Genomic DNA, 72,089 nt, shown 5'->3' with positions numbered 1-72,089 from the left:
GATGCGCTATTGTTAGTATAACTGCGTCAATTACCTCACACAACCCTTATTACGTAATTTTAGGGCAGATCGGGATTTTAGTAAATTTTCGGAAAGTTTTCGTAGCGGGTCCCACCCCGGTCTAAACCATACAATTATCAATGTCCATTTCCATCTGTATATACAACTGTCTCAAATGGTTTTATCGATTTGGGTTCTTACCTTACTCTTACGAGCACCCAGAAAAGAAAATCACGTAACATAATGGAATATAAATCAATCAATGCACATACTTTTCAAGGAAGGGTTAATAATATACCTGGGTCTGCATCTGGTGTCGCTACTGGGTCCTGCCGGCTGGTCAAAGCATATACGCGGTTCGAAGGACCGCTGGAACTGTGAACTCCGCCGCGACCTCTGCCGCGACCTGCTGGTGCCGGCACATCTCGCCCCGTGGGGCGCATGGCTACTGAAGGAGAAAATGAGTCGGTAACTGACCGAGTAGGCTGTGCCGAACCTGAACCGCCCCTGTACGGGCACTCCCTCATAATGTGGCCCTGACGACCGCACGAGAAACAGGCACCGGTGGCGAGACGACACTCTCCCGACGACGTCTCGCCACAACGGGGACACCGAGGCATGATAGCCTCGTCCCGACCGAACCTCTCGCTTGTTGCGAATCCAAGGCCCTAGAACTCCCAAGCCTCGCTCCGCACGGGACTCGCATCATCAAAACGTCCGCCGGCGGACCGTGTTCCCCGGCCTGACGGAGGGAGGGACCTACCGGACTGCTGCTGAGGCCATCCGCCTCAAAAATCTCCAGAATAGCCCGCTGACCTGGCCCTTTTGGGCCGCCTCCTGTCATAATCCCTACCAGACTGGTCTTCCTTATGCCGGTCCTCTACACCCTGTGCATAGGCCTGTAACCGGGCGATGTCCATACCAGTCTGCGCTGCCATCGCCATGCAACAGTCAACTAAATAACTGTCCAATCCCATCACATATCGATGCATTCTGTCCTCCATATCAGCTACGATGGTAGGTGCATATCGGGCCAGAGAATCAAACTCCAAATTATACTCACGAACACTCCGACCCTCTCGCTTTATCTCGCAAAACCGATCAACTCTCGCCCGCCGCAGCCTCCGGTGGTAGAAAGTGGCGGAGGAAGGCACCGTAACTATCCCACGTGGTCGGGGAGCATCCTCACCCCTGGATAGCCCCCAGGACTCATACCAATTTAGGGCGACATCTCGTAACCTGTGTGCAGCAAGCTCAACAGACTCGGTCTCTGAAGCCCTGACCAGTCTCAACGAGCGCTGCATCTGCCGGATAAAGTCATGAGGGTCCTCATCGGGTTTAGACCCAAAAAACTCTGGAGGGCCGCATGTCAGGAAATCACGAACTCTCTCGTGCTATCACGCCTGTCATCGTCATCATCACCTCTCCGCCCACGTCCGCGAGCTTGTCCTGCCACTATCGTCGTCAACAACTGTACGGCCTCCCTCAACGTCCTGTCCTCGCCCGGCCGGGGAGCGGGGCCGGAGCGCCCGAGGGGCCCGCTCCGCCCTCATCCGGTGGCGGAGTGGCCGAACCCTCCGACCGTAGTACAACGTCGGCGTAGTCCGGGCACGAGCCCTAGTAACTCTCGGGCATCGACTAGTCTCTGTCTCCTTCGCTTTGCCCTTCGGCGCCCGTTGCCTTCTTCGTGAGGCATCGCGAAAAATATAACAACCGATCGAAAAGAGTCATCCTAATATCACAGCGCCCTCTATCGCACGATCTAAGATTCAAAGAAAGTGGTAACATAACATCCTAAATGTCCCGTAGCCTCCCGTTTATAGACGTGGTGCACGACACACCGATAAACGGACTCTACTAGACACGGCCTGTAGACACTCCGAGGACTGACCGCTCTGATACCACTTTTGTCACGACCCAGCCCCGTAGGCCGTGACTAGCGCCCGACCTGGGCACCCGTACGTACCAAAAGCCCAAAATAGAAATTCAAATATCTAGAAAAATTTGGGCGTAGTTTCTCTCGTTTTTCTTACTAACCAAAATTAACACTCGCACGCGTACCAACAAAGGCCATACCAAACATATCCACATATACATATATAGGCGAGCCGGCAAGGCTACCGTGGCGGGGGAACCTTCCGTAACATGTCACATATACATACACCGTACGTACATAGTCATAACCCACATACATGTCTACGTGCCTCTAACATACATAACGGAATCGAAGACGGGATGGGCCCCGCCGTACCCAAATAAGTACATGTACAAAGTAATGTATGAAACAACAAAAGATATATACCAAAAGTACAAGCTCCGATCAAGAGGAGCGACTCCAAACAAAGAAAGGTGTCCTACGCCGGTGGCGTATCTCGAGGTGCGTCCGTACCGCGGGCATGTAGCGCGCCCCCCGAAGAATCGGGGTCGCACGGAAAATGTACCGAGTATGCAAAGCGGAAAAGTAACAAGTTTAATCATAACCAAGAATAAGAGTACGTACATATAAAAGACAAAGCTATAGTTAGGGTTCTGAAGTACAAAAGTGGTAATACCTTGTCCGAGACCTCGTAAAACATAGTGCCAAAGGATAAGTAATGCATATCGTATCATGTAATATCATATGAACATATGTCGTGTCCCGCCCTCCGATAAGGGACTCGGTAAGTGAAATCATGCATAACAAAATCATATTTTATATATACGTACAACGTGTCCCGCCCCTTTATTAAGGGACTCGGTAATATGGAATCATGCATGTCGAATCATCTATCATGTATACATAACGTGTCCCGCCCTTTATTAAGGGACTCTATCATGCGGGTCTCGGTGAATAATAATCATGAGCCATCCTGGCCACCATCCCCGTATCATCATATCATAATCATAAGCAGATAACGTGTCCCGGCCCGCGAGTACGAGGGACTCGGTGAATAATGCAAAGAAGCGCGCACGAGAACATGTCCTGGCCCGGGCTCAGTGAAAAGACATATCATAACTTGCACGAACAGAGTAATGCGTAAACACATGCATATAAGTCCGTACTTAATAGACAAATCAACAATAAGTCATAATTCGTACCTTTCGGATGTCGTGTCGATTGTGTCAAAACGGCACTTTTGAGATTATTCGTACGAAGCAAATATATCACAGGCTTACGGAATATTCGTAATGATCGTTCTTTAACAAATGGAACAATTCAAATGACATATCACTACAAGAAATCGGACAACGATCATAGTATATATGTAGGCCCTTTTTGGGGATGGCACGATTACTTATATCGAATCATGTTTCTGGGATCATAACACATCTCATAATATTATAGATTCGTCGTATTTATCATCTGACAACGGTACAATGATCACAAGATTCCTTTAAGCATTTTGTGTAGACATAAATCAATTAAAACCATAGTAAGAGGTCTTGGATTTGGGCCCACCTCGGGTGAATCGAGGTGGTGAACTCAAATTATGGATCATAAGCCTTATGGAGTCATTCATGAGAGTTTTGAAACAATCCGAATCTATTTGCGAAGGTTGCATACATACAAGACACTTTGATGACAATTTGTAAGAAACTAGTTCAATCTTACTGAATGAAATGGAACAAATTTCAATCTCGAATTCCTAAGAATAGGATCGTATCTAAGGCTCGCGTCCGAGCCTATTATGTTTAGAACATGCCAAAGAATAGAAGGGAAGACTTTGCATACCTTCCTTGCCCTTCACGCTTGCCAAAACTCCAATCTTGTTTCGTTAAAAATCCGCAAATGGTCACTTTTACACCAGCTATTCATTCAGAGACTTGAATTCAAATCTTGGGTTAATAGTTGTCTACCGAAATTTCGGCAAGACCTCTCCTATAAATATAACACCCCGAGAATCTATCTCGGCTCAAATGTCAACAACAACAATCCAACAACATTAATTATCAACTAAAATCGCCTACTAACATAATTAGTCTACTTTCCACATAAGATAACAACTTCCAAACTAACTTCACATTTCCAAACCAATATCGATATTTTCATACTCATTTGCATCAAGATTCATCCCAACATCATTTGGAGACATTATATATAGATTTCACATATTATCCGTAAAATATACAAACTTCCACCGAAACCATAACTCATCCAAAACTTCCATTTTTCAACCAACATATCCATAACACATTATCATCTCTCAAATTCATTAATAACCATCCTAACTAGCACTTAAACAATTCATTTTCCATAATTACATATCAACTATGATAAACACACATACCTTCCTATAACACATATATGCAATTCTAATGCCAAACTTAAATCGTTAAACTTTCATTTACATTGTAAAGATCACAACGACACAACTAGTATGTTAAACAAAATAAACTCATCACGATTCTCCACCTATACATCCCACGGCCAAAGGCATTTTTCCATTCTATCAATTTTTATCCATCTTTCACTTCCAATACAAATTCTACAATGTCCACAATTATAATACAACATAAAATTCAACATAATCACACTACACACTAAACATACATACGCCACTTACACCCATGCACTTCCACCATGCAAACTTCCATATTTCTATATTTTCAATTCATTTCCACATACCACAACACAAACAAACCTTCATAACATGATTAGAAGGGATTGAAACCTTACCTTTCTCTTCAAACTTCTTCACTAGAACAACTTGTCAACTTGAATGAATAAGTGCTCCTTCTTCCAAACCAACTACACCAAGTTGTAAAGGATACTTAATTTAGTAGGAAAATCACAAGATAACAATTTTAGAACAAGATTAAAGGACTGAAATCCCTATGCTCCACCTCGAATACTCTCTCTTCCTCTCTTTTTTTTTTTTTTTTGTTTTGTTCTTTGTTTCTTGAATTTTCTTGAACCCTCACTCACTTATAATATTTAGTTGCTCACATGTAAATCACATGACCACTTCAAGGGCTTGGGCCAAGCCTTCATGGCCGGCCACCCTCTCTCCAATATGGGCCTCATTTTTCTCCTTTTTTTTTTTTTGAGCCCAATCCTTCATGAATCGTATTTTGCAATTCCCGAAATAAATTTCCAAAATTCCAATTTTGCCCTTAGGCCTTCTCCATTGTTTCCACATTCAAACTTCCATAACCGGCATACTCATACTAAGAAAATCCAAACTTGGCCTTATTCTTTACAAGTCAAGGTTAATTCCACGTTTTCCAAATACGCCAAAAATGCCGGATGTAACACTAATGGCATCCATGGAACAGGGTTCAAATGAGAATGATGGCCAGACCGGAAATATCAGTATAGTTGGTACGTTTGTAGAAAATATGAGTGGTTGTGAGCAGCCAATGGTGGGGCAACAGGAGGAAGAGTTTCCTCGGCGGCTACCGTTAATGATTCGTACCTTCGCATCAAGGTCCGAGTAGTGGCGTGGCAATCGCCACATTCGTTAGAATCTCAGTACTAGAGCGACAGATAAAAGAAGGTAAAGTTACTGTTTTGATAAATGTTAGAATAAGACTAGTATACTTCTAAAACGTTTATGTTATGTGCTAGCGACAAATCGTAGAGTGGTTAATTGGTTAAGGAAAGAAATAAGGAGACGACATAAGAAAAGAATGATAGTTGAGGAATTACGATTAAACAATTAGTTGGAATTACGGTTATTGATCATGAGGCGGAGATGTGTTATATTGAAAGGGTGATAGTACGACTAATCATGATGCGTTAATTGTAAAGGAATGCGGAAAGAATTTGTATAAAGTATAATTCGATCATGAAGTCTTCCTATAAATTTTCAGTAAGGGGAGTTAGAAGAATTAATAAGGTGTGAGCGGCCTATAATGAGAAAGAGAGTGATAAGGGAAATATGAAGTAGAGGCACAAGGAGCCCTGTATTTACAATAAGGATATATGTAAAATGTTGTGAGGATTTTGCAGATATGATCGATTGTTTAAAAATTATTAAAACCAACAAACGGAAAAGGGAAGAAACACGTAAATTATGAAGGAGTAGGATGACAAAGGGGTATGGATGATGTATAGGGCAGTGTAGAATAGACAAAAGTATAAACGGTATGACCCATTATTTTGAAGGGTGATGTCCAAGTATAATATGTATAAGATGAGGTGAGTTCTACTATTTTGCATCTCTACTTGATATTTGGTGGCCCTTTGTGTGCTGAGTTATATGTTATACTTATATATTTGGCCTTGTGAGGCGTTGGATGCATTTTTTTGGGCTGCGTACAAGTTTGGGATAGTAAGAGTTATAGAGGAGCATCTGTCGAATTTTTTTTTTTGAAAACCTAAGAGAAGCCATTAGACCTTTGAATGTCATAAGAGGAAAAGTGTTATGGTCGGATGGATTCAACTTGAAAAATCGATAGCCGAAAATGAATTCGAAGACAAGTTCCTAAAAGCGGGGGTTACGAGATCACCTTAAATAAGAAGAGTTGTACATTGAATGGTACAACAGGTGAAAGAAGAAGGATGAAGGATCTGACAAAAAGGTACGAGTGTATTTGGGATAATACTCAAAATACCCCCCAACGTTTGACCAAAATCCCAACTACACACCTAACCTTTGCGGGGGTCCTATTACCCCCCTGGACAAATTTTTTTCAAGCAAAAATGGCCCTTTTTTGCCGATGTGTGCAGGCGTGAATACACCGCCCGATGGCGCATGAATTTAGAAATCGCATCCGACCTGTTTTGGACGCCAACTAAGGCCACATATGATGCCAAGTAGATAAAATTTGAACTCCCTCCATTTTAGGCTACTTCGCCGTCTTCATCTTCACCCTATTTAATATCCATCCCCATTTTTTGTTGTCAAAATAATATCCATTATAAAACGAAAATCTCAATTGAAGAAAATCCACATATGATTCAACAACTTGTTAAAGAATAACTTTCCACCATAAACGAAAATCTGAGAAAAAAAAATGAAAAATCGAAGAAAGAAAAAGGAAAAATCTGGAAAAAAAATAAGGATGAAAAATCTAATCTTGTTAAAGAAAATCCGATTGGAAGTTGCTTGTTTGGAGTTGCTACTTGTTGCTTGGTTGAGTTGTTTAAGCACTAATTCTTTGAGTTGATTTGGGGAGAAAATTAAACTCCATTGCTAAGAATTTGGAGAAAGTTATGAAGAACACCAAATGGGTTTCTCGAAATTCTTGATTGTTTAATCAAATTAATGGATGAACTTTGTTCTATTTGGTGTTATACTTTCACATTTGGGTTTGTTTGGATTAGATTTGAGCAAGTTGGTGTGATTTTTTTCAACTCCCAATGAAGATGATGATGATGATAATGTTGATGAAGATGAAGGAGAATTGGGTATGGGTTTTCGTATCCTTAATAAAAATGGAGCATGGAAAATTGAGAGATTTTTTTTTTGAAGAAGAAGAAAGAGTAGATGGATGGAGGAAGGGGGGGAAATTAATAAAAAATGGGGCAAAATTAAACACGTGGCACGTGGGCCAGGCGCGTGTGGACAACCGCCATTTAATATTTGGGGGTTGCGCAATACATGCAAAAAAAGTGGGCATTTTGATGCGAAAAAAATTTGTTCGGGGGGTAATAGTACCCCCGCAAATGTTAGGTGTGTAGTTGGGATTTTGGTCAAACGTTGGGGGTATTTTGAGTATTATCTCAGTGTATTTCTTATGTCCGAGAAAAGAAAGAATCTTAGACATTTTATAAATAAAGAGTCGAGGAAGATGTTAACATAAATCCTTACGACACTTTAAAATGACGAATTAAGGAGGACATCACTTTAAATTCTGCATTAAATGAGAAGTGGAAACGCAAGGAAACATTAATGTGATTGACATGGGGAAATGTAAGGAAGAAGAAGGGACAATTAGTCCGACTTTGAAATAACGCAATGACGGGACAACCCGATATGAAACTAGGAATAGAGAAAAGAAACCTCGACGAGAAAAGAGTTAAACGAAGAAAGAGATGAATGTCGAATAGTTGTTTGAAGTACACAAGGAGGAGACTACATAACCACTAGAAGAAAAGACGAGATTAAGGAAAGTGTGTCAAAATCTATGGGACATGATAACTAAAATGCGCATAATGGAAGAAAGATGCACTTCTTATAAATATTACGGCATCTGGGAAAGAAACCGAGTAAGACGCTCTGAAAGGAAGTAGACATGTGGATATGAGAATAAGTTAATAAACATTATATCAATTAGCTAGCGAGTAATAGGTACTTCCAAATGGGAAATCAAAGGATGAGTTTAAGCCTACGAGCCTAAGTAAAATTGGAAACCGCAATATGGAGTATTATGATGGGGATTTTCATGTTAAGAATTATCAACGGACTGGATTTAGAGAATGGTGAGATGACTATTTGTGAAAAGATGCCCCAATCATAGAAAGATAACACGGACATAACTGTTAACCTAACTTAAGGGGAAGATAGTAGAATAATAAAGGATTTAAATAAAAGGACGATCACAAAGTGCAGGATTGTAGATAATTAAAGAGGAAGCACAAAAGAAAAATTGTTGGGTAGTCGTGGGCAAAACGATGATAATATATTGATGGGATCAAGAGCGATACATGGCATGACTATTAAGGAAAGAATCAAAGGAGAAATACGGAGGGAAGAGTTGAAGGATGACAGTAATGGCACAAGGATGGATGTCACAGGGAGAACTATCACCATACGGCAGATTTCAATCTGATAACTGTAATGAATGTGTCAACAAATGTTTCACTAGCTTAACGAGCGGGAAATAACATAAAGGAGTAGTATAGACGAATGGCTGGAAAGCAGATGTTGACATAAGCTCAGGGAAAGAAGGTGAAAGGAATAATCAATGAGAACAATTCCGAAATTTAAAGACGGTTGTCACAGTATATCAAGCGTAAAGATGACGACAAGCTAACAGATAGTATTCCACTCTTCTTAGTACTTATGAAGATGTTTAAAAGATATCGAGAAGTCTCTAATTGGTATTATATAGGATGTAAGTAGCTTCGATAAGGTTAAATGTGCGACAAAGGGGTTCTAAGTTCACGCTATAGAGAAAGACAAGGGGAAGGAAGGTAAGGAAAGGAATGTTGTAGATGCCATGAACTATGAAGGATGCTTTGTCTAGTGGAATTTATGGCCTAGTGTGGCCTATAAAGATTTCATCATAATATGATTTTTCGTAGATGAAAAGAAAATGGGCGATGACAAAGTAGACTATCACGTAATAAGTTTAAAGGAACCACAAAACATAAGGACATAGACATGACATGATAACCAACCGAAGATGAACTGAAAGTGCTCCGAAGTAGAAAGGAGGAATAGAAAGATGAGATACAAGAATAGAGGAGTAAGAATAGCAACGCTAAGTCGTTAACTAGAACGATAGTGTACTATTAGGGAATACTTATGTTATACAAAAAGAAATAAAGAAATGACGTACGAGCGGTATGATGCTTCCAGATGTTAAGCCATGACATAACGGAACCCTACTGTGATAATGACAGTTGTACTAAGAGGCTAGTGTATCTCCGACATGAGAGGTATGTGGGTGATGACAAAAAAGATGGAATGTTAGAAGATATGGCAAGGCTTTGTTGATGGCGAGTTATATGACTTTGATAAGAACGAAGAAAAGTTTTACATGAAAAGTAGAATCGGAAATAGAGATATAGGCAAGAGCTTCGTGCTAAATATAACTAGGATGATTCCACAGAAACACCTTCGGGATGGAATATGTGAATGTACAAAAAACAAAAGGACTCGTACAAATTAGAGCGGCAGAAACGAATAGATATGTTGAAACAATTCAAATTGGATTAGTTAAAGAAATTGTTATGAGAAGAAGATTTCGACAAAATGACATTATGACCAACGGTAATAACATGGACTAGGGTTGAAGAAAGGGAAGAATAATTAAAAAGGAAGAACGAAAACGGAGGATAACAAAATGCATCACGGAAGTTGGACGAAATTGTAATCGAAAAGACAATGAGGATAATAAGAAGAAGGAGATTGTGGATCTGACGATTACGAATTTAAAGCGATTAAGTAATAAAAGTAGTTTGGAACTTTGAAGTTGACCACGACACATGGACACCATGATTCATGAAATGGTCTAATAAGGCAAGTGGTATCCGATGAGCATACAAATACAAGTAACAGCATTGCAAAATAAGAGAATTTGGAGTCAGATTATAATACTACTTAAGATTCGAGGACGAATGTTCCTAAGGGGGAGAATGTTTTACCTCAGAAATTTTCATATTGTTCGTATCATAAGTAAACTAATGTGAGTCCGGGGAACCCATGAAGCCACGGCAAGGCTAAGGGGGGAGGGGGGGTATTAGACAAGTGTTAAGCATGTACCAAAAGGTTTCGGGGTTAAACAATCAAAGATATTATAACCCGTACTTTCGGGGTAAAAGTAGGAGTGATTAATATATTGATGAGGTCTTGTTTTAATTCACCTGAATCATATAATATGTGTATGTTATGTTTTGAAATCTAGCAAGTTGTAAAATAAAAGTCGGTGAAATGTATCGCAACGTATGTTCTTGATTTTGCTAAAATTTTGATCTAATATCATCAGCTTTTCTCTGATATACTTGAGTTACGAATGTTCCACCCACCAAATTTAAGTTCTGAGGTCTAGTTTCCATCCCGTTAAACCGTTTATTGATGCGACATTGGAGTAGAGTGATATTTGCGTTTTTACGAGGTATGCGAGAGTAGCCCCTTATTGGGACCCATTTATGGCGGTGACATTTAAAGATGCTGGTACTTTGGGGATGATATTTGGTTGTTTTTTGACCATACTTCACCCCACACTACTACATCAAGGTTCCCTAACAGTTCCATAAGTGTTTGAAAGGCGAATCAAGTGATTTCATCTAATTTTGGCCATAAAAGTTAGTTACAGTGAACAACGCCTTTACGAGGTTATGTTGTCCATTGAGGATTGTTGTAAGCTGTGTTTAGCTGAAATTTCAAGTGGTTGCTACTGGTTTAGGTATGTATAATACATTACGACCTGTGCTTGAAGTTGTTTGTGTTACACCCCGTACTTCTGGAAGAGTGTTTGTTAAATCTGGACACCAGTACGTTAAGTGTGGTAAAGAAAGTCAAACTTTGAATCAAGGAATAAGACCTCTCTTAAGTATATTTAGTAGTTAAGACCATATATGGGGAGTATTGGGAGGATTGGAGGTCAAACGGATGAAAAATAAATAATGAAATGACATTACACCTTGGCAAAATTTCGGACGTCAACTTGAGCGAGTATATCACTCTGGCAATATAAGGAGTTATAAAGTGAATAAACTCTCCAAATTGAAGTTCATCGAGTCTGAATTTCAACGCAACAAACCGTTCATCGATATAACATCGGAGTAGGGATTTATGGGCATTTTAAGACGGATTACCAGAAGTCTACGAATCTCTGTAATTTTCTGAAACTCATAAGGCACACTAATTTGGCCAATGGAGCTGACCCCGACTTGGACATTTATCACTATACCCATTGACCTCATTTTTTGTTCATTTATCCTAGCCTTTGGAATCTCCTAGATACACCACTCACTATGCGAATAATAGTTTTAAGCTTAATTTAAGAAGGTTCAACCTCGAGTTAGGCTCGAAAGAATGCGCATAGCTCGTAGATGTAAGCTCAGCAGTAGATGCATCGTGGGGAAGAGTGGGTCATCTGAAAGCTCGGGTGGAATTTTGCGCACGCAGGCTCAATTAAAGGTAATCCTTTTCCTATCTTTACATAGATCACACAAATCCGAAATAAATATTGTTAAATTTAGATACTATTCGTTAAGAATTGGCGGAACTACGCTAATAGGTCTATGGTAGTTGCCATGGATGGATTAAAATGGACATTTTGGGCAATTAGCATGAAAAAATTAAGTTAGATTTTTGGCGGATGATGTTGAGTTGTTTGATATCTTTGTTGGCATTGGGTTTTGACCCAGGTCGAAGATAAATTCGTGAAATATGGAAAAGAATACGGGATTAATCCCGTGAGGAAATTATTAGTAAATTACATGGAAATCGATATGGATTAATATCGGTATTGTTGTATTGTTGGTAGACACTATTGTGACCTTGGGATGTCACAAAACGAGAGGGAAATCTTTAGATTTTAAAGTAACTCGGAACTAGTTGCGATATAACACTTAAGATTTTGCGTACGAAAAACAGAGTTAACTCGGATGCTATATTTGTATTTAGGTACGGAAGGGAAAGGACCAGCGTTGGAATAGGGAATTCCTCCGGATCACGATTTTGGAAGGCAAGAGTGTAGGGTGTTGCTATCTCCCTTTCCTTGCTGAAATCCACAGAAATCTATTAGCGTGCGTTGCATAATACTCCGCTCTTATTTGTTCCGATGTGATATTAGCGTCTGCTTGTTAATATATTGATTGATTCCCGAGTAATTGTGATATGTTTTATAAATGACTCTTACAACGTTATTATGATTACTTTTATTGAGTCTTTTCTTGCTTCTATCTAAGGTTCCATATTTTCGTAATGTATTGGGTTCTGACTGCGTGGCCCGAAAGGCCCGATATCGTTCCGCTTGGATCCTCGGCCACTGTATAAATATATATATTTTACATATTTTACTAACCACCCAAGGCGCGCTAGTCGGCCGGGTACGACACGTACATATGCAACCAACGATCGAGTTGGGTACTTACATCGAGTCTTGTTTGGTGGGTACGCTACACACGAGGTCACGAAAAGGATGGGCACGTTATCCACACGGACTCACCGAAAGGTCGGGTGCGTTATGATGGTATTATTATATATATATATATATATATATATATATATATATATATATATATATGTATACGGCATATGATTTTCAAAACTCATGCATTGCATATTGTATGTTTCACAGTGATTCATGCTACCATTACTTCCTTTGCTTATATCGTATTTATACTATTATTTCTGCCTTACCGCTGCTACGATACTCTCTTCCCGTCTTGACGTCCCGTCCTACGGGATGCGCATTTCGTCTTCACGGAGTCCGAACGGAGTTATAGGAGGACCACCACCGGTAGGGCTACCGCTTCGGCCAAGGGTCGACGTACCTTATTCACTCTTGAGCTTGCTATATTTTGGTATATTTATGCTACTATGATACTTGTCCTTAAGTTATGGGTACGTTGGGGCCCTTGTCCCGACTTATGTTTGTACGTATATCGGCCTTTCGTAGACATTGTAGCATGTGTATGCGTTATACATTGATACGAGTCGGTCTTGGATAGTCTGATGTCACGACCCGAACCCATAGGCCATGACTAGTGCCGAGCTGGACAGCTGCATCAACATACCTATTAGATATAATAGGCGAAACTAAGAGACTGATGTGAAAACTTGCAAAAACAAGGGCATTATCTCGAGAATGCTATATATCATAATAAAGCCCATCTGCGAGGAGTCACGGTGAATCAAGATAACATAACACGCGAAGCCGACAAGGTACATACAACGTACGGGAACATCCCCGAATATATATGCAAGCGACGGTGCACGCACGACGTGCGGGGGCATCCCGAATATACGCAAACAGGCTGGGGATGCCACTACGTACGAGAACATCCCCAGAATTAAGTCATATTGACACAGGTGAACAACGTACATGCTCTGACCCACGCATATGTCCTACGGAGCACTCTAAGAGTATCAACGGTGACATATGGCGGGACAGGGGCCCCGCCGTACCCACAGGTAAGCATATGTATACATTAAAAGATGCATGCCGAAGTCTCTGAGCTCGGAACGATGGAGCACTCGAGCCGGTGAGTAGAAGTCTGGCGTTGCGTGAGATCTTCGTCAATGTCTGTTCCCGCGAGCATAGAAACGCGGCCCCCGAAGAAAAGGGGAGTCGATGCAAGGATATGTCTTGAGTATATAAAGCATGAAATACAATAAGGAAGATCATAAGCGAAATAGAGATTCCGGGAGACAAGTATGATAATCAAGAAATCAACCTGTGCACATGCCTTATGAAATAAAATCATGCATAGCTTTTATCATATACCATATCCGGCCATTTATGGACTCGGTGAATAAGTCATATACCCCATGTTTACCATGCCCGGCCACGTCATGGGACTCGGTGCCGTCATCACGTCATCATGTCGTCATATCGTCATGTATTTATATGTGCGAGTACCGGAAAGCCTGCAGTGAGGGACTGGGGTGGACGATGCGGTGAGCGCGCACCGAAAACATACCCGGCCCGGGACTCGGTGCCATAATCGTATCATCATATCATCATATACATATACCGTACCCGGCCTACAGTGAGGGACTCGGTGAACAATGCGGTGGCGACGCACGAATACATCGGCCCTTCGGGGGACTCGGTGAAAAGATATAATAACAGTGTACACAGCGGAAATGAGAGTGAGCAACCATATGTGAGAACTAAATCATCTTACGAGACTTAAAAAGATGTATAGAATGAGCTAATATAGAATATCAAGGGCGATAGTCATGGCCCAGTACCTACGGACTTCCTTGCCAAGACTATGTATCAAATAGAGCCTCGGGGAATCATAGACACGTATCAAGGACATTAGCCGTCCCTAGTGTCTCTAAGAATAGGAACTTATCGTTAGTCATTTGTTCTTTTAATAAAAATCATGCCAAAAGAAAGAAGGATAGCTTTACATACCTTACGTCGTCCAGGAACTTAACTTAATCACGAACTTTCCGCGATTAGTATGCCAGGCCTATAACCGTAGGAATACGTACACGAAACTTTAGAGGGCTTTCGTATATCGAGTATATTAATGATAATTCGGTTCGAAAATGAAACGGACAGCATTTCCCCTAATATTTAACAACCACCACTCAATCCATAAAAACCAACAACAATGACAACAACCTCTCTTAATCCTTTTTCAACTCAAATTATCAACGTCTAAGAATATACACCAAACAAACCAACATACGCTTCGTATACGATACCTTATACACTTCTTTCTTCCAAATTTATGAGCCATATTAACAACAACACAACAACAACAACATCAACTACTATCCATGTACAAGAAAACTACTTCAATATCATTTTTAATAACAAGCTCAAAACATTCCACAAATCCAACAACTAATTTTACATACCTTGTAAGCCACGTAATGCTCTTATCCCGTAAATTGGCTAGCGTCTTGGCCTATAACAACAATACCAAGAACACGTTTAACCCATCAAAACTATATCTCCAACCCTTTAATACAACAAAACAGTCCCGATCAACACAATATAGCAACACCTAATAACTAGTTTACGATTTCCGATCGCCGTCCCGCAACTTCTAGTTGGAAACATACTGACGTTGCTTATACGATTTCATCTTATAACTTGAGGGGAGAACATCATACCTTACTTGATGAACTTATAAATTACTTGAGCTTGCCAAGAACAATTTTTTTGCTCCTTTTCACCTACCATAGTTTGAGCAAGAACTGAACACTTCTTAAAATTCCAAAAAGAAAAACGTTGCTGAATTGAGAAAACAAGGAGAGACTCCTTTCTTTTTTTTTTTACGTGGTACATTTTTTTTTCCTTTAATGTAATGTAAGTATACAGCAACAATGTTGAAGCAAGTTGTTTTACTCTTTTCCATAAGTTATTTCAGTATTTAACTAGCTTAAAATGCCACCTCTTAAGCCTAATTATTATGAGGATGACAAGTGTCCCTCCCTAACTCTACCACTAGCCACCTAGGTTAATTAGTAGCCTAATTACCATGAAAATTTGAGATCAAATTACTTAAATTTCTTTGGACCAAATATTGGTCTTTATCCAATATTATTTATTAATGGTGATCATTCTCTTGCGGGACCCACGTGTACATATCGTCCGTACGGTCTATGTAACTCGTTCAACATTTCGAACTTCGATGAAACTTATTTTCTTTGATTGATGTAACTTCAAATCCTTACGATACATGTGTATCATCACTCTAACCACCTATAGATTTGGTGGATAACCACGTTTCCGTTAGTAGTGTCATTTAACTCGCACGCTTTTCGACGCACGAAAATACGGGATGTAACATCCTTCCCCCCTTTAGAACATTCTTCCTCGAATGTTAAACTAGTCTTGTATACTACACTGGTTGTGGTGATCTTATGACGAATCAACTACTCTTCTATCATGTCGTGTCTCTCCTTGCTTAACTTAATACCATTGTCCACCTGACATCAGTTAGTATTGAATTTCCAAATAAAGTGGTCATAACTTAGCTACTTCCATAATTGACTGCAATTTACTATATCCACCTACACTTGAAGCTTAAGTCGATTTTTTCTTATTTTGGGGTTATTTTTCCTGCAACTCTGTAGAATAGGAACTGTCTTTCCCTTTGGTAGTTTTACCATCGCATATTGGTTCCTCCTGTTCGCTCTTCTAATTCTTATAGGTTTACTCCAACTCTTTACTTAGATCGTATAGTCCACAGTGTACCTCCTTCTTGGAGTCACCATTTTAATCCTCTGACATGCGCTATCTATAACATTCCCTTAGAATAGTTGAAAACGAGTTTCTTCCTTAGTAATGACTCTCGGTTGCAATACTCCCTTGATTCCTCAGGAATATCCTTTCAAGAGATATAAGTGAGTCACTTTCCTGATAACCTTACATTGCTCTACTGTTCCAGTCCATATTCTAGAATCTTCAGCCTCATGTATCACTTCTCGACTCCTTTAAAAGACTTTAACTGTCACTCTACTTTTTAGCTCTTAATCTCAATCTTTAGAGTTGGCTATCAAGTAGCGCTGGAGTTCCCTCATATAATAACTTTACATAGCTGCTCTGTGCTCTGACTATCATCAACTGGTATAATTCTGAAAAAAATTTGATTTGACATATAAATTCATTGTCTTCTAGTAACCCGCTCGTTCTGATCGTCTCGCTTAAATCATTTCACAATTTCCCTTAACCCAACTTGTAACACTTTAGGCATATTATCTCGTGTCGTTTCTTTATCTTTAATTCAAACTCCTCTATTGCCTCTTTACTCAGTTTTTGCTCTTAGTTTTTCTGTCATACATCATGTTACGATCTTTACAAGAATATGCGTAGGTGCTCAAATTAGCCCAAGAAATACCTTAGCGTCGTTTCACTAGTCTTCATGCTTTACCTTACTTTCTCCTCTCGTATCTTACAATCGGTATCGGGGTAATCTTCGACCCAACCATGGCCATGTCTTATTTGCCCTTAGTATTAATTCTATCTCGGTAATTTAGCTTAAACCATCTTTACATCTTTCCTTAATATACCCAAAATATCGTAACCGAATTGTTATTAATGAATCCTTACTCTTCTTATCACGTACTCATTTGGTCTCATTCTTAACATACAAATATTTGTAGGTTGCATAACTACTCTTGTACAACTTGTATAAAGTATATCCAATCTTAGTCAGAGTCTTTCCTTCTCCTGATTCATTCTACTTTACAAATCTCATTTGTGCTAAAACTCACTCGTTGCCTATCTTGTCATACTCATTTCCCTTCCTTTAGTCACCCTTTGATTTTCTCATATTCTACTATAGGATATTTTTCTGTCCCTTCTCCTTTGCTCCTTGTAAGTCACAATATCATCAGCAACCAACTCTATTGCCAACATCTTAGCCTCTAATCCAAAGATAGCATTGCTATCCTTTATAATATCTCTTAAGTTACTCGTTTCCATTCTTTTGTTGTATTCTTTCTTTTTATAAGAACCCATTTCCTAATGTCATATTATTCAAGGTCTTCAAAAATGATTCTCGGCACTGTCTCAAATATCATCCTGACTTCTATCCATTTATTGTTGGCTTTCAGATCTTACTAACTTGTTCCAGCAAGGGATCTCACTTGAAGTTTAAGCATCTATATCAAATATATTCCAGTGTCAATTGTTTCCATCTTACACTTGCATTTCTCTCACCCGCTTCCCCCCTTAAGGGTGTACTTATACCATTATCTGTTTATATTCTGCTCTATGTCCCTATTTCCAATCTCAAATTCATCTGATCCTTTTTCTAATTCACTTGGTATACTGTACCATATCCATGTCTTTTCTTTATAATTTATAACTTTGATTATCTACGTATGAAACCTTAACAAAATCATGAAGCGACGAGAACCTTTCTATATATAGTACAAAATCTCATCTGATAATCTGTATTCGAGTAATGCAACCAATGTAGCAACTCATCCAAGGCCATATTCCACTTACTCCAATCAATAATTAATTAGTACTTGTAGTCGTTCCAAATTCTCAATTAGATAGCACTTATATTCTGATGATAAGTGTCCAAAGTTCTTTTGTAACATTATCTTTATCCCAACCTATATCATTTGTTTCCTTTAATAAATTTACGATACATCATTTGTTCCTCAAGCCTAAAGTCTTTGTCCTTTAAGGATTCCACTGTTTCTGAGGTGGAGTCGTATACACACAGTACTCCTTTATGCCTTATGCTCTTTTACCCTTGTTGTGTACCCAGTACCGACTTCTAACTTACTCAAAATCATATCAAGTTCATCTTAATGATAGTCTTATCTTATCACCTTGTCGTCGTACTACACCTTTAAGTTCGTAGCTATATATTTTTCCTTTTATGTTATACTCGTACTCAATTAATTACGTCCATCTTGGGTGCTTCCTTTAGAATTCCCTTACCATTTCTCCAGTCTATGTCCTTCTTTGATTCTGTACACGAGGAATCTTATGCTACCTCTGTATCCTTCGAAAAACATTACTGCTGCATAACCCCTTTCTCATTTTCAAAATGTATTCTGTTCATCCCTGTTTGTTCTTATCATACCAGTCATTTTCTAGCACTCATTCTACCTCGTTACTCATCTTTCTATAGTTCGGTCTTTCACAATTCCGTCACTTATATTACTCGTGTTCTCGGCTATACATGTCATAACCTATTACTACACTGTTATCTTGCTTCCTTCTTATTTCCTCCTTTCAATTAACTCCTTCTTTTCTTGTGCTCGCTATCATTTCCGTTATCGCATAATCTTTATTCTGCATCTTCCCTATAGGAGAACTTTATAAGTCTTTCTTATTCGTTCTATAGCTCGCCTTTATACGTTAGTCACATAGATCACGTCATATCTTTTAGTCACTTCCTCACTAGGCTTTACTCATTTTCATAACAATCCTCATTATTTTTACATTATATCCTATGGTGTCGTAATCAATCCTATAGTGTAACACTTCTTAACCTTTTACCTTTTACCCTTCGGTCAATCTTATCCTTAATACCTCACCAGCTGTCTTATCAATGCATTCATATCCGTCACAATTCTTCTTCCTCTGTACTCTTGTCTCAATCATACTATTACTTCTTTTAACTATAAACTCGTCGTAATTTATCCTTGCTTATCAATTCAGTTGATACCTCAATATAACACTCTATTAAGACTTGCTAGCCTTTCCTAAATCATCTCTTAGTATCACAAGCCCTTCCAAATTATCCCAGCATTTCTTTTTTACCATAGCGATATCGGCCTCATAATTACTATTACTACCAATTCGATAGTTAACTTTATTTCTCGAAGTTAGCCGTACTTGCAACTTAGTCAAATCCTATCATTACTGTTGACATGACCTTTCAAGACATATTACAAACTTATATCTCATTCCCTTTTCATTTCTAGGAAAATTTTGGCAGAGTTTCCTCTGTATTTCATACTATCCCCGGAACACCGCACGAAATACCAACAATGCCTCACACGGCCAACATATATATATATATATATATATATATATATATATATATATCATATCATAGCCGCACAGGGCTCCCAATATCAACAACAGTATGAAAATGATGAACTTACCTCGTACATCTAATTCAAATTGTGCCTGTTATACTTTCCTGTTTACTTTTCCTTTCATTCTTCAACTTTACATTTCAATCATACTTAAATATTCTTACCTTATCCAACATGCATCTTTCGTACCGTTGCTTACCTGTGTACTTGGTAACTTCCAATATCATCAGTCGCTTTCTTCGTCTGCCGTTCTTCTGCTGAAATGAAGGGTTAGTATAAGGAATCTCATTTCCTATGCCTTGGCTCTATCGCACGATCTTAGATATGAAAGAAAGGTAACATCCTAAATGTCCTGTAGCTTCCTGTTTATAGATGTGGTGCACAACACACCGATAAACAAGACTACTAGACACGGTACGTAGACACTCTGAGGATGAACTGCTCTGATACCACTTTTGTCACGACCCAACCCCATGGGCCATGACTAGTGCCCGAACTGGACACTCGTAGACGAACCTGTTAGATATAGTCGGACTAGAACTAAGGATAGTATGGAGACTTGTAAAAGTAACTAAAGATTCATAACGTCACATATCATAAACCTGTCTCTTGAGGAGTCACGGCTAACCAAAGCATAACACAATACGCAAGCCGACAAGGCTGCCACTACATATGGGAATATCCAAACAAACCATATTGACACAGTACGACCATAACCCATTTACAACCCACATATGTCTACAGACCTCTAAGAGTATCAAGTGAAATATGACGGGACAGGGCCCTGCTGTACCCCTGGATATGCATAAGCCTACATCAAAAGATCTGTACCAAAATAATCTAAGCTCCGGAACAATGGAGCTCTCCAAATAGCCGAGCGAAGTCCTAAGCCGAGGATCACCGAATCGAGTGTACGTACTGCGGGCATGAAACGCGACCCCCCGAAGAAAGGGGGGTCGACGAGATATGTACCGAGTATATAAAGCATGAAATACAATAAAGAAGATCATGGTCGAATAAAAGGTTACGGGAGACAAGTATGACAATCAAAATACCACCGTACTTGTGTGCCTTATGAAATGAAAATCATGCATAGCTATATCATATACCATACCCGCCTATTATGGACTCGGTGAATAAAGTCGTATACATGTATACCATACCCGGCCCATCATGGGACTCGGTGCCATCATCACATCATATATATATAAATATATATATATATATATATACACCGTACCCGGCCCTCCGGTGGGGACTCGGTGAACAATGCAGTGAAAGCGTGCACGAAAACATACCCGGCCCGGGACTCGGTGAAAGATATATTAACGGCATGCACGAGCAGAGTAGTGAACAACCATATGCAAACTAAATCATCATCTGAGACTCAATAGAATAAGTAGAATGAACTAACACTTGAGTATCAAAGACAACGTAACAACATGTCAAGTACCCCTCGAATGTCACTATGGATTATATCAAATAGAACTTCAGGAATCATAGACACGTATCAGGACATAATGAATTAGCTTCTGAAAATCAAGAACATTAGCCATCCTAGTGTCTCTAAGAATAGGAGCTTCTTTGGGGTTTATACATTCGTCGTCTGTTTGTCTTACATAGATCATGCCAAAAAGAAAGAAAGGATAGCTTTACATACCTTACGTCGTCCAAGGAACTCAACTTAATCACGAACTTTCCACAATTAGTATGCCAAACCTATAACCGTAGGAATACGTACGCATTTTAGAGGGCTTTCGTATATCGTGTATATCAATGATAATTCGGTTCGAAAATGAAACGGACAGCATTTCCCCTAATATTTAACAACCACCACTCAATCCATAAAAACCAACAACAACGACAACAACCTCTCTTAATCCTTTTTCAACTCAAATTATCAACGTCTAAGAATATACACCAAACAAACCAACATACGCTTCGTATACGATACCTTATACACTTCTTTCTTCCAAATTTATGAGCCATATTAACAACAACACAACAACAACAACATCAACTACTATCCATGTACAAGAAAACAACTTCAATATCATTTTTAATAACAAGCTCAAAACAGTCCACAAATCCAACGACTAATTTTACATACCTTGTAAGCCGCGTAATGCTCTTATCCCGTAAATTGGCTAACGTCTTGGCCTATAACAACAATACCAAGAACACGTTTAACCCATCAAAACTACATCTCCAACCCTTTAATACAACAAAAAAGTCCCGATCAACACAATATAGCAACACCTAATAACTAGTTTACGATTTCCGATCGCCGTCCCGCAATTTCTAGTTGGAAACATACTAACGTTGCTTATACGATTTCATCTTATAACATGAGGGGAGAACATCATACCTTACTTGATGAACTTATCAATTACTTGAGCTTGCCAAGAACAATTTTTTTGCTCCTTTTCACCTTCCATATTTTGAGCAAGAACTGAACACTTCTTAAAATTCCAAAAAGAAAAACGTTGCTGAATTGAGAAAACAAGGTGAGACCCCTTTCTTTTGTTTGTTGGTACGTTCTTTTTCCTTCAATGTAATGTAAGTATACAGCAACAATGTTGAAGCAAGTTGTTTTGCTCTTTTCCATAAGTTATTTCAGTATTTAACTAGCTTAAAATGCCACCTCTTAAGCCTAATTATTATGAGGATGACAAGTGTCCCTCCCTAACTCTACCACTAGCCACCTAGGTTAATTAGTAGCCTAATTACCATGAAAATTTGAGATCCACGTGCTGCTCTTTGGACCAAATATTGGTCTTTATTCAATATTATTTATTAATGGTGATCATTCTCTTGTGGGACCCACGTGTACATATCGCTCGTACGGTCTGTGTAACTCGTTCAACATTTCGAACTTCGACGAAACTTATTTTCTTTGATTGATGTAACTTCAAATCCTTACGATACATGAGTATCATCACTCTAACCACCTATAGATTTGGGGGATAACCATGTTTCCGTTAGTAGTGTCATTTAACTCGCACGCTTTCTGACGCACAAAAATACGGGATGTAACAATTTTGAGACGAGGATTGTGACTCTATTGTGGCTTATTGTGTAGCCTTTTATTGATATTGTTGGTGTGCCCATTGTGGTACTATTGAGATTGATTTGATTATCGATATTGCACGCATTCTCATCCTTCCTGATATACTGTTGATACATTGATAATATACAAGGAAACATTGTTATGAGTTGGGCTCAGTTGGATAAAAGTGACGTGAGGACTGATGTTCGATGTTTATTCCGGAATCGAGGTATGAGTGCTGGTAGCGATTACCGAGATCTTTGTCGGAATCGTGAGGATTGATACATAGACTTCGCGGGTCCCCCATGGGTAGTGCTGCCGAGATGTGATGTTCCATCATCAGAGTACATGTGTATCGGTGCATATGCATTGCATCCATATTTCATACATTATTGCATTGCACCTTTGGCTTCTTGTAATATACATATTCGGATTGGATGTACTGAGACTTGGCACAGTTAGGCTTAGATGCTATAACATAGGTGATGACTTGTTGTGAGATGATTGCGATGTACTGGTTCAGGTTGATTATACTGAGACGTGGCACAGTTTGGTTTAAATGCTACAACATAAGTGATGACTTGTACTGTGGATATCGATTCGTGTTGACCTGTACTTGTTGGTTTATGTGTTTATCTTGCTTTGTTGTCTTTATATACGTTAGCTAGTCTTAGTCGGCATATGATACCTACCAGTACTTGTTGTTTGTGTTGACCTGCACTTACTGCATTCTTTTATGAATGTAGAGTACCAGGTGAGATCAACGTCTACCCCTCGTGGATGAGAGTTCGAGGTTGTTGATTTGAGTCTGTTGGGGTGAGCATGTGGACGCTTCAATAGCCGAAGACTCTTCTTCTATTATGTCTTACTTTACTATTCTGAGACATTATTTGAAACTATTGATGTATTATTATTACTTCCACACTTATAGATTTTAGTTAGATGCTCTTGTATGACTAGACCAGATACTAGGTTGGTTTTTGATTTACTTCCGCACTTATTATATATTCATATGTCAAACTTACGTGACTTTATCTTCTTCCGCTATTTATAATGTGATAATCGTAATGTTGGATTAAGGGTTCGCCTACCGAGGTGAGATAGGTAGATGCCTGCCTGAGTTAGTGAAATTGGGTCATGACAGTTCGCCTACTAGGTGGGAAAAGGGTAGGTGCCCGCACGTTCCCCGATTTGGGACGTGACATGTTGGGTTATATGGATTGACTTTCTCTACTCTGTATTACGTTTCTATACTAATTTTTATTAAGACAACTTTAGTAGTACTTCTTCTTCTCTTATTCTATATTACGTGCATGTTGTAACTTAGAGGGTTCACCCAGTGGATATTATCTTGTTGGGTGCTTTATTGCAGTTTAGCTCCAGATTTGGATCCTGACATTTTCTCTAGACATGATTTCATATAAATCTTTTTAATCATGTTGATTATTAATAGATTTATCATAATGCTAGTATCCATAGTATGAAAGAAATGTTATAACAATTATAGTCTATGCTGAAAAAATTCCTTCAAAATATATTTGCCTATAACCAAAAAAAAAAAAAAAGCAATAACATATCATTTAATAGTAATTTTTCAAATATATTTTAATATTTACACAATTAAATCATCTATAAGGTAAATATATATTGTAAAATAGTGAGTAATTTGATAGAAATGACAACCAATAATTATCATGCATTTGTCACGACCCAGCTAGAGGGCCATGACGGGTACCCGGAGCTAACCTACTGAGCACCACCCATCCTGCTCATCATCATATTCAGCTTGGTTCAACACAATTCTCAAGCAAAGCTTACCATGAAACAATCTTCAATTACCCCTCAAAATATACATATATGTACAAGCCCACGAAGCTACAAAATAATAAGCAAGTCATGCACTAAAGAGATCATAGAACAGCTGCTACCCACATATGTATTTACGAGCCTCTAACTGGAGTACTAAAATCATAAGGACGGGACAGGACCCCGTCATGCCCCAAATATGTGCACAAAAGAATATACCAATAAACGGCAACTCCGGAGAAGTGGAGTGCTCCTGTGTATCTGCTGATAATGCTCCTAGGGATCTGGACCGTCTCCCTGTCTACCTGCGGGCATGAACGCAGCGTCCACAAAAGAAAGGACGTCAGTACAAATAATGTACTGAGTATGTAAGGCATGAATAATGACATAATAAAGAGATAAGGAACATGAGATAAAGAGATAACCTACACATATGATTGCCTCTTAAGGCGGATACCATGCATGCTAACTTTTACTTTTAAAACCACATCATAGCGCGCGCGCGGACACACACACACACACACACACATATATATATAAGTAAGTTGTTTGAGTCATATATCATCACTAGCCAGCGTCCGGGATAGTCATATCACGCCGCCCACTAGTGGTGACTGCCCGCCCATTTAGGCCCGATATAACTATCATCATCCATAAGCCGCCCACTTACGCCGAGCGTGGTGGTGTCTGCCCGGCCAACTAGGCCCGGTATAATCATATATAAAAATAATCATGCATGTGAGCGCAATTAAAGCTACAGTCATATCGGAGTGACGTAAGGTCGGTGACCTCCGATTACCTTATGGCATAATCATCGTCACTACATCTCACCTTGAAGGAACAAGTAACATGAGGTGAGAGCATAACAATGAGTGAAATCAAGAAAGTTATAGGATAAGCTCAATTATCTCATAATATCTTTGCAACCATAAGCTTTGGAACTTCTAGAATTAAAATCATCATCATCGTAGAAAACATCTCATCTCTTTTTCTCATACGAAGTTCTTAAGAATCTTTAGCTCTCAACTTTTGGAATGTAAGAAGGTCATAGAAGTATGTAGGAAATCGTAATATAGGAGTCATGCCTTTGAAAGAAAGAGGACTAGCCTTAACATGCCTTTGTGTCTCCTTAACGACTGAACGTCCTCCTTCCAAGCTTACGACTCTAAATTCAAGAGAATTCATACTAAATTAGATCATTTAAAACATGCTTAAGTCCAAACTAAAGCGACTAAGGCTAACGAAAATTGGGCAGCATTTCCTTTGTTTCAATAACTTTCTCTGTAAATTAAACAACTCCCAACATCAATAGCAACACCCATCATACCATAATCAATAGACTTCTTCAAGTTAAACATTGTTCAATCCTCAAAACTCCCTTTCAAAGCCACTCATAACCATAGCTACAACATAATATCATATTCATCTACATATAATACTTCCTCAACATCAGTAGTATCATCCACAACAAAATTATACTCATGGCACACTAAAAACTACGACTCAAGTCAAGTTACTATTCAAGAATATCATTAAATCCATGTTTGAGCTTCATATTCTACTTTCTTCTCTCATCCAAGTAATTCAACCACTCAAATACTCTTAATAACATGATATAGACGTGAAACTCACCTTTGATCACATAAGGATGAACTTTGGTTGCATATGCTTCACTTGAGAGAAACCCCAACTTCAATACCAAAAGATTTCTTGACTTCTACAAACCCTAGAGGGCCTCTCCACACTTGATTCTCTTAATTCTTGGTAATTAATCTTTGATTTCCCTAGGGTTTGTGCTAATATGACATGGAGAATGTTATAGAGCTTTCAAGAGTTGTGGAGAATATGGAAAATGAAAAATATGAACTTGGGTCGTCTATTTATAAGTGGAAAAAAATCTGACCCGATTGAGTTATACGGACACGTATACGGTCCGTATAATTTTATACGGTCCTTATAAGTGACCGTATAATACTACCAGGGACTGACCTTCTCTGTAAATGTTATACGGACCCTTATACGGACCGTATAAGTGGTCGTATAACCTACTTTTTCCCGAACTTCTCTCGTTGATTCGTTCGACCTCCAATCCTTATGAAACCTTCTTGGCACTTGTATAACAATTCATTAACCATTTAAGGGGCTCTTTACCTCTTCCTCAAAGTGATACTAAGCAAGGCTTAACTCAAATGATGTGAAATTCTCCCAAACAAGACTCTACCCTAGCTTTCTCCGACGAGCTTTCTTCTTTTGCCTCAAATGTCTTTGGAATCTTAATTAGAATTATTAAGTATCCTTTCCCACTTGTAGAGGCTTCATGTACATTCTAGACTCACGTTAGTCCATCCACAACACAACGATATGAAATGTTCGTGGTGTAACACATGAAACTTTATTAATAGTGTAAAAATTATATTTAATTTAAATTGTGTGAATAATTCTTCTACTGATCATACTTCATGTATTGAGGTCTAAATTCAAGCTCAAGAATGAAATAGCTTTTTGTAGCGCTTTATTTTGTAATGTGGGAATCAACCATCAAGTGGAAACCTAAAGAAGCATGTTGTCACGTGCAACCATCACTGTTAAATATATGGACCCCCACCCCCCTAGAAATATTTACAAGCTTAATATAGACGGCTCATATAAACAAAGCAGCACCACAGGAGGTGTTGAAGGAGTCATACGGGATTCCAATGGACACTGGAAAGAAGGATATGCTAGCTACATTATGATGCACTCACCACATCGTGTCAAAATAGCTTCATTACTCAAGGGACTTGAGTTGGCCTATACTAAGAACTCGTTTCCACTCATTGTGGAGACAGACTCAAAGGTATTCGTAAGCACCCTAAGTACATATTTAGATAATCAAACTTATCTCAATTAAATATTGTTGATTCCTAATAGCAGTAATAGGGCACTCACCTATAAACCACCTCCACCGTGAAGCAAACTCAGTTGCACACGACCTAGCTAACCATGGAAGGACATTGCACTCAAATGTAATAGCTAGGGAAGAATTCTTTTTTAGGGACATATCACCTGCCTTTATTTTCTTTTTGGAAAAAGCTCAAATATGCCATCGAACTATCAAAAATGGCCTATCTATGCCACTCGTCAATAGTTGGGCATAAAAATGCCACGATAGATTTGGTTCATTCATGCCACAAACCACTAACGGAGCTCTACTACTACCAGATTTGGCCACTTGGAATTATCTAACCTCTTATTTACTTACCAGCCCCCACCCTCTCACCCCCTTTTATGAGTGCATATGTGAGCCATTTTGTTAAGTTCAGTGGCATATTTGAGCCTTTTCTCAATCCCTTATAACATGTTTGGAAAGCCACCATGTCATTGGATTTGGGTGTAATTACACAGTTTTGGCATGTTTGTCCAACCAAGTAAATACCTAGTCAACATGTAATTGGTGTAACCGGGAGGGGAAAGGGGTAATTACACTCTTCAATTCTCGGGGGAAAGGTAAGAATTGCTGGTAATTACGTGGTGTAATTACAAGGCTACTTCTTAAGTTCTTTCCTTTTTGTTTTTTATTTTATTTTTTTCTTTTCAATTAATATTTTATTCTATTACTTTAATTTCTTTTTTATTTTTTTACTTTGAAAATTATTGTTATTTTAAAATATATCTTCCTTTTGACATATCTATCTTTTATTTCTTTTCTTTTATTTCCCAACATATACTACTTGTGATTCCATGTAATTGCTCTTATTTTTTATTTCTTATTTATTTTTCTTTACATTCTTCATTTAGCATAATTATGTTATTGTTCTCATTTTGAAACTACACCTCCTAATATTAAAAAGAATGAGTCATTAACAAACTTGGCATATTCCAAGTGGTATTATTGAAGTAGAATTTTGTTTTTGAATGAAGTTATAGACTTATGTTTTCCTTTTGAATTATATTTGCTTAAGTTATATTGGAACTTATTTTATTTTATATCGGAATTTACCCAAGAGTATTATGCTAACTTTTTTTTTTTTTTATTTTGAATTTATGTTTGTCACGACCCAAATCACAGTCATGATGGCGCCCACAATAAACCCCCTGGTGGGCATACCATCCCCTTAACCATTTACTTAATCAATTTACGAATCAACATAAATTATACGAACAATCAATAATAAGTCTAAGTCATATCATAAATACTGAATATGCATAAAATACTGAGTCATAATACACCTCCCAAGAAATGAAGTCACAGTACAAGAACAACTATCCAAATCACGTCTAGGAATAATACATCCATCTGAAATACTGTTACACCCCGTATCTTCGAAGAGCACTTATCAAATTTGAAACATAAGCACGTTGAGTTAGGGTTAAGTAAAACCACTTTGGAATATAAGGAGCAAATATTATTAAGTATATTTAATGATTAAAGGATGTATATAAGGTATACCGGAAGGTTTTATAAGGAAATGAGTGGAAGAAATGAAGTAGTACGACTTTGGAGAAAGGATGGGTAATGTTTTGTGTGAAAATTCTGGTCCAACTTGGGGGACGAATATCCCTTAGCATATGAAGTGTTTTGAAGTGAAACAAAAGCCTAAAATGAAGCTCGTCGAGTCTAGTTTCTAACGCAACAAACCTCTCATCGATACGATATCGGAGTAGAGAATTATGGACGTTACAAGTTCAGCTAAACGAACAGAAACGCGTGCTACAGTACTGCTACAGTAATTCTACAGTAACTGCCCGAATTTGAACTAATATAAAAGGGGCTTGCCCCCTCTTTATTCAGCCAAAACATTTTCCAAACTACTCCAAAATTCTCTAGAATGTTCCCCAACTCTCAAACCCAAATTTCAAGCCTAAATCAACGATAATTCCCGAATTCCGGTTCAGGCAACGTATAGTTGCGAGTATAGAATCATATAGCGACGCGTGTGGTTCAAGTTTAAGGTGGAAAAAGTGAAGATATAGCGATATTATCAGGAGTAAGGTATGCATCTCCTATTATTAATGTTTATTTTGGTTTAGTTACGGAGATAAAACTATCAAATAGCCGTATAATAGTTTTGTTGGTGGAAATATGGGATAAACCCCATATGGGATGTTATGGAGTATTTTGGTGTTGAGAATATTATGATTAATGCTGGTATTGATGTTGTTGTTGTTGGTTGCTAAATTACTATTTTGGGCTAGGCATATAAACAGGGGAGATCTTTGCTTTAAATTTTAGTGATTCTAGAAAGATTTATTTGAAGGACTAAGACAAGCATTGAGTAGTTAAAGTTAAGGCGACCAAAAAGGTATGTTAAGGCTCGTCTCTTTCTTTCAAAGGCATGATCCCTAGGTTATGATTTCATAAATGTTTCCATATTTTCCTTGTTATCAAAGGTTAAAAGTCTAAGATTCCAAGGCATGATTCCCTTCCTGATAACCCGTAAATGTTTTCCAAAATGTCCGTATTTTTCCAAAATAGAGGTTTATGATTTTGTAAACTCTTATGACAACAATGATGGACATGTTTTTATCATGATGGCAATGTTGTCAAAGATGATAATATATCTATGATGATTATGATGAGAACGATTTCATGTTTGAAAGTCTCAAGTTGTGGATTCAATATGAATATGAGAATATTGAGCTATTTCTTGATCCTCAATTTTATTCCTTGATAATGACTCTATTTTCCAAAGATTTCAAAGTATAAGTGAATTGACGCCTTATGAGATTTATGATCCTATTCTATGTTTTCTCTTGATGTTATTCTTCATTGATAGTCCCACTTATAATAATTGTTCCTTCAAGGTGAGACAAAGCGACCATGATTATTCCATAATATAATTGGAGGTTACCGACCTTACGTCACTCCGATAGAGACATAACTTTCCTTGGGCACTCCACACACACACACACATATATATGATATATGTATATATATATGTATATGTAAATATATAATATGGGAAAAAAGGCCAGAGCGTTATATATACGCGTAACCACCGATCGGTTGGTATAATATGACATGATATCATCCGGACGCGGGATGCCCGTACGCGGGACAATTGTGGTTAAATGGATCGGAGCCGACGCCTCGGCAATATGATATGTTCTATTTTCTATATATATGAACAAGAAATGTTTTTCAAAAGAAAGCTAGTATGCATGGCGTCCGCCCTACGAGGCACTCACATGTACAGGTTATTCTTTTATCTCACGATATGCTCTATATTTCCATTCTGTTATTATTCATACTTTACATCCCTTATTATGTTACTATTCATGCCTTACATACTCGGTACATTACTCGTACTAACGTCCCTTGTGGACGCCGCGTTCATGCCGGCGATGATCGGGTAGCCGATCGAACGATTCACGGCCAGGACCTCCCTCGGCGGCGGTCGGTACGCTCCATTGATCCGGAGCTTCGATCCTTTTTGTACGCTATTCGGTTACGTACGCATATATGGTCTGGCAGGGGCCTTGTCTCCGTCATTTCTACGCTTTGTACTCCATAGAGGTACGTAGACAAAGATATGTAGTCATGATGTTATGCGGCCTCGTCGGCGTGTATTTTGTTGTACAGTATATATGTGTGGCGTCCAAATCAGATCACGCTGTTATTCTCAGTGTTTATGTTTACATGTATGCGTTGGCCGTGAGTTCCGAATGCGGTGTCTTTTATGTTGATTGTTCGGAAACGATTTAGCACGACTGATTACGTATATGGGCCGGTGACGTCGAGAAGTAAATGCAAGCATAGGAGTGCTTGGCCGGCAATGGTCGGGCACTTGTTGCGGCCTATCGGTTTGGGTCGTGACAAATACATAAGGAACACTGTCTAGTGGAATGAGTGATAGACAATAAAGACAGACTCCAGGGCTGCAGACTAGCAGGTAGCTCACCCTCAGAAATCTCAGCAGAATAGCCTCAAGGCTAGAAGCGGGGTCTCGACGAAGGTCCTGCCTCAAACTCTACACTTAGAAAAAATGCAAGAAAATAGCATCAGTACACACACGTACCGATAAGCATCATAGGCTGACTAAGATTAGTTCGAGCATATGAAAGCACATAATCAACAAGTCAAACATATAGATAAACAATAGCCACCAAGTACAACTATCATAAATCAATTCATAGCCTAAGGTTAAGCTTCTATACCACAAATCTGTCAAGTTCTCAATTATTCCTCGAAGTAAGCCACAACACGAGTACAACAAACAAATCCAATGGATCAAATGTAAAATGGAAGATTGAGGAATGTAATGCAAATGAGATGAATGTCGTGCAATCCAATGACTAATAACTCAAACTCATACACACATGCTAAGGACGAAAATATCGATGTCTCAACAGTCATGACCCATGGGGGACCCACGACGTCCATGTACTAGTCACTCCGCACGAAACCCAGATGTGAGTCTGCCACTATACGTCCGCACATACCTCGGATCGATATCAATATCAATATACTTCCATCTTTCTCTTTATTTCCTATTCAAGCATTTCCATAACTTTCTCATCAAACTGTTTCCACAACCGTTTCATCATGAATGAATGTATGAATGCAAGAACAATGAATCAAATGGCAATCAATGCCAACGAATATGATATGGAGATCACAAAGAACCATAAGCCAATTTGATACTTGCATGAATTATCAAACCATCATGGCAACGTATCAAATATTCAATTCCAATACTACAATACATCTAGCACATCCCACAACACCACAAACACGTAATCAAGTACACCACATGTCAATAACTGCGTAAATAACAGCGACAAGCCCACATAATCAAAAGTCATACCAATCTAATTGGATCACCATTCCACACCATGCCTGAAGGCCTATCATGCTTTCCCCGCTAATACTACGTAACACATGCGAATCGCTAATCAAAGTCTAACAAAGGTAAGCCATAACCTACCTCAATGCCGAGCACGAGCCTCGAACAGTCAAACCTGGGCTTTCCCCTTCTGAAGTGCCTCCGAACGCTCAAAGTATAACAATCAAACGATCTACATTAGACTACACATCCAACGATATGTATATAAAGCTATACTTTCAGAAAACTCCAAAATAACACTAAAAAGGTGACTACGGCTTTACAAGGGTAAGATGGGAAATTATAAGTTGGAAAAGGTCAATCCGATGTTTTTTAAGTCCAATTACTCATTATCAACACCAATTAGTCCCCAGTTTGCCTTAATTTCATCAAATACAGATAACCCCCAAATTCCATATGTTCAAACCCTAGTCTTTAGGAAGAGATACAACTTAATATCTAATTCCTTAATGATTCGAAGACTAGAATCTAAGAAATCTCCCCATAAAACTCATTAGGAATGCAAAGAAATCATAAAAGAAATTTTAGTGGTCCTAACCCATATTCCCCAATCTCATTCATGAAACTAAAATGGAATCTAAACTTGAACCATAAATAAAACACAAGATAAAGCAAAAGAACCTATCCCAAGATGATTTCTTCACCCAAAAGCTCTTCAGAATCTCCCACAGTACTCTTTAGGTTAGGAATAACTTCCGCTAAGGCAAAACTCATTAATGACACAGCATTTTTGACGATGCGGAGCCTGTTCGTATGCGCGGTACCGCGCTTGCGTAAGGAACCTCGCAGGTGCGAGAAATGCCCAACCCAAAAATCTGGTTTCACCAAATTCAACCCAAAAATCCTGACATCCATCCTAGACCTCCTAGCTACAAACCGAATAGGCTGACACAAGTAAAAACACGCTACAAACTCAACCGTGGCCTCGGAATTCCCAACGGAGGTTATTTTGACCCGGTCAATCCCCAAAACCCCAAAGAAAAGTTTCTAACCAAAGACTCAAAACACTCCGGAGTGCTTTGGGAACCGAACCAACCACCCCACCAAGTCATAAACGACCCTCCGGACCTCACGGAATCGACGCAATTTCAGTAAAGACCCGTTTACCCAAAAGTCAACTATTAGTTAAACATTTTTCACTTTAAGGCTCTAATTCCCTCAAAACCAATCCGGATTGCCTAGGTAACCGTGCTACCCATCCCTACGAGTCAAACATGCTCTAACGAAGCTATGCACGACCATGCTCTAACGAGGCTATGCAAACCATAACGGTCAACAGGGATAAAAGGGTCAAAAGGCTTAAACGACCAAACGGGTCGTTACAATGTTATATTTTCGGTTCCAATTCACTTGTTTTAGTAGTATTGATTTGTTATTTCACACTGCATGTAGTTCATTTTTCAGTAGGAATTGATAGATTATTTTTTTGTCAAACATATAAATAATGGTATTGCATTATAATTATAAAGATTAATCATTTTTTCAAACATGCTCCATGATGTTCTTACAAAATATGTACTTTTAGTTTTTATAATTAATTAAACTAAAATTATTATTAATTCAAAAAAAATATATGTTGATTATATTTACAGTAGTAGTTAAAGATATATGATTATAATTAATATATTTTCAAGAAATAATATATATCTCAAATACCTAATTTAATAAAATCTATAAATGCATATATTTGTCAAATATAAGCTTGTAATTACACTGAAATTGCATTATGACAAACAAACAAGTCGTCGTAATTACTATACTGTGTAATTACTAGGCTGTGTAATTACTACCCTAGTAATTACACCAATTTCAATTACCAGGTGGCTTTCTTGACAGACCCTTATAATACTCAAATTTAACATGAAAAGACATACATGCTCTTAATTCACACAGTCATATGTACTTCCACACCAGGTACACCTCATTAGTGTACTCACTTTAAACCCGTCTTTTGTTTTTCTTAACCAAATTTTATGTGTTTCTTAAATATTTTTAATGAGCCATAAAGTACGTGAAATTGAATGATTTAGAATAAGATAAGATTCATTGTAAAGTTATAATGTTGTTAGTATAAGGAACAAATTTGTCCTTATAAGTTTGTTACATAAAATTATAAGTTTATTACATAAAATTAGAAAAGATGGAGATTTATATATGAATATGATTCTAAAAGGCTGAATGTCATGCATTAATGATAAAACAGAAAAATAACATAAGTTAGTATTGTTACCCAAAAGAGTCATGTATAATTAGAGATTGAGAAAGACTCAAATATGCCCATGATCTTAACGAAATGGCTCACATATCCCACTTGTAAAAAGGAGTGAAAGGGGTGGGAGCTGATAAGTAATGAAGGGTTTAGAGATTGACACTTGGCAAAATCTGATAGTAGTAGGGCTCTGTTAGTGGTTAGTGACACAAATAAACCAAATGTGTCACGACGATGACACTTTTATGCCAACTATTATCGAATGACATGAATAGGCTATTTCTCATAGTTCAATGACATATTTGAACTTTTTTCATTTTTTCTAGACCCCTCAGAAACGACATCTAATCAATACGTTCCGACTTATAATAGATCTTAATTTCCGTTCTTTAATTCATGCAATTTCCCCTTTTACCAGCGCGCACACACCCCGCACCCCCTTCCCCCCCCCCCCCCCCCCGAAAAAAAAAAAATCATGCACTAGCTTTGTTGTATTCACATGACGACGTCGTTCGTTGAGTGTCTCCCAGAATTTTTCACTCTCATAACATTTGACAGAATCGAAGTATTTAAGACGGTGTCTATTTTGGCAGAAAGTTTACAGGTCATTTGTCAGCAAATCCAAGATCCACTGGTCCATCAGTTCCAAAATCTTTGATTAGGACTTTCTTGGTTTAACGATTAGGGTACAATTACCAAAAAAATTACGTTAAATGGCATTCTTAGGGGATAAGGTGGTAGCTGTGATCATGGTTGGTGGACCCACAAAAGGTCTGTAACCATTTTGCTATTCTTCATTCTTTTTCTTTATCAGTTTCTTCCAAGTTTTAATTTTTTTTTTCTGCTTTAATCAAAATTCTTAAGCACCCAAACCGATTTGATTATAATTCAATTCGTGACGATCATAAGTCTCATTGATAAACAATTTGTTGGACAAATACTCAATGCAGTTACCATTAAATATACAGATTTCAAAATCAATACTGTATTTAAGCAATTGTTTCTTTCGAATATCAGTTTCCAACTTCCAATCAACAACGGGAATGGCGAAACCAGAAATTTTGCTCAGTGTTCAAGATTTAATATATACATGTGAAGATTAATTTTTGACCATTATACTTTATACAACAACAACAACAATCCAGTCAAATCCCACAACGCGTGGGAAATGCAGGAAGTAGAGTGTACTGAGACCTTACTCCTACCAAAGTAGGACGAGTACGTTTCCGAATGACCCTTTTAATTTATACTTTATAGTATTATTTTTTATATATATATATATATATATATATATAGAGTATAATTCTTCGGTGAAGGGTGTTCGAATGACCACTCTTCACTGAATGTGGCTGAACAACGCACACATACTTCACAAGCAATGCATTTATCAAATTTGGAGATATACACATACATGGTTTGCTTGTTACTAAGTCTAGCCTCTCTTCTTCTTTAGATCCCTTATTTCACTCCTATGGTAGTATTGATTATGTCAATGCAAAGGAAATGAATACATTTACATACTATTAAATCTTATAAGCGATCCAGATAAAACGGGAAATGAAAACATTTACATGCTATTAAATCTTATAAGTGAACTAGATAAAAAGGAATCAACCGTTTCCAGCTGTTGTTCCCCTGCCTAGAGCTTTCATCCCGCTTTCCTTATTTCAATGGGAAGGGGGGAATCGCCCATCTAATAGCCCTTTCTTCGCCAACGGTCTTTCCAAGCAAGATGTACTTCTTGCTGGCTTTCATCTTAATTAACTACCAAATAGAAGAAACTATTAATAAGGAGTGAAAGCCGCTTGACAGTAGATCGCGTCAATGCTGAGGAAATGTAAACATTTACATACTATTAAATTTTATAAGTGAACTAAGATAACACGGAATGTTGATTCCGTTTTATCTAGTTCACTTATACTGGATGCTCATGTGCAACATGATTCGGACTTGATCATATAAAAGATTCTCTTCTGTATTCTAACGGAAAATTGTAGGTACTCGTTTTCGGCCTCTTTCTTTCCATACACCGAAGCCGCTCTTCCCTTTAGCTGGTCAGCCTATGGTTCACCACCCGATTTCCGCATGTAAAAGGGTATGTTTCTCTTCTTATTATTTTTCTTAGTCAACCAACTATGTGTCTACTAAAAACTAGTTCGGAACTTGCAAGCTCATGAATTCTGTATACTTATAGAAGAAAAAAAAGGAATTCAAAAAGATTGAGACTTTATGGCGTTCCCTTGATTTTTGATTAGTTTTCGAGGTGAGCTGTGTAACTTAGACCAAAAGAGTATTTTACTGGATTTGCTTCATGTCCCCTTTCTATGTCATGTTCTCAGAATTATTGTACAGTGGCTTATGAGAAAAAATTGAATGTCTGTTATGCAGATACCCAACTTGTCACGAATTTTTCTTGTTGGATTTTACGAGGAGCAGGCATTTGCCTTATATGCCTCTTCAATATCTAGGGAGCTTAATATCCCTGTCAGGTGAACCTAGGGCATTGGTTTCCACTTGATAGTATGCTATTTTATTGAGCCAATTTTCTTTTCTCTGTATTTTCTGTTTGTTATAGAATGAGTCTGACCTGTTGGTTCAAAACATGACTCTTTTTTAATGATTCTTTAGATATCTGAGGGAAGACAAACCTCTTGGGTCTGCAGGTGGCATTTCTTACTTCAGAACTCAGATCATGGAGGATCTTCCAGTACGTCTTACCAAGTTATTGCATCTTTGTTAATTAGACGCTGTATGTGCTTAAATTAACTGATCAGAGGAAAAGAAAAACACAACTCGTTATATGTGCTGATCAAATGCTGACCCTGCACCTGCCCTCTCCCTATCCAGCGAACATATCCTATTTATGATTGTGTCTTTGCTTTTTGTGTACCAGACAGTGTACATTTTGACGAACATTTGGTAAAAAAGGCAATATATTTGGCAAACCTCCCATGGTGCATGGATGTGTTTATCATGTTATCTGATTTCTGTTAGCTTTTCCTATTCATAGTTGGTGAGCTTTTTGTTCTCTTTTTTTGTTTCTTTGATGGCAGTCTTACATTTTTCTGCTAAACTGCGACGTGTGCTGCAATTTTCCATTGCCAGAGATGCTCGGTAGGTTTGCACTAGTTTCACAATTGTACCATCCCTCTCATCTAGAAACTAAAATAAAAAGAGAGCACTCAAGCTCTTTTCTTTTCCACAACTATTATTTGTAATTCTCATGCTCTCTACAGCTTCAGCTCATACACTTGACAATTCTGCTTGCAGATGCCCATATAAGATATGGTGGTATGGGTATATTGCTAGTTAGCAAGGTAAAGTGCCAAAGCTGAAGACTGATTGGTTTATGGATGGGATTTTCTTGACTTAGATCGGCATCTTATCATATTTGTGCATACACAGGTTTCTGCTGAATCAGCCAGCCAGTTTGGTGAGTTGGTTGCCGATCCTGTTACTAAAGAATTGTTGCATTACACAGAGAAACCTGAGACCTTTGTACGTGTACAATTAAATATCTGTTTAGGTTGTTGAAATACTGATGCTTGATGGAGTGCAAACTCGATTTGTACTTCTTTTTTCTGATTACATTTCCTTATTTCCTTATACACATTTCATGAAATGCAGGTAAGTGATCTGATAAATTGTGGGGTTTATGTCTTTACCTCAGAAATATTTAGTGCCATACAAGATGTTTCCACACACAGGAATGACAGAGGTAAAATCTATCCAATATTGTTCCCTTATCCTGTTGGTCTGTCAATATAATGCTTTAGCATTAATGTTTCTTCATGCATTTAAGCATGTTGATAGCTGTGCTTCCCTAATTGTCACCACATAATAGCAGCTAGTTGTTTTAGCCAGGACATGTACTCTTTACGGTACCGAGGAGGATAGATGAACATTTGTGTATATAGCAGATGTGCTTTATCTTTCACTATATTTTAGAAGAATTGGTGATATTATGTGTAGATGCAAGAGCCTCAGATCAACACATCCTAAACCCTGCTAGACCGCATGCCATACTGACTAGGGATAGGGATTTATTACAATAAATCCAATTTGACTACGGTCCTCTTACCAACTAGTTCTGATTATTACCTATTTCGAGGAATTCGATCTATTAACCGGGTTATGATATCGGATAATTTTGTCGTTGTTGTGTTTTTGGGGGTAATGGATTTGGGATATAACTTTTCTTGATTTGTGCTTCGTGTTTCTTAATTTCAGCTACTCTGCATCATTTTTCCAGCCAGCATGCAACAAGGTGATTCAAGTCTCAATTGATTTTCTGACTTTCAAGCAGTTATACCAATATGGTTTTAGTCTTAAAGCTTAATAGTCGTGAAAAGAGTTTCAATACCAAACCTAAGTGTCCTACTTTTACCCATTTAAGGTGCAAGTTATTTGCTTGTGAGATATAATTTCTCTCTCATATGTCATAATTCATAACCATGTTTTTTATTTCTCAGTCATAACATGTTTTTCATTAGCTTTCTTGAGGTGTTCTTTTGTTTCATGAATTTACTACCACTTGATCCCTTGTACCCTTCCTGATATTTCCTTGAAGGTTCTGGCATTGCATTATTCTAGTGTTATGGTGGTAGTTTTAACTTATTCTTGGAGACTGGGTACATTTGGTATGATTACTCTTTAGGACACATTTTTGACTGCTGCACATTAGTAGTTACTCCACTTTCATGACTATCATCTTCTTCTTGCAAATTTATTAACATTTGATTGTCTATTGTCATAATATTATGCAATATAACAGAGTCAACAGTGATTGCACCCAATGACCTCTTCTCTATATTAATCCATCAATGTGGTTAAAAGACAGTTTACTTGTATTCATTGTGTTTCACTTCTCTTTTCTATAGGTCCCTTCCTAAAGATTTTGTTCGGTTGGATCAAGACATCTTGTCACCTCTTGCTGGAAAGAAGAAACTGTACACATATGAGACCATGGACTTCTGGGAACAGATCAAGACTCCAGGGTATGGTCGTTACTGTTACAGCCTCATTTTCTTATGCTCAGAAAGTTTGACCACCATGACAATATCTTTATTTAACTTTTTAGGATGTCTTTAAAGTGTTCTGCTTTGTATCTTGCTGAATTCCGGTATACCACTCCCCATCTACTTGCTAGTGGAGATGGCACCAGCAATGCCACAATTGTTGGGGATGTTTACATTCATCCATCAGCTAAAGTACACTCAACAGCAAAGGTAGTTCCATCTTCTGTCTTAAGGTTGTTATACCTTATATTCAAATATTACTCTTGTTGTTCAGTACTGGATCAAAGGATTCAGAATGTTGATTCAGTAGCACTAATCGGAGATGTTACGTGCGGAACTAAGATACAATTTGTTACTCCCTCCGTCCCAATTTATGTGCCACACTTTCCTTTTTAGTCTGTCCCAAAAAGAATGTCACCTTTCTATAATTAGAAACAATTAATTTTAAAATTCCCCTTTTACCCTTAATGAAATGATTTATAGGCACACAAATATCTAACGTTTATTTTAGACCAGAAATTTCAAGTCTTCCTGTCTTTCTTAAAAATTGTGCCTAGTCATATGGTGTCACATAAATTGGGATGGAGGGAGTAAAATTTAAGTGTGATATTACTACATCTTTCCCTGATTTATGTTAGCAATTCTATAATATATCTCTACAAAATAGATATGTTGATTGATAACTCTGTGATAAGAATAATGTATAGTTCTTCTAGATCTTTTACCATAGAGAAATTGAAGACTTATGCAATGATATATTGAATTTTTCGTTCCCCCAAGGGATGGCCTAGCGGTTGAAGAGTTGGGATCGACAACCTGAAATCAAGGTTCCGAATAAAGCAAAGACACTAGGTGAAATCTTTACATCTTCTAAGTCTTGGTAAGCGGAGTTGTCCAATATATGTGATGGTAGAAGGCACTAGGTACCCGATGGATTAATCTAAGTGCGTGCAAACTAGTTTAGACAACTGCCATTTAAATGGAAGTAAGTAAAATTAGAAGTTATTGATAAAAACAAAAAAGAACACTTATTGTTAGCTTTCATATAAGAAAAAAGAGAAATTTCAATTATAACATTGTTGAAAATTTTGGAAAAAAAGGTTCATCAAACTAGAATAAAGCGTTTGAAGAAAATGTAAGTGTTCAAGGAATTGCATAATTGTTTTGGGTACTCAGATGTTTCTCAAATATTACCAAATTCGAGAGGGGTAAATGTAGTTTACCATATTTATCAAGCTAGAGGAAAAAGAAAAGGTTCACAAGTGGAAGAATGTAAAAAGGAAAGGTATTATTGCTTTCTTTTCTCTTAAATTTTTGAGGAGCTTTAGGATAGGAGGTAATAACTAATTTAATGTCATACTTTTTCTGTTTTAATTTAGGTTTTAGTAAATACGCATCCGACAATGGGTTGGGTTTCCGTTGGGATGGGTTTGGGCTGACGGATAACAAATCCCAAGATAACAGTATGGTTTATGTAGAGGAAGTTTAATGGGGTAGCTAGGTTACAAGCCTTTTAACCCCTTATTATTTCTAGAGTCCTAGAGAACAAATAATGGATCGTGTTGATTGTTCTTAATACTTTCTAATAGAAACTTACTTTTTTTGCTGGCATCAGCTTGAGCTATCCTAAATTACTTAGCTAGTCATTACTGCAGGTCTGACTTGCTCTACTTCTTGGTTTATCTCAAATGAACTGTTAAAAGTTTAATTAGTTTATGAGTGGAGGTTTGAGATGGCTGAAGCTTACGCATTTCTTTTGTTAACTCTAAATATTACATGTTCCTGGACAAACAGATTGGGCCGAATGTTTCAATATCTGCGAATGTTCGAGTGGCTGCTGGTGCTAGACTCGTCAGCTGCATCATTTTGGATAACGTAGAAATCAAGGTATTAAGCAAAAATAATTAGGGTATGTGGTGAAACAAAAATGTGGTGTATAACTGGATGTTTTTCACTTCCAGGAAAATGCAGTTATCATGCATGCTATAGTGGGGTGGAAATCATCTATTGGGAAATGGTCCCGAGTACAGGTAATTCAGAAAATTGGGGAACAGTTTATATCACTGAAATAACTCATAACTCGACTTATTCCTGAAGATCATTGTCTAGTTTTTATCAACAATCTTTTCTCCAGCATCCACTGGGTGGTCCTTTTATACTCTTCGTCACTTCCACAAAATCCGTAATGCAAGACTTTTTGGACCGTTAGAAACTTCTCTCATGGTTTCTGGCGATCAAATCATTTTGTTGATAATTTATGCATATAATTATCTCAATATGGTCAACCTTCCATGGGTTCCATGGTAAGAGTGCAACGTGTGATGTGTAGGTTAGGTGCAGCCGACCCTTGGGGATTTCTCGATTATCAGAAGAAGAAAAATAATCAACCTTCCACTAGCGTATTATACCACAACCACCTATTCTCTTCGTTTAGTTCAGCTCTCTGTGTATCTGTGCTATCGAGTTGCTAGGAAGAAGGCTTCTCTTATAATATAGCCTAAGCTGGCAACTCTTACAAGTAGTTCGACTGTTGGCGTACTACCGTTGTGTCTGATGAAGAAACAATAGTGGATCTCCTAGAAATTACCAATTTATATTCTTGTGATATATGGCTGTAGTAAATACATAACGCACGGTGTATCTATATGCTTAACTGAGAGTATTTGGTGCTGATTCAGGCTGAAGGAGACTACAATTCAAAACTCGGGATTACAATTCTTGGTATTTATTTATATGGCTTTTGCTATATTTGTGACAAATTTGCTTCTTTCTTTGGTAATTTATCTTTTAATCATTGATGGTGCAGGTGAGGCCGTAACTGTTGAAGATGAAGTGGTCGTGATTAACAGCATTGTCCTTCCAAATAAGACACTTAATGTAAGTGTACAGGAAGAGATTATCCTGTAAATATTCAAAGTTTTGATTCCAAGAGCTCTATACCACCTAGAATCTACCTTCTTGTCACAAAAGTTTAGCTTATTCATAATCCCTAATAAATACCTCTTCTTCTTGCATCAAGCATTCTTGTATTGTGGATTCATCTGAGTTAGAAAACAATTGGATGTTTTCTTATAATACTGAATTTAGAAGACATGCTTAACTAACATTTCGATTATGTTTTCTCTTGAGGTTCTAGATACCTACTACAGTTCCCGAGGCTGCATGTAGATTTCCTGTGACTTCAGACTTCTAACATGTAGGGCATATATATCTATCTATTTATATTATTACTGGTATCTCGATACGTGTATTGCACGTGAATGCCAAGCCTTATATTACGCAACATATTAAAATAATGTCAATATTTTAAAAATAAAGCTTTAAATATTTTATTATACATGAAAGAATATCATTAATATTTGAACCTCGATTAGCTTTTTGTTTAAATTGAAAGCTATCGTGCATCACATTATAGAACTATTAATCGCAATATAAGTTTATGAAAATAACTAACATACCAGCAATAATATCTTTTTGGCACTAGATACCGGAGCACGACATAAGTTAATTATTTTATTTTATGCAATAATAAGACTAACATATTTTATGATGTTTTTTGAAAGTTACATGTGGAAAAATAAAAGTTTTAGGAGCAAGAGTTCAATAATTTGTGTTATAGTATATTTTCTTTGTTTCAAGTTATGTGACCTTATTTTTTTTATTTTTTTTTAAGAATGTGCTAATAATCATTTTAAACCGCTAATCAAACCTTAAACATCATTTCAACACTGATTGAATTTTAATTATTTTTTAAAATCCATAAACATCATTTGAACGATCATACCTCTAGACTAAAACGTGATAATCTATAAAATTTCACATATATGTACTTGGAATGTAGGAACTCCAGGAAATGCTCCTGGAGTAGTATAATCTTTAAAACTTCACATAAATGTATGATAGTTATATGTCTCTATTGTATGATATAACACGGGCATATAATTATATGTGTGGTATAAAATACTCTTTCTATCTTTATTTTTACGCGAACTATTATAGTTATGTATTTACTAAATAAATTATATTGGCTATTTTGATGCTTTATAATTAGAAACTTAATACATTGAAAAATGCCTACTTATCTTAGTTGCAATAAGACCAGACTAATTTATTTCGTACACATATTTAATTATTCTTATTACAATATTACAGTTAGTCCTGTTACCTTTATACTTGTTTCTTCAGATATTATTCCTTATTCAACCCAACTTTTAACCAGTTGTAACTTTTAAACTAAATTAAGTCTGTTAATAAAATATTTATTTCAAACTAAAAATTAATTTTATAAAATAATTCTAACCGGTGTTTCTCTACCTATTTAACATATTAACTATCGAATAACTAAAAGCTATGTAGGATATATACTTTACTGAAAAATCTATGGAGAAAGAAAGAAGTAAAAGATGCAAATCAGATTGTCACTTAAAAGTTTAAATGGGGCCCACCTAAACGTGTCAACCGGTTCGAACTGGACCGGACCGGTAACCGGTTACGGAACCGGCCGGTTTCCGGTTAAAATCTAACCGGCCACCGGTTCGGTTTACGGTTTCAAATCCAAAACCGGAACTCGGTCCGTTCAAATGACCAAAACCCCTTTTATTTTATTTTTTGTATAGTATATATATATTATAGTATTTATTAGTATATTGTAGGTATATTTACATATGTTATATAAGTTTATAAGTAAAGTTTAAATATTTATCGACGAACAAACAAAGAAGTCGGAATACAAAGATATACGTGTGTATGTATATATATATATATATATATATATGTTAAATGCTTAAGCCTTAAGTTATACTACATATACCTAAAATATAGTAAGAATATACTTATTATATATATCAATATACTTAGGTTATATAACTTATATATATATATATATATATATATATATATATATATATATATATATATATATATATATATATATATATATATATATATATATATATATATGTTAAATGCTTAAGCCTTAAGTTATACTACATATACCTAAAATATAGTAAGAATATACTTATTATATATATCAATATACTTAGGTTATATAACTTATATATATATAGATATATGTTTATATATATATATATATATATATATATATATATATATATATATATATATATATATATATATATATATATATATATTATAGTATTTATTAGTATATTGTAGGTATATTTACATATGTTATATAAGTTTATAAGTAAAGTTTAAATATTTATCGACTAACAAAAGCTAACAAGTCGTCATAATACATCATATACGTGTGTATGTATATATATATATATATATATATATATATATATATGTTAAATGCTTAAGCCTTAAGTTATACTACATATATACCTAAAATATAGTAAGAATATACTTATTATATATATCAATATACTTAGGTTATATAACTTATATATATATATATATATATATATAAATGCTTAAGCCTTAAGTTATACTACATATACCTAAAATATAGTAAGAATATACTTATTATATATATCAATATACTTAGGTTATATAACTTATATATATATAGATATATGTTTAAGTTATATATATATATATATATATATATATATATATATATATATTATCACGATATAGGGGCGACGGTATATAGGCTACCCACGAGCACCTCTCATTCTATTCTTCATCATTCCTCTATTAAAGCTCTCTCTACTAATGCATAAGTTTATAGAAAATCATGATTTATATAAGAACATAATCGCTTTATATACAAATGCCTTTCGGCCAAAACAACCGATATATATAATGCAATGTTATCTCAAAAGACCATCTAACCCATAATCTGCGTATCTACGAGCCTCTCTTCCCACGACTCTACATATATACGGAACAAGGCTCCGTTATACCCAAAATGAATATACATATATATACAACAAAAGAATAGCCATAAGCACCTCCGAACAATGGAGTGCTCTCAGTCAGCTGTCAGAACTATAGATCTGGGTCAAGCTCAGCTCCCTGCCACTGTGGGCATGAACACGACGTCCATGAAACGGACGTCGGTACGAATAATGTCGAGTATGAGAGACATAAACAATGAGGAGAACAGATAACATAATGCGACATCAATATGATCTATACCGAATCCGATCGACAATTATAAAATAAATAATGCATCTTTGTCTTACTCATACTCATCATGATCTCATGTGTGCACAAGATGCTAACTGCCCGTCCTTATCGGTACGACGTAATGCTCAAGTATTAGCCCGCGTCCAGGCATCCCGCGTCCGGTGTCATCTCATGCCGCCCACTAGTGGTGTCCGCCCGTGCCAATCGGCCATGGTATATCGTATAGCCGCCGCCCTTGGCGGTGACCGCCCGCCAACTAGGCGCGGTATGCAATGCTCATGACATGCTTCTAATATGCTCATATCATACTCTTATACTTATCATGTTATGCTTCGTCATATCTTAATAATAATGTACTTATCATATATATATGCAAAGGATTGTAGCCGATCGTGTTCTATCGGGCGACGGAAGGTCGTGAATCCCCTACCTTACTATGAACAATTATAAGCAAATCGCCTCACCTCGAAGGAATCAACATATAGGTGAGTAGAAAAGATGAATAGCATCATTATCAATATGGCATCATCATATCATATCTCTTATCTTATATAGACATTTATGGATCTAGGCTTTTAGCTTCTTGGAATACATCAACTCATGAAGAGCGAAAGAACTTCTACTACGGGATTCATGCCATTGGAAAGAAAGGACTAGCCTCACATACCTGGTCGTTTAGCTAAGCTATCGTCCTCCTATTCTCTTTCGATGCCACGTCGTCACCTTCATGAGAGGATTTGAACTAGCATTAGTTAATCGACTATAAGATCGTTCTACACATTCTAGGGAGAAATGGGACAGCACTTCCTTTGCTTATACTACTCTTCCCATGTTCTATATCAACTTCCATCATTCACAACAATATTCATCCACAAGAAAAACCCAAAGGAAATCCATGATCAATAACATCAAAACCATGAACCAAGAGTGTGAGACCTAAGTAGAAGTCATCTTCTCCAAGGAATCCCAAGAAAGAAGAAGTAGGGTTTTGGAGCTAAGGAAGTATTCTCATCCAAGGCTTGTCCAAGCATCATCCAAGGTAAGATTCATGACTATCCTACGTGATTTAAGGTGTTGTAAGGTTAAGAAACATGGATTGTAGGAAAGCATAAGGAAGGGGTCCTGAATGGGTGAATAGTGCCCTAAATGATGATATGCTATGATTGTAAATATGTTGTAAATGATGTTTAGGCTATGAAATGAGTATTGTATATGCGAAAATGCGACGATGAGCTATATTTATGAATGAAGGGAAACTAGAGAAATTGGTTGGTTATGCTCAATGTATCCGATGTCGATATATATATATATATATATATGTTTAAGTATACTATATATACTTATAACTTATATATTATACCTTATATTTATAGCTTAATTTTTTTCTAAGTTTATAAATTCGTATATATATATATATATATATAACTTACATATATATGTATAAGTATATATATAAGTTATATATAACTTACATATATATGTATATACTTATAATAAATAATATAATGTATAACTTAAACATATATATATATGTTTAAGTTATATGTATACTATATATTATAAGTATATTTTTAATATATTTTAGTTATTTTTCAAGTATATAACTTTCTAGTTTTTAATTTAAGTAGATGTATATTATAAGTATATTCTTAGTATATTTTAGGTATATTCATAACTTAATATAAGTAAAAATATGAACACAAGTAAATAGAAGAAAGCTCAATGAGCTATATATTTTATTCATTCTTGGATAACATTTATTTGCAAGTTGTAGTTTTTTTTTTTAACTTGCAAATAATACATGAGTTGTAAAGAAATAGTAGAATAATAAAATCACCAATTGTGAATCATTTCGTTAATTTCCCTCATATCATATTCGGTCATGGAGATATTTTCAAAGTCTTCCATTTGGTCCGGTCCACTTGCTATCAAATCTTCAATTTCTTCCTCTTCGCCTTCCTCCGCTTCTAAGTTTTGGTTGCATCACTCCGATCTAATCCAATCGCGAATGCACACTAGTACTTACAAGCTAAAGCCGGATAATGAGTGTCTATGGTCTCCAATTTGTTGTCTTCCTTGGCTAAATGCGCTCTCCGAAGCCACGGTTGATACTTGAACCGTAAGGATATCTCGAGCCATTCTTGAGAGTATCGGATGACTTGCCTTGTACTTCTTCCACCATGCTAAGACGTCCAATTCATCCAGTTCCTTGATATCCACATTTGGCTGCATCAAATAAAAGTTATATTCATCAAAGTTTGCACTAGAAGAAGGAGTTGGCTATGAATGTAAATCTTTTAAATGCGATAAACCCGACAAGCCCTTTTTACTACTTTGAGAAGTAGTAGGGCGTGGAGCAACGGGTGTAGCACGTTCTTCTAAATTAGAATAATGAGTAAAAACTTTTCTAAACTCGTCATCAATAGCGAGTTATGCATTAAAGATGGTCGAACTCCCTCTTCAATTTCTAAAAATGTATAAATTTGACCAACCAATACTTTAGTATAAGACACTTTTAAACAAGGATTTAACAGAGAACCCAATATAAATAAAGTTGGGATGGGAAAAAAATACTTCTTAAATTTGATTATTATTTCAAAAATAGCCGCTTTATAACCGGGTTTATATTTATACTCTTGTAAAACTCTAGTTATTTTCGCTAAGTGGGCTAAAATTCCTGTTACCGTGGGATAGAATTGTTTAGAAAAAACAAGAGTTGCATTATAAAAAATTTCTAAGAGTTCAATACATTCTTTAACATCTTCCAATGCGTAAAATTTAACCAATCATCACTATTAATATTATATTTGTTGTGAACTTGTTGTATGAGAATCCTATACCCATATGCTTGTTGTAGCATAATGTAAGTGTAGTTCCACCTAATCTCAATTTCTACTTGAATTTTCCTAGGTCTAAGGTTATTTTCCACACAAGCATTCTTAAAATCTCTAAGTCTTTCCCTATTAGCATTACAAAAAAGAAACGCAACCGCATCTCTAACTTTTTGAATAGAATCGTCAAAACATTCAAGACCATCTTTAACAATTAAATTTAAAATGTGACAACTACATCTCACATAAAAAATATTTTTTAGCGGAGGATTTAATTCTCTTTTTAAAAGACCAATCGCCTTTGTATTATTAGAAGCATTATCTAAAGCAATACAAAGTGTTTTTCTATAAATATTAAAAAATCTCATAATAGTAGATATTGAATCCGCTAAAAAAATTTCATCGTGACGATCTTTTCCTTCATCATACAAAAAAGCTATAATTCTTTTTTGCATAATCCAATTGTCATCAACCCAATGACATGTAATAGCAAAAAAATCTAATTTGTTAAGACTAAGACCTAAATCAGCGGTAAGAGAAACATTACAATTTAAAGAATTAAATACATGGCGCAAATAAAATCTATATTTTTTATACAAATCTATAACATCCGCTCTACAAGTACTTCTAGGAATACCCTCAACTAACGGATTATAACAACGTTGAATGTAAGTAACAAACCCCAAACCCGAAGGAAAGGAAAATGGTAAACAATCATAAGCTACTATTTTAGCTATTTCTACACGCTCTTTTTTCTTGTCATACTTAAAATTTCTACCGGTACGTGGGTCTATCGTAATTTGAATACCCCCCACATTTGAACTCGTTTGCTCTCCCCAAACATCCATATGTTTCTTTCTCATATGACCATTTAGTGTACCCGTTCCACCATCCTTACTAGTTTCTTGCCTAAAAGCAAATATTTGTCCACATAGGGTACATTTATCTGTTTGGCTTTCCCTATCCTTAGTCATAAATTTTTAAATTTTAGCGGTTGGCTTTCGAGTTCTAGGCGGTTTGTCTTGTGTATGTGATTGTGCAGGACATGTATCTTCTATGAGATTTTCGGGGGCTTGTGTTTCATCATCATCATCATCAATTTCATTAAAAGTGTCGGTAGAATGTTGTTGCATTGCCCTAAAGACCTAAAAGTGGATTATTTCCACTAACATCAATACCTAAATTAGGCGTTTCTTCCACAAATGTTTCCTCATTAAGCCCACCCCTAACAATACCACTACTACTACGGCACCACGTCTAAATCTCTTTGCTATTATTAAATAGAATTAATTTAAATAACACTCAAATAAATCACAAGAAAATAAATTGCAACAAATTAAATTGCTAGAATTAAATTGCGTAAATTAAATTACGAAAAATAAAGATAGAGTTGGAACGAATGTACCAAATTGCCGGATTAATTTCCAACAAAGTGAAGGCGGCTAGAATTGCAAATCCACCAAAGGTACTTCGGATTGTTGCAAAATCACTAACTCCACTAACAATATTATAATTGCAAAATTAATAATTGAAACTATAATAAGACTTTATAATATTTATTTGAGAGAAATTTAAAGTGGCTAATTGTTGCAAAGTAACTATAATTGAGAGATTGAGATTTGAGAGAAAGAGAAGAGAGTGAATTGGTATAGATTAAAATGAAAATGAAGAAGGGTTTATATAGGGGTGGGGGATGGGTTAAAGTGTTAAAAAAAAAGGTTTGGGGGGTTGGGGGGGGGGGGGGGGGGGCAAAAAAAAGAGTAAATGGCCGTTTGGCAATGACCATTTTAGGGACCGTTACTTAACGGTCTAATAACGCTCCTCGCTCGGCCTAACGGCTATATTAATTTTTTTTTTAATTTCACCGGTTTAACCGGTTCGGTTACCGGTTTGAACAGGTTAAACCCGATCGGTTGAAGGGCTTAGGCCCACCTTTGTAGATGAGTCATTTAAGAATTGTGCAAATAAAGCGCGTGGCTTCGAAATTCAAGGAGGACCCACACTTTCACTAAAGTCACCTAGGCACTTAATTGTCCAAGATAGAAAAAGTACATAGATAAAACAATTGAGTACAATATTTCTCAAACACAAAAAAAAAAAAAAAAAAAAATGAAATATCAAAACTACCCCTCTGTGCAAGCAGGCATGTCGACGATCCTGATTCTCAAACCCATGCTTCTATAATAGTAAAAATAGTTAATATTACTTGTCCAGTATTTCAAAAATAGATTTTCACATTCACTTATCACTTTTAGCATATCAAGAAAAGATATTTTTTTTTTCTGTTTTACCCATAGTATTAATTACTCACTTCAAATTATTTTTCAAATCCCATAAAAATATGCATTAATTAATATGGATACATTGGTAAATTATGTGCTCCATTTATTATTTTTCAAATAATGTAAAAAGTTCAAAGTGAATAAGTAAAAGTGAACAGAGGGAGTAGTAATTTATTTTTGCACGTGCAATTTGATGTATTTATCCGCAACATGACATTTCTTCTTCACATGTGTCAGATGTTGCATGGGAGAATGGACCTAGCTGTGCATCCTTCCATTGAGAAACAAAGTACATCAAGGACATTTGTTTCATAATTAAATGAGATGGGTTTTTTGGTCAAAACAGTAGAAGGTACTCTTTCTCATAGCATTATTGTACAACAGACATAGCAATACCTTTTGGTAAATGACAAGATTGTCCTCGGTCGACGATCCTGCCTCCAAACCCACTCTTCTATATAGTAGAATTATACGACATCAATAATCAAATTAGCTCATGATTTTTTGCACCTTAAAGAAAAATCTCAAATCTTTTTCCACGTAATTCGTGTACACAATAGAAAAACAAGTAAGCAAAGAATATAATTGTTTCAAGCGGGTAAGAAATTAGCATAGCATCGAAAATAACGATTAATTAACATTAAAAAGGGGTAGGTTTGTGAATTGAATGATTGTGACGATTAATAAAACAATATGACGCAATGTCTTGAAGAACAAATGTAAATTTTTTGGTATAACCAAATTTGGAAGCACAAGAATGATTGAGAGTTGCTAGAATAGTCGTACTTCAGATACTTGAATTTTTACAAATCCATTGATCACATCCCTCAATTAAAGAATTGAATCAATATGTGCTGTTGAATTACAGTTTCTATAACAATACTGATAGTACTAATAAAATACTATGATATATTGTATTAGTCATGAGCATGAATCATTTTACAAAATTTCACTAAACATAAATTAAAGAAAGTAATATGAAAATAAACTTTGAAGACCTCGGCTATCAAAACAGGCCAAGTTTATCATCAACACCCAATCCCGATCTTTGAACAAATTCATGAGTGATGGAGAAAATTCATCATTAGGCAGCTTCCTAAAGTAAACATTCCACAATTTGATTAGGACTTAGCATTACTTAGCTCAGTTATATTCCACCTGAAAACTAACATTTCATCGTTCCCATTAAATAAACTTTTAGCTCTGTCCAAATTCTTATATCGAAGAATGTACCTAAATATCTTAAAAAATGGAATCGCTAACTTTTCCCGAATAACTTGATGATGAGTAATTTTATTCATCATCTGTCATGAATTTTTCAGATAAAATTTTGGAGCAAGATATGTATCCATTATCTCTAGTGGCCAGACGCGTGTATTACCAAAATTCTGATGACAACATCTAGTCGGGTCATTCAAAATCTTAATTGTAACTACTCTTTTGGAGTTATTAGTAATTTACTTTGTCAATGTGACTAATGAGAAAGTATTGTTTCTTGTTTATTTCTCTGTATATACATGTGTAAGGCGCACTTGTTTGAGTACTATCAAGGTAAAGCATTCAAGTTTTCATTCTAGGGAAAAGAAAGGTAGTAGCGTCGCCCGGCTAGTTCGTAATTTTTGTTTATGAATTTCATACTGTTTTCTGTTTTTTTTTTTTTTTTTTTTTTTTTTGAGGCCCATCATTCATATTTCATGTAATTGGAGAATAAAATGGTATAGTCATATCTTTGAATAAAAACAGCATAAGATTATGGTTAACTTGAAAATATTTTAATCTTATTTTAAGAAAAGTAGCTATGTTTTATTTGAAAAAGTCTTATACTAAAAATCCTCAGCATGTTACAATGTGGCATTGAATTCCTACGTGGTGTTTAGAGTGAGAACATAGAATTGCAATGGTTGTATTGGGGCTATTATTATAGATGTATATAAAAGGTGTTCATAAAATATATCATTTGCATATACATTATTATGCGAACAAAACAATTAGTTTTGTCATTCAGGAAAGATTTCAATAGTGGGATATACTAATAGATTAATTTCAAGTTAAAGACAACCTCACAATTAATGTTTTTAAAATCACGAATATATTGAATGAACGGTATTTTTGAACAACAGACAAAGTTATGTACCCTCTAATTAAGACAATTAGGGTGATATATTACCAAAAATAAATGTTTATAATCTACTTCAATTATTCAAGAGCTTAATTGTGGTCATTAATTTTATACTAATAATTTTGGATTTATCAAATGTTAATCTCAGGGAAAATGTCATCATCCTATGATGCCTCTTCTTCACTGAACAACACGAATGCTAACCAGAGCATTGAAAGAAAACTGAAAGCACTTATGGTATATGATAACCGTGTAATTATAAGGATCCACAAAGAACTTCTAAGGAGATTTGGTGTGGAAGCTCATGAAGCGAAAAATGGCCAAGGTCCTTGCTCATCACTCTGGTGCATGCTTTGATCTGATTCTAATGGACTTAGATATGCCAGTGGTAAATACTCGTCAGGTATTTAATAAGTCATAATTTTGTTTTTATTTGAACATTTTAATTTTATCCTAATTTATGGATAAAATAATAAGAAATATTTTCAATTATGCAGACAATTAAGGAACTTCGAGATATGCATGTGCGTAGCTTAATTACGGGAATTACTTTTCTCGGAGAAGAAGAGATGAAGCCATTCATGGATGCTGGCCTTGATTATTATTATCCGAAACCGCTTCCCCTTCGATGCAGTTCGCCATCTTGTGGAGAAAATTAAGGAGGATGCTTAGACTTATCAAAAGCACATGATTTAATGTAACATATATATTAATCTTTAGAGATGTTAAGAAAATAAGTCCGACAACTTGATATTAGTGGAGATAAGTTACATTACTTTCTTGTTTGATTTCTGAAGCATGTATACCATACTTACAATTACCAATAAGGGCTTATTGTTAAGAACTAAGGGATTTTGGCATTTCGAATCAAGCACTAAAGTGTGAGACATACCATATAAACATGATATTAGTTAAAATGGATACCACATTCATTAAGGATTGGATAATACAAATAGATAACCTAATAGAAATATAAACATAATAAACTTTGATTTTGAATAAGAAAAATTTCTACTGCTAATTTCTTCAGCATTATCAATTTGATTATAGAGTTTTCACTTTTCTATTTCTTTTAGCGCATACCTTTGATTCGCAAAACCGCAGGTTATGATCACAATGTAGAGTTGTGTTACATGTTCATTTAATATATAAAATTAATTTGAAACTCAGTAAGTCAATGAGGCTAAAATTCAGAACCCATAAATTTCATTTTTTGAATTCGTCTGGCGTACAAGAATTGATTTCCTTCAAATTTAACACAACTTTGCGCACTGTTCGAGTTTGATTAAATATAAATACAAATACCGCATAGACATAACTTGCATTTTTGAACTGAAAGCAAAGGTATAAACATAACACTTAAATATTTTACATTGTGTGATCTTCTGTCTGACTCACCTCTTCTCATCTTTTTTCTTACTGATTAGTTTTTCGCTTTATGTAAATCTATTGCATTGCCTTGTCTCAGAGCTAGAGAAATTCTTTAATTTGAACTTGGGCGTGACTTTGCTTGTTATTTTTACACCAACATACATGAATATGAATCAGACGCATTCAATTTAATTAACACTTTAGTTTTGGGTCATCATACAAATATCTTTATGGCGTAACGCAATTTTGGTTTGCTAAAATGAAAGTAATGGCTTTCCGAGGATTGTCTTTAAACTCTCCTTTTTACGTCCTACTGCATTATGAATATTTGCCAGAGATCTCGTGACTTTTGTAGAAACTATTTTCGGTGAGTAGATTTAAACACAAATCTTGCATAGTCATACTTACGTTTTTTTTAAACTAAAATCAAGCTACAAGTACAAGATATAATATGATCCAGATCAGTTCTGGAGCTAGAATTTTCGCTAAGAGGAGTCAAAAGGTTAATTTTTTTTTAAGGAATTCAACATATCTAGTGTGTGTATATATATATATATATAAACTATCTACAAAGTGCATTTTTTCGACGAAGAAATATCAGTTGATCCCCTTCGGACAAAAGTAGCTTTGCCTCTCTGATCGATATTGACACAACTAAATGTAACATAAACAAAAGTTATAAACATAAAAACTTAAATTTTCACTTGATGGCATACTGCGATGATTAGAAAAGCAAACTAGGTAACACAGGTAATAGCTATGAGAGGAGTTAGGAATGCGAATGTATTGATGTAAAAACGCGTTTGATCGTTTTAGACATTTTACCGTTATTTCTCAAACTGCCCTTCTCGTAGTTTCATTTCAGAGCTTATGACTTGCGGGGATAGGTGGCGCGATTCCCGAGGCAACCGGGCGAGTTTTGGTGATTTTAGAGTTTCTTAGGTTGATGAAATGGAAAGAGTTGACCCAAGTCAAAACCGATGGTATTTTTGTCATTTTCGTAGTATCATCGATTTCATTAGGTCTGGAACGCCATTTGTTAATTAGTTGATCTTTTGGTTTGAGTCCCGAGGCATTCAGGTGTGATTTGGATCTTGGTTTGAATTATGAGTTTTGGATATTTTGGAGTTGATTGTAGTAAACCCCGGGTCAAGACAACCTCTTTTGGGAAATTCGAGTGTGTGAACGAGTTCGTAGCATCGTTTATACTCAGTCTACATATTTTATTTGTGTCGGGAGGTTCTGGGTAAGTTTCGGGTATCCGTTCTCGGTTTAGGAGACACCAAAAATTTTCTGGTGTCCAGGTCTGGTTTCCTTCTTAGCGTTCGCGTGGCCTACCTCACATTAGCGAAGAGCAATGGCACTGGGCCAGGCCAAGCTTGAAGCCTCGCATTTGCGAGACTCCTGTCGCGATCACGAAGGCCAAAATTCTTAGGTAGGGCCACGTGTCATCGCGATCGCTAGGAGGCTCCACGATTGCGATGAAGGAAATCACTGAACAGTGATTTAAATACGATTTTTCAAAAGGAAACTTCATTCTCAAATATTTTAAGTTCTAGAGCTTGGTTTTGGGTGATTCCAAGCTCCAAATTAAAGATTTTTCATTGGGGTAAGATTATAACTCTCTTCTAGACTTTGTTACATGATTACATCCTCTACTTTCCTTTATAATCCATGCACCCACTTAGTAAAATAAGAGTTTTCTATAAATTGGGGTTTTTAGCTAATTAGTGAAATTGAAGGCCAATTTGTGGTTAGATTCTCATGAAGTTTAGGCTATGAACTATGTAGACTATGGGTAGCATGATTTTTTTATTCAATTTCTAGTTTTGCCCTTGGGGCTCGAGATTGGTTATTTTGGGTTTCAATTTAACCTTGGGCATGTTGGGTTCGTATAATCGTATAAGTTATTAACTTAAGCATGTTAAGTTCAATTTCTCGATAAATTATTGTTTTGACCAACAGGGTAGGATTTGGGTTTTGGGGGTGACTTTTTGGACCCGAATCCTTTTACGATTTATTGAGTAGACTTAGTTCCATATATTGACATAGAGTTTATGTTTGTTTGACTTTAATCGTTCAGAAGCACTTCTGAAGGGTAAAGCTTTGGCTTGAGGGTTCGTGGCGCCTTCTCGGCTTTGAGGTAGGCTACGATTTATGTTTAGACTCCAATTGAAGAGCATATATCGTTCATAAATATTGAATGGGTTTTGGGGTGATGGGGGTCCCACCTTAGTGACCGTTATGAGTACTTGGGTGGGTATTGGTGTAGTTGTGTAGGTTATTATTATATGTCACGACCCAACTCGTGGATCGCGCGGGCACCCACACTAACCCGCTTGGTGGGCAAACCCTTCCTTTATAACAAGCCATTAAAACAAATGTGGAAGTAAACACATGCATAAACTAAGTCTCAATAGATAATAAGTAATAAGTAAGTGCACAAGTAATAAGTACTACAACCTAAGAATCTAGTCTGAAAGCTAGTACAAGAGCTACTGAATAATACATTGTTTGAATAGAGTACTATAAGCCACAAAGGCTAGAACTACTGTCTCATGAGTAAAGAAAAGACAAGTATGCAAAGAGGAGTCTCCAGGCTACGGATCCATCTAATAGCTCACCCTGGAAACTCTGGCAAGTAGGCCTTGGGATCACTTGCGAGTCTGAGAGATGGAACCAGCGACGAACTCTGCACTCAAGGAAAAAGTACAGCAAGACTAGTATTAGCACAACACTAGTACTGGTAAGTATCATAGGCTGACAACAATTAGTTTACATAAATAAAAGAAAGCAACTAACAGGTAGACAGATAAGCAATCAAGTACAGTCCATGAACAGTCTCAAGTATAAGATCAGTCAAAGTACAAAATCAGTCAAATGCATAAGATTCCATGTACACAGTCAAATATAAATGAGAAAATGTATATGCAATGCAATGCATTGGCCAACCTTCCAATCCGTACACACATGCTAAGGGCAATGCCTCAAAGTCATGACCAATGGGGGGCTCGCAAAGTCCATGGAGCACTCATCAAGGCAAAAGACCTCAGGCAACAAGCACTCTCTCGCTCCGGTAAATGACCACGGATCACGAGCACACATTCCGCTCCGATAACAATCTCAGATCACGAAATATCATCTCTCGTTTACGCTCTCCGGTAAAGACCTCGGAAACTACACTCTCTCACTTATCAATATTTCAAATCACAGTTCATAGCATGCCATCATATGAAATAAGAATGTATGCCATGCATGATATCAACATCAGCAGCAATCATACCAAAATCTCATCTGTTACTTGTCCTGAAACACACAACATAATTTCAAGCCATTTTCAATATCTTTCCTTTTTCCAATGATAAGTGAGATGTCAAGAGAGAGATTAATGCAACCACAAATCAAATGTAGCAAAAATGGCGACAAGCCCACATAGCAGCTGATAGAACCAACCTAATTGGATTTCACCTCCATGCCATGCCCGAAAGCTTATTATGCATTCCCCGTCAATAACTAACTTCTACATATGCTTCACTAATCGAAGTCTAACCACAAGGTAAGACATAACCTACCTCAGTGTCGAGCAGGTGCCACAAACTATCCAACTCGAGCCTTCCCTTTATGAATTGCCTCTGAAAGGTCAAAGTCTATCAAATTTTTATTCTACATTAGATTCCGAGACTAACGATACCCATGTTGCCATAGTATTATTCGAATTAAAAACAACCTTCAAAAAGGAAACCCGGGACCACAAGAGCAAAAACTGAAATTTCAAGTTGGAAACGGTTACCCTAAAGCTTAAGAAGTCCAACCACTAATTATCAACACAATCTAGTCCCAATTTAACATTAATTTCATCATTAATAAAAAATTCCCTATTTAAAGAAAACCCCCAATTTCCATGAGCTATATTCTTAAGATAAAGGATGATTCAAGCTTAGGAACTAATTAGCCCTTGATTAGATGATTAGAATTCACGAACTTTCCCAACGAAACTCATTTGGATTGAATAAGATTAATAAAAACATCTTAGGGTTTATGACCCAATTTCCCCAACTAGTTCATGAAAAATTACCATAGATTCCTTACTTAAACATAATAAAATCTGAAAGGGAGAGTAGGGAACTTACCCAAAGAAGATTCACCCCAAAGCTCTACAAAATCGCCCCAAAATCTCCTTTAGGTTTCAATTTGATAAATGAAAAGAAATGGATCAAGTTGGGGATTTTTAAGGTTCTGGAAATAGAGATTGCCCTCTCAGCTGTTGTATGACTATGGCCCTCACGGAATGTTTGTATGAATATGGTCCTCTCGGCATGTTTGTATGTATATGGCCCTCTCGGCATGTTTGTATGTATATGGCCCTCTTGAAAGCAAGAAAAAATATGCAATGGCCCTCATGGAAAATAAAAATATATGATGGCCCTCACGGCAACAAGAGAAAATATGCAATGGCCCTCATGGCAAATAAGAAAATATGAATGGCCATCACGGCAACAAGAAAAAATATGCAATGACCCTCATGGAAAATAAGAAAATATGATGGCCCTCACGGCAACAAGAAAAAATATGTAATGGCCCTCGTGGCAAATAAGAAAATATGAGTGGCCCTCATGGCAAATAAGAAAATATGATGGCTCATGGCAAATAAGAAAATATGATGGCCCTCAAGGCAATAAGAAAAAATATGCAATGACCCTCATGGAAAATAAGAAAATATGAATAGCCCTCACGGCAACAAGAAAAATATGCAATGGCCCTCATGGCAAATAAGAAAATATGACGGCCCTCACGGCAACCTGAAAAAATATGCAATGACCCTCATGGCAAATAATAAAATATGAATGGCCTTCACGGGAACAAGAAAAAAATATGCAATGGCCCTCATGGAAAATAAGAAAATATGAATGGCCCTCACGACAACAGAAAAGAAATATGCAAATGGCCCTCACGGCAAATAAAATAATATGATGCAATGACAGATATGGCCCCTTTGGCTAAATCGTCTTTCTTTCATCCTTTATGCCGGTTGTGACCCTCGTGGTCAAATATGCCATATTTCTTTGCGGTGACCCTCTCGGTCGGATATTTGCCTTTACGCTGTTTACGTCCTTCATTAGCCCTCGTGGACAGATGTTTGCCCTTATGGCATTCGAATCTGTTATAGCCCTTGTGGCTAGATGTTTGCCCTTGTGGCATTCAAATCCTTTCTATCCCTCGTGGCTAGATGTTTGCCCTTGTGGCATCCAAATCCTTTGTTAGCCCTTGCGGTTTGCTATTTTAAAAAACCCAGTCTTTGGTAGTGGCCCCAATCTCTTCTGGTGAACCATTTTACCTGCATATGAAAAAAGGTTAGAGAAATGGGTTGTCCTCCCGACCACCTGGGAACCTACATCAGAAAGGAGTTAGTTCCCAATTATAGTTGATTCATGTTGCTGGCGCTGGTTGCATCTTTGGCTTCGCCGGCTTTCCTGGACTCAAACCCCCTTGGATTCGGTATTCGAAAGATGAATTTATTTTTGTTATGCAGAAAAACCATTTTATGAAAAAATTAGTACGGAGTCATCTACTTATGAGAAAATAAATGCGTTGTTTTAAAAGCTGAAAAATTAGTTGTCATGACATGTGCTTTCGAATGAGGAGCAGTCTTTCTCTATTGCTTGCTGGCTGAGGCTTCCTCATTTCCTTGTGCGGAATTTTTAAGACCCTCTCAAAAATTCTGCCCTAGTTTAAATCTATCTGGCGAACTCTCGTGCCGAATATTCTAAGATGTAGGAAATTTTGAGGTTTTCTCAAAATTTCTGCCCCGGTTTAAAGTGTTGAAAAGGTGCTGCCCCAGTTTGAGACTCTGGGTTGGCTGACTCTTGTAGCGGGCTGGCGGCACGAATTTTTGAGACCTTCTCAAAAATTCTGCCCCAGTTAGGCGTGTGGCGATCTTTGCATCCCTCTTGAAGTCTTATCTCTGAGGCTTCCTAGGGATTTCTTGGGTTTTTCTTTTGATGCGACCGAGCTCAAAGAGCGTCTACGTATCCTGTTACAGCAGGGATCAAGTCGAACGTAGTTCAAAATAAAAGTAAATTAGTTTTGGTTTTTACTAATAATGCGATCGGGTCCCAAATGGACTGCCTACGTATCCCGCTATGGGGAAGTCAGGTCATTGCGTAGTTCATATGACAAATGATTACAAGCAAATAAAATAACGATTACAAGCAAAAGATACTATTACAATAGAAAAGCCTTATCTTCATGCGTAGTAGCGTTTGATTGCATCTAAGTTGATTGGCTTGGGCCACTCTTGCCCATCCATTTTTACCAGTACTACTGCCTCCGAAGAGTACTTTGCGGACCATGTAGGGGCCTTGCTAGTTGGGGGAAAATTTCCCTTTGTATTCGTCCTGGTGAGGGAGGGAAAATTCTTTTAGGCACCATTTGCCTGATTTGAAAAAGTCGAGTCCTAACTCGTTTGTTGAAGGCTCTCGCTATCCTTTGTCGGTATAGTTGGCCATGGCATATAACAACCATCCTCTTCTCATCAATTAAAGCCAGTTGCTCATATCGAGCTCGGACCCAATCCGTATTGTCCAATTCTACCTTTTGAATGATTCTTAATGATGGTATCTCAACCTCGGTCGGTATGACTGCTTTCGTACCATAAATCGGTAAATAGGGTGTTCCCTCTGTTGAAGTTCGGGCTGTGGTACGGTATCCCAATAAAGCATACGACAACTGCTCGTGCCAACCTTTGTAATTATCTGCCATCTTTCTCAATATCCTCTTGATATTCTTGTTATCGCTTCTAATGCCCATTCATCCGTGGCCGGATAGCCGTTGAATTTCGATGAGTGATTTTGAATTGCTCACAGATGTCCTTCATCAAATGGCTATTTAGATTCACTCCATTGTTAGTTATGATGGAGTCAGGTATGCCGAATCGGCATATGATGTTGTTCTTCACTAAGTCGGCCACTACTTTCTTTGTCACTGATTTGTGTAACGTTGCTTCTACCCATTTGGTGAAGTAATCAATGGAAACCAAGATAAATCGATGCCCATTTGAAGCGGCGGGTTCTATGGGTCCAATGACATCCGTTCCCCAAGCGACGAAGGGCTATGATGAACTCATAGCATTGAGCTCACTCGGCGGGACTTTGATTGAATTGTCGTGAATTTCTGCACAAACTTGCAAAGAATCATTTTCCATTGTCATCCAAAGAGTATCCAGATCAGAGGATTTTCTTGTCTAGCATGAATCCATTCATATGGGGTCCATAAGTCCCAGCATGTACTTCTTCCAAGAGTTTTGTGGCTTCAATGGCGTCCACGCATCGGAGTAAACCCAAATCCAGCGTCCGTTTGTATATCACTTCTTTGTTTAGAAAGAAACCATTGGCCATCCTCTTGAGGGTTTTCTTTTGTTCACTTGTGATGCCCTCGGGATATTCCCGTTTCTCCAAATATATCTTGATATCATTGTACCATGGTTTGCCATCTGGCTCTGCTTTCATGTGGGAATAGTGGGCAAGTTCTTCTTTTAGGCTTATCTCCAGCGGGTCAATGTGACTACCTTTGGGGTGCTGGATCATTGATGCTATTGTGGCCAATGCATCGGCAAAACCTGCTTCCGAGCTCTGGCCGTGGCTCTAACTCAATTTTTTTGAATTTCTTGCACAACCTTTGTGCCAAGTTTACATATGGCAGGATCTTATCATTTTTTGTGGCCCATTCACCTTGTACTTGATTGATCTGCAGGTCGGAATCTCCGATGACCAGTAATTCATTTATATCCATGTCTAGTGCCATCCTGAGGCCTGAATGCAAGCTGCGTACTCAGCCATGTTGTTAGTAAAGCAGAATTTGAGCTTCACGGCCATTGGGTAGTGTTTCCCTTTTTCTAATATCAGGACCGCCCCGATTTTGGAACCTGTATAGTTGACTGCTCCATCGAAGAACAATCTCCAACCTGTGTATGGTTCTACTGTCTCTACTTCCATGGCTAGTACCCCTTCATCCGGGGAAATGAGTGCGGAGGGGTTCAAGATCTTCATCCATTGGACTTTCAACTAGCAGGTCGGCCAAGGCTTGTCCTTTAACAACCTTTTATGCTATGTACAAAATGTCGAATTCACTTAACAAAGATTTACCATTTGGCCAATTTCCCGATGAGCATGGGCTGACGGAAGATATACCTCAAAGGATCCATCTTGGATATAAGGTGAGTGGTGTATGAAGACAAGTAATGTCTCAATTTCTGGGCCACCCAAGTGAAAGCGCAGCAAGTTTTCTCTACCAGTGTATATCTTGCCTCGCAGGCAGTGAATTTCTTACTCAAGTAGTAGATGGCATGCTATTTTTTCCCCACTTCATCGTGTTGTCTTTTTTTTTTAAAAAAAAAAAATTTAAAACCACCTAGCTGATTGCTAGTGCTATTTTATTCCAAAATCAAAGTATTTACACAAATAGGAAAAAATAAGAACAAAGCAAACAAGCTAAAAAAGAAAAGAAACTAGTCTAAGCTAAAGACACTGAAAACAAAATGGTGGTCAAAGTGCCGAAATTGAGGCATGTCAAAGTTCTTTGTTTTGGGATGATAACACTATCGTACACCTCAAAGCTCTCACTGTGTGATATGTTATCGCACCCCATGATAATTTAAACAAGAGTAAAGCCGCATATGCAATCTACTACCGTCCATAATCCCCCGTAGATAAGTCAATCCATTTCACTACCTATATTGATCATAACATTGGCTGTTGTAAACTTCTAATCCAAACTCCGCTAAAGAATGAGCAAGAGAACTACTAATACCACTATCTAGCTAGGCCATCCTTAGTAGTTACTAGTCTTATTACAATCGATGATGAGTAGTGAGCTTGAACTAAAGTGCAAAATCCTTCTTCAATCTGGTTCCCTTTCCTTGTTTGCTTTGAATCAAGTTAGGCATCATAGATTTATCCATATTTAGCAATCTCTTTCCCGTAAGTGTGAAATTGTTAACTTGTACTGCATTCGACAATTAAACACACGTTAGCTAAAAAATCGCTTTACCGTATTTCCTCTCGTGACATGGACAACCGGACTTGTCCTTTCTTTCTCCACTCTTTTTTAATCTTACGCACCTCCATATTAAATTTCCAAGAGTTTCCCAAACCCCTTGAATGATGTTCACCATAGCAAGATAGTCAGGCCATGATCACAAACACTTGTTTATTAACACAATATTGCAAGTACCATCATGAATTGCAATGCTTTCACACATATATTTGTTGTGTTAGCTATTCTTCTAGCGATTAACATGAACCAGATCACTTCTTTCATCTCTAATACAAAAAGCAGTTGAGCTTTGGCCTGGACTACCCCTTGATGCACCATCAAAAGATTGCACTTATACCACCCTGCACTTGGACATCTCCATTGTACCATTTGACCTTCTACTTTAGGATTAAGTCTTTCTAAAAGCTGTACCATCTGAGGCCAAGTATATAGGACATTATTCAACCATGGATATAGACTACTTATCAAGCTATGAATGTTCTAATTAATGCAGTAAATGAATTTACTCGTACTCATCTGTGCTCCATTCATGAGTGCATTTCTTCTTTCCACAACTGCCCGTATTGCAGATGAATGATAGCATTGCTTCAAAACTAGTTTCAACTTGACCGCACACACTTTGTATTCCACCATTTTTACCACGCTTGATGTAACCGTATTAGAGGGCCTATGATACATGCCGTGGTATAGTATTGACACTTCGTCGCACAATTACCAAATCAAGAAAAGATGTTGCAATGTCTTTAGACAAAGATCCGCATCTTGATACAATTGAAATATTCATCCTTTTGAGTACATCATCCACTGGGAGTTTAGCTTTCCACATCCTCCATAAAAAGAATGAAATTTTGAATGGCACTCCTTTACTCCATATTCTTTGATAGCTCAATGACTCTTGCCTCTATTCGTCTCATTAAGTTTCATGCACTACTCAATCGTAAATTTGCCGGACTTAGTTAAAGTCCACGCCCAGCACATCTCGCATCCGTCGATTGCCCCACTATGCTCGCCGTATCTAACATGATTCACCACCTGCTCTGATAACATTGCATTCATTTTTTGGAAGTCCCAAACCTCTGAATTCATGAGTTCAGCCACCTCTTCTATATTGTGATATGTGGTTGATAAATCCCTGAGAGGACCTAATCTAGTCCAGTTATCTTCTCAGACATCACATGAACCATGTCTAGGTTCTCACCAAATTAAGTGATCCATTTGATCCCTGGCTTCCAACATCTTTTTCCATACTTGTGAACCTCCCTTCCATTGTACCCTTGTTGGTTTCGGCTTTCTTACAATATTTATTCCACGTAAAGGTCGACCATAAAAGAATTTGAGGTCTAACCTCCACCATAGCTTAGTAAACAAAGCTTTAGAAATATCAAGCAAGGACCTAAATCCTAGTCCACCCTCAACTTTAGGCATGTAGATCTTCTTCCATGATACCCAATGTTTGCTTTTATCCTCTTCCTTATTACTCTAGAAAAACCTTGCAAAGATCCTATGGAGCTCATTAAGAGTGTATTTAGTAGGTACTACAGCAGATAGCACATACATTGGTACACTTTGTAGAACATTCCCTATCAACACAGCTTTACCACCAAATGACAGCAATTTTCCGTTCCAACTCTGCAATTTATCCTTCACTTTCTTGATGAGATCTTGGTAGTAGACTTTATTCTTTCTGGCATGAAAAATAGGACATCCTAAATACTTGAAAGGGAACTGTCCCTTTGTGAAACCTATCACCTGCTGCACATCCTGTATCACTCTATCTGCCACCTTATGATACATGTAGAAGGCACTTTTTTCAGTGTTGATCAGTTGACTAGATATTGCTTCATAATCTCTGAGAATGCACATGATCATTTGTAAAGAATTCCTCTCAGCAGATGCAAATACTATGGTATCATCTGCATATGCTAGATGATTAATGTTGGCACTCCATTTAGGTAAGCCATACCCCACATACAAACTGTTTTCATACAATGAATTTAATGCCCTTGATAGCACTTCTGCTGTCAAAATAAACAGAGCTGGTGACAAGGGGTCACCTTTTTTGACACCCCTTGTAAAATGAAAGAAGCCTTTAGCTTTGCCATTAAGCAGAATTGAATACTAGTTATTTGCTATCAGTCTCCATATCCTATCAATAAATACTCCTAAAAATCCAATTTGATTTAGGACTTTTGTCTAAAAACTCCAGGAAACTGTATCATATGCCTTTTCCATATCTAGCAAAAGTGGGCTCCCAGGTCTAGGAGGTACCAAAATCAGTGGATTGGACAGGTATCTCTTGATGGTATCAAATGCCTCTTGACACTCTTCTGTCCATTTTATGGGTGTGTCTTTCTTTAGGAGCTTAAGTATAGGCTCCATAATCGTGGTGGATTAAGCTATGAATCATCCAATGTAATTTTGTCTTCTAAGGAAACTCATGAATCCCTTTTTGGTTTTGGGAGGAGGTAGCTCTTGCATTGCTTTAATCTTGGTTAGATCTAGCTCTATACCCCTTCAGCTGACTATGAAGCTCAGTAATTTTTTGGCCGGTACTCCAAATGCACATTTAGCCGGGTTTAGTTTCAGGTTGAACTTTCAGAGTCTGTAGAAGAATTTCCTCAGATGTGTGGTATGCTCTGAAATTTCCCTTAACTTGATGATGACCTCATCCACATACACCTCATTCTCTCTATGAATCATGTCGTGGATGATAGTAGTCATGGATCTCATGTAGGTTGCGCCGGCATTCTTGAGGCCGAAGGGAATGACCCAGTAATGATACACTCCACATGCAGTGATAAAAGCTGTCTTTTTCGCATCCTTTTTGTCCAATTAGGATTTGGTGATAGCCGACGAAACAATCCACAAAGAACTGTAGCTCATGCTTGGCACAGTTATCTATGAGTATGTGGATATTTGGGAGTGAAAAATTATCCTTCGGACTAGCTTTGTTGAGATCCCGGTAATCCACACATATTCGTATTTTCCCATCCTTCTTGGGGACCACCACTATGTTGGCCAACCATGTGGGGTACGAGGTTACCTCTACCACCCCTAATTTGATTTGCTTTTCTACCTCATCCTTGATGCGGATACTGAGGTCTGGTTTGAATTGTTGGGTTTTCTATTTCACGGGAGCGAAGCCCACATTAATAGGCAATCGGTGAGACACTACGCTAGTGCTTAATCCCGGCATGTTAGCGTATGACCATACAAAAATATCCACATATTCCTTCAGTAAGCTTATCAATTCCTCCTTTTGAGGTGCTTCTAGGTGCGCACTTATCCTAGTTTCCATGACGTTCTCTTCATCACCTAGATTGATTGATTCTGTTTCGTCCATGTTTGGTTTCTGTTCATTCTCTAACTGCGCTACCTCTTCCACGAGATCCTCGGGTAGCATTGTATCTTTGTCGTATTCCTCGTACTTCTCTTCCTTTATACTGGCCGACTCATTCATTTCGCAACATGTCATGACACTTAGGATTGCTTTATTGTTTTTATTACTTAACATTCAGGGCAAAGCAAGGTTAGTATAAAACATGCATGCAAAGTGAATAATAAAATCATTTATTAAATCGAGGCTTTCGTTGATTCAATATTAAAAGTACAAATTGTGGTCCTGGCTCGGATCAACATCGAACGATTTTCATTTTTTGAAAACATTGCGAGGTACATAAAGTGATAAAAAGGTGAGTAATCGAGCCATGATCGATTCTTTCCATTTTCAAAAATAACTTCATCATTTCTCTACCGAAGAGCCAAAAGCGAGGTAGAGGTCCAATTGGATAGCTGCTCGCCCGAATCAGCATCTCGGATAGTGGGCACTTCTGCACATTTCTCTAGAATCACGGAGCAACCTTCCTCTCGGAATAGCATCCCTATCCCCTCTTCTATGTCTACATCACCCGGCATAGGCATTTTAATCGAAAATGAATGGTATGGATCTGGAATAGGCTTGCGGAGATCCGCAACATCCTGTCTCTTCTTGGTAAGTATTTCATCTTCAGCTGGGACATAACCGAGTCTAAAATGAAAATTGTCTTGAGGAATGGGAACCGGCTCAGTGATGCCGTGCAAATTCTTTCCCAGACCTTTCTTGCGTTCAAACCCGTTCTGGAGCATGGTTGAAGCAATCATTTTATAAACTGCAGGCATGGGAACCTCTGGGGAGTCTATCTTGTGGGCAGCTCCCACTAGCTCCGTCACATGGAAGTCCGTTCCTTTGGATGCTGCCTCTATAACAGGCATAAAATTATCTAGGTAATTATACATGCTTCCTTCCCCATGGATCACCACCTCATGGCCTTCCCAGACAAATTTCAGACACTAATGGAGCGAGATGGCACAGCTCCTGCCATGTGGATCCACGGCCTTCCCAGGAGCAAATTGTAATTGGCAGGTATTTCCATAACTTGGAACTCAGTAACTAACTCTGCCGGACCTATTTGAATGTTAAGGTCAACTTCTCCGATGGCATCGCATCGGCCTCCGTCAAATGCTCGTATATTGGTGTGGCTCTGGTGAACCTTTCCGAGGTCATATCACAACTGTACCAAAGTAGACTCGGGACAAACATTTAGTCTAGCCTCATTATCGATCAGAACCCGTATGACTATATTATTTCCACACATGACAGTGATGTGCAGTGCCTTATTGTGATCTATGCCTTCTTTGGTCAATTCCTTTTCTGTGAAGGCAATCTGATGTTCCTCTATAACATGGGCGACTATTTCCGCCAGATTTTCACTGCTTGTCCTAGCTGGAACGTGGGCTTCCTCTAACACCTTCATCAAGGCTAAGCTATGTTAGGGTGAACTTAGTAAGAGTGCCAATACCGAGATTTAGGCTGGTGTTTTCTTCAAGTGCTCTACAATGGAGTATTCTTTTGGCTGTATTCGACGCCAGAAGTCTTCGGCTTCGCCTTCAGTGATTGATCTCATTTGATTTCCCTTTTTTCGAGGTGCCCCTTGGGCTAGATATTTGGGAGTATAAAATCTTCCCAACCTTGTTATACCATGAGCGACGTACCACTTGTACCACAAGCTCTTTTTTGGGAGGTGCCATTGTTACTTGAGCCATGTGTGCAACAACCAGAGCAAGGATTAATACCATAAATTATGGACGTTCTTGTAGAGAAAGTGACAACACTGTGCGCTCGAGCTCTATCACGGAATCTCAGATTACGACCCTGCCTGCGACCCAGTCCTCTTTTTTTTTTCAATCATATGAATCACGTTGTTGCCATGGTTAGGCAGAGGATTGGTGTTCACATTGGGCGAAGCCGTTTGGAGCACAATGTCCTTTCTGTCAATCATATTTTGTATCTTGTACTTTAGATTAATACAATCCTCAGTATTGTGTCCTACGCTGTTGGAATGGTAGGCACATGTTTGATCAGCTCAGTAGAACCAGTTCTTTGAATCAACGATCTTTGGAGGAAGCTTTTGAATAATTCCGGCGACGCTCAACCTCTTAAACATATCGGTTCGCGTTTCCATTAATGGAGTGAACATGCGAGCAGGCTTTTTCTCAAAGTTCTGACGCGGTGTATTGTAGGCATTTGGTGCTGGTTGGTTTTGTTAATTAGTGGGTGGATTATTTTACGGAGGTTGGTAAATGGGTGCGAGATTTTGGTAATTTGGTGGTGGGGTTTGGAAGGTATTCTGTTGAGCTTGGTAATTTGGGGGTGGTGTTTGGAAAGTACTTTGTGGAGCTTGGTAATTTGGGGGTGGTGTTTGGAACTTCCGTTGCGCGTAATATACGGGAACTGTATTGTATAGGCGGGTATGTAGGTGTTTGGAGGTGGTGAAACATAAACTTCCATCAGGGAATGGAATTCTTCCCTTCTTTTGGATCTAGGGCTGGGTGTATGGGAGATGCTTGCCATGTCTTCTTTCTTCTTTCTTATGAACCCGGTCAAGCTTGATCCGGCTGCTTTCCCAGCTATGCTTATGATCCGTCCTGTCTTGAGACCATCCTCTATGGCCTCTCCCATTTTGATGAGTTCAGAAAATGGCCTGCCCGCCATTGACAACATTCGGTCATGGAGATCCGTTTCTTGAGAACGGATGAAAACCGAGACTAATTCTTCTTCGCCCATTGGTAGTTCTACTCGAGCGGCTTCCGTTCTCCACCTACTTGCATATTTGTGAAAATTTTCGGTGGATTTCGATTTTACTTTCTCCAAGTAGTACCGGTCCGGTACTGTTTCCAAATTGAAACGGAATCTTTCCATGAAGGCTGCAGCCATGTCTTCCCATGTGACCCAGCGACGTATGTCTTGAACCATTTGGAGGCTTCTCCAGCAAACTCCGATTGAATAGCCTCATAATGAGCGCTTGATTATCTCGGATACCGACTAGTTGGTCACAGTAGGCCCGCAAATGGGCTTTGGGTTTACCCGTTCCATTAAACAATTCAAAACAAGGCACCTCGAAACCTTAAAGCAAGTTCAAATTTGGATGCTTACACAGATCATCATAGCTTAAGCCCGTGCCAGTACAGGTGGTTCTCATGGACCGTTCCAATGTTGCGGTCATCTTTCATTCGAGCCTTTCTTCCTGCTTTTCTTGCTCGGCCTTCCATGCCTTTTCCATCTCTTCGTAGTGATCGATTTCTTGGTGATCAGGTGAGAAGGTGTTTGGGGTGACGGGTGTGTGGAAGGAAACTGTTGGGTGTGTAGGGAGATTTTGGTGGGTATGGGTAGTTTTAGCAGTCGATAATGAGACGGTACTTGGTTGTATAATGATGCTGGGATGGGTGTTTTGTGGCGCTTGGTAAGAGGGAACAGAGTGAGTGGTTCCGGGAATTTGGCTAGTGTTAAGTGGTGGTGGAGTATGGTACAAGGCACCAATGTGTCCATCAGTGACCGAATTTGGGGTGAATGGTATGGTGGTAACAGTGGACTGAGTGGGAAAGTGATCGAGCAGCGGTGAGCTTAGAGACGGAAAAGGCGGCGGAGGCCTCTTGTTTCAGCAGGTGCTTCTTGGGCAACATTAACAGCTTTGTTCCGCGCGGCCTCTTCTTGAAGGTCGGCGATTTTCTCAAACATCATCTTCATAACATCCTCAGTAGGTGAGGACTCAGGTAATTCTCGAAGAGGTGAGTCTCTGAGAGCTATGTCAGTTGGAGTAGTCTCATTCTCGGAAGTACCAGTCATTTTTGCTTTGCCTCAGTCTTGTAGGGATAGGGATGCTATTGCAGCTTTTGATCTCGTGAAGTATGCCAGTGTGAGCACGAATCAACTTTCTCTTCTATAAGAAAAGAACAACTCAAAAGCAAACAATGTTAGTTTTTTAGGCAATAAAAAAGTAGAATATTGCACATAATTGGCAGTTAAAGCACGTAACACATAAATAATCATATGTTTGACTTAAATGCTTGATTGATCTCTTGTACTGAGTTTTGGGTATTTCAGCTTTGTTAAGTGGGGGAATATGATATTTATAATAGATATGGACCGAGTCTTACGTAGACTACCTAGTATCCCTCCGCGGGAAATCAGGCCCATCCGTACTTCGGTTTACATAAAATAAGACTCTCTAACTTAAAACCTGCTTGTGACTAGGCCCGATAGGGTCTTCCTGCATATCCTTCCTTGGGACATGAGGTCAGCACAGTTCCTTTTACATATAAATTGGGGGGGGGGGGGGGGGGGGGGGGGGAACAAATACGTATTTACATACAAAAAATGGGATCCCCTAAAATTTACCCAAAAGGTGACCTTTCCCTGAGGTCAGAACGGGTTGTTTGTCCTCTCAACCCTTTCCCCAGCCCTAAAGGCCCCAGATTCTAGTATTGAGGTAGGAGCACCACCCAGATGGTGCCTGTGTGGACTAGATTGTCACACCCCAACTTTTGATAGGGCATGATGGGCACCTGACCCTTACTTAGGGCCGAGTGAACCCGCTGATCCTCGTGATACTCATAATCTTCTTGGACTCTTAAATCATGAAATGAATGCATAATGTAAGCTTTTAAAAAAAAACATGCTTTTCGTCCTTCTCAATTCAAGTAAAATACGTAATCATATGAAATGCGTAACATAATGCATAATGATACATCGGCTTACGAGCCGTTACAAGACGACATGTTATATACGTGACCACGTCTCCGCAAAGTCTCTAACATAAATCAAGATACCATAACATAGATACTACGACTCGGCAACACTCGGAAGGAATGGAGCTCGTCAATCAATCGGAACATCTTCTACTAGTATCCTCTCTACTCATCCGTATACTGCGTGGCATGAAACGCGACCCCCGAAGAAAGGGGTCGATGCGAAATATGTACTGAGTATATAAAGCATGAAATACAGAAAACGGGGTCATAACCGGAGTAAGAAGTACAGAAAGTGAGCATAATGACCAGAATACCAAAATACTTGCATTTGAAATATAAATCATGCATAAGAAGTACAGAAAACAAGTATAATAACCAGAATGCCAAAATGCTTACTCTTGAAATACAAATCAGGCATATTAGTAGTAGAAAACATATTCGGCCCATTATAGGGCTCGGTGAACATGGTCGCCACCCCGTCATTGGCGCCACAACACATCATACTTCGGAACACAAAGATAACTCCGTAACACATCATACTCCATAACACATCATACTTCGT

At 37.6% G+C, this 72,089-nt stretch overlaps 1 protein-coding gene and 1 pseudogene across 5 annotated transcripts; both read left to right on the top strand.

The window, feature by feature from the left end:
* The first annotated feature begins 35,138 nt into the window (after positions 1 to 35,138).
* LOC132037465 (uncharacterized) lies at positions 35,139 to 42,822 on the top strand. 5 transcript variants are annotated; one of them, XM_059427998.1, is made up of 15 exons: positions 35,139 to 35,460; positions 36,725 to 36,784; positions 37,078 to 37,178; positions 37,318 to 37,396; positions 37,743 to 37,803; positions 37,960 to 38,006; positions 38,095 to 38,187; positions 38,317 to 38,407; positions 38,920 to 38,956; positions 39,570 to 39,686; positions 39,770 to 39,917; positions 41,502 to 41,594; positions 41,669 to 41,737; positions 42,386 to 42,428; positions 42,514 to 42,822. In XM_059427998.1, exons 2-15 carry the CDS (start codon positions 36,752 to 36,754, stop codon positions 42,612 to 42,614), a joined length of 1,113 nt encoding a protein of 370 aa, XP_059283981.1. In that variant the 5' UTR covers positions 35,139 to 35,460; positions 36,725 to 36,751; the 3' UTR covers positions 42,615 to 42,822. The 5 variants fall into 5 exon arrangements, with proteins under 5 accessions (XP_059283981.1, XP_059283979.1, XP_059283980.1 ...); XM_059427996.1 differs by having other exon boundaries at positions 36,687 to 36,784; XM_059427997.1 differs by lacking the exon at positions 41,669 to 41,737 and having other exon boundaries at positions 36,687 to 36,784.
* Positions 42,823 to 53,191: 10,369 nt separating this feature from the next.
* LOC132038034 (two-component response regulator 24-like) lies at positions 53,192 to 53,848 on the top strand (annotated as a pseudogene).
* The last annotated feature ends 18,241 nt before the right edge of the window (positions 53,849 to 72,089 follow it).

This window comes from Lycium ferocissimum, chromosome 11, assembly GCF_029784015.1.
Source record: "Lycium ferocissimum isolate CSIRO_LF1 chromosome 11, AGI_CSIRO_Lferr_CH_V1, whole genome shotgun sequence".
NCBI lineage: Eukaryota > Viridiplantae > Streptophyta > Magnoliopsida > Solanales > Solanaceae > Lycium > Lycium ferocissimum.
Note: the sequence above shows the minus strand (reverse complement) of the source record. Positions and strands in the feature narration are given on the sequence as shown.

Bases quoted from the DNA above. Each gene is read 5' to 3' on its own strand.
- LOC132037465 (XM_059427996.1), top strand. From the start codon at position 35,403: ATGGCATTCTTAGGGGATAAGGTGGTAGCTGTGATCATGGTTGGTGGA. The intron at 37,804-37,959 runs GTAGGTTTGCAC...TTCTGCTTGCAG, and splicing joins TCCATTGCCAGAGATGCTCG to ATGCCCATATAAGATATGGT. The intron at 38,957-39,569 runs GTGATTCAAGTC...TCTTTTCTATAG, and splicing joins TCCAGCCAGCATGCAACAAG to GTCCCTTCCTAAAGATTTTG.